General features: G+C 46.3%; 1 protein-coding gene across 1 annotated transcript; it reads left to right on the top strand.

Annotated features, from left to right (window-relative positions):
• The first annotated feature begins 25,430 nt into the window (after positions 1-25,430).
• On the top strand, positions 25,431-54,176 carry PXDC1 (PX domain containing 1). Its single transcript, XM_019419875.2, has 5 exons — positions 25,431-25,799; positions 39,972-40,063; positions 40,763-40,880; positions 48,752-48,863; positions 52,948-54,176. Exons 1-5 carry the CDS (start codon positions 25,544-25,546, stop codon positions 53,063-53,065), a joined length of 696 nt encoding a protein of 231 aa, XP_019275420.1. The 5' UTR covers positions 25,431-25,543; the 3' UTR covers positions 53,066-54,176.
• Positions 54,177-71,895: the final 17,719 nt, after the last annotated feature.

Consider the following 71,895-nt stretch of genomic DNA (forward strand, 5'->3'; position numbering starts at 1 on the left):
TAATTAAACCAGGGAATTAAAGCTTAAGTTTTATCCACATATTTGCCTTATGACCTTGGTCGCAATGCCAGATCTCACTAAGCCTCAGTTTCCTCATCTATAGAGTTAGAATCATAAGAGTAGTACATGCATGTCTCGGAGAGGAAACACGATAATGTGCAGGGTTCTATTAGCACGGTGCAGAGCACAGTGGAAGGGCTTGATACCTGCCAGCTGTTACTGCTGTATCATTTACTTCCTCTTGAGAAATCCTCCCTAATGCACAAGACCTGCCTCCTGTCATCCAGCTGTCTGTTCACTGACCGTCTAACTGCTGCCTGTCCAGAGGAGCAAGAATCCACAGGCATCCTATCCAATGCACCTCTGTGTCTGATCATGCAGGACTTAAGGCTTTATGTCCCTCAGTTACGGACTGGCATCCAGCTCCTTGCATCTAACCTTCTCCCAAATGTCCTCAGATACCTCGAAATCAACATATGCCAACCTGCAATCATCATTTTTCCTCCCCAACCTGCTTCTTCTCCCTTTGGCCTCTGTCAGAGAATTGTACCCTGGCTTCCCATCACCCTGGCAGGAAACCTGAGTGTTACTCCACCTCTCCCCTTTCCCACCTGACTTTGAGCAGCCCTCAGCAGCACCTCTGGTCTGGATCATCCCAATGGCCTCTTTGCTGCTCTCCCGATTGCAAATATCTCTCTGCTGCATAAATTTTTTCCCCACTGTCTGCAATAGTGAAGGACATTAGACAATTACCCCTCTACAAATGAAACAAGGTTCAAATTCTCTAGAACGATGCATGCTGAAGTGTTCAGGGGCGAGGTGTCACAGAGGCTGTAGCTTATACTCAATAGATCAATAATCACTGAATCTAGATATTCATGCTACTCTTCCAAATCTCCTGTGGATTTGTAATGAATAAAATGGGGAGGAGCTAAAAGGTGTCTACACTAATCACTAAGGAAATGTAAATCAAAACCGAAATGAGATACCACCTCATACCCTTTAGGCTGGCCACTACCAAAACACAGAAAACAAGTGTTGGCGAGGATGTGGAGAAATTGGAGCTCTTGTGCGCTGTTGATGGGAATGCAAAATGGCGCAGCCACTGTGGGAAATGGTTTGATGGTTCCTCAAAAAATTAAGCGTGGAATTATCATCCAATCTGGCAATTCCTCATCCAAGGGTATATCCAGAAGCACTGGAAGCAGGGTCTCGAGCAGATGTTTGTAGCCCCATGTTCACAGCAGCATTATTCACAAAGCTAAAATGTGGAAACAGCCCAAGTGTCTACTGACAGAAGGATAGGAAACAAAATGTGGTCTATAGATACCATGGAATATTCTTCAGCCTTAAAAAGGAAGGAAACTCTGATACATGCTACAACACAGATGAACCTTAAGGACATTATGCTGAATTAAATAAACCAGACACAAAAGGATCGATACTGTAGGAATCCACTTCCATGAGATTCTCCAGAGTCATCAGATTCATAGAGACAGACAATTGAAGGGTGGGTACCTGGGGTTAGTATCTAACGGGGTCAGAGTTTCAGTTTTACAAGATGAGAAGGGTTCTGGAGGTAGATATGGTGGTGGTTGCACAACAACATGAATGTATTTAATACTAGTGAAGTGTACACTTAAAAATGGTGAAGATAGTAAATTTTATGTTATGTGAATTTTACCACAATAAAAAAAATTGGAAAAGGTCTCTAAAAAGCTACACAAACCCTTCCTGGGTTGTCTCCAGCACAAGTCCTCAGCCTTGTTCTCACCCTACCCATCTACCTCACACTCCAAGTGTATGGGTTTCTAAGCTGTTCCACAATGTGACCTTTACTTCTTCCGCTCTGGGAAAATTCACCCTCTCTGCAACGTTCTGCCTTCCATTTCCCACCGGCTGGTCCACCCAGGGCCTCTTCAAATGATCTACTCCAGGAAGCTTCTGATCTCATCACGCAGCCCTGGGCTTTGTCTGTAGGGAGCCATGCCGTCTCTTTCTACCATCTGCCATCACTTCAGGGTGTGGCCACGACCTAAGGAGCTTGGTCTCTACTCGGCACTCAGTGCCTGCTGTGTGAGCGAGGAGTGTCTTCCACCCTGGCTTGGTGTGGGTGCAGGTAAGGGAATGTCCATTCATCTTCAAGCACTGTGCAGAACCCCTGGATCGTTTCAGTTGCTCAGGAAACACCTTTTCTAATGCAAGTGGGTCAGGAGTAAAGGGAACTGCTAGATTAGCAATTGGGGCTGAAATGTCCCACCATGTTCCAGTAAGGCCATAGAGATTTTTTTACAACACTGCATGCTTTTAGGGCACCTGGGTGGCTCAATTGGTTGGGTTTCTGGCTCTTGATTTCAACTCTCAGGTCATGATCTGGCAATTCATGGGCTCCAGTGCCTTATCCGGCTCTGCACTGATGGCATGCAGCCTGCTTGGGATTCTCTCTCTCGCTCTGTCCCTCCGCCACTCTCTCGCTCTTTCTCTCTCTCCCTCTCTTTGCCACCCCCCAACTCTCTCTCATCTCAAAATAAATAAATAAACAAACACTTAAAAAAAACCACTGCAGTGCTTTCAGACTGGTTGGTAATCAGCTCTAGTCCCCGTGCCTCCCTAAGTCTGCTTCAGAGCCCTGGCCTCACTGGTCTCTCCTCCAGCATCCCCAGCACCCCCAGATCTCCCCATGAGCCAACATGTATTGGGTAGCCCCCAGCACAGTACAGAGCCTCTGGAAACTGTCCTCAAGAAGTGCCCTTTCTGATCCTTTGGTGGCCATACCTTGCATGTTATATATTTTGTCACAAAAACTCCATTTGTGTTGGTAGCTTCAGGTAAGAATAAACAAAAAAGAGACTACAATGACTTCCAGGAGAACCACAGGTCCAGAATACGCTGGCCTGAGACTCTCAGGGGGACTTTTGCGGCGATTCCAGCCCGGGTGCTGGCGGATGAGTTTCAGGTGCTCACCCACTCCAGGACGAGGGTAAGACGGCCCTGGCAATAAGCAAACCTGGGCGGCGGCCTCCCCGGGGCATAAAAGTGCTCTTGGCTCTGTGACCATGAGGAATGGCTTGCACACAGCTTTGGAAAGATTTCTGCAGGGCACACACCTGGGAGGCTCTGACACGTGCTTTTTGGAATCACAGCAGCAAAGTATTGGAAGGAGCTGACCAGTCTGATCAAAGAGAAGACTGTTGTGCTCTCTGAGCCAACCCTCCAGAGAGGCCGCCTGTATCACATGCAGACTTTTTTTTCAGGTAATTTCAGAAGGGAAGGTTTTATTTTTTTTTTCCAGCAACACAGAAATGATGCGTACTTAGCATTTTTAGAAGGAGATCATCACTGTTTACCTTCATATGCAGACACCCTGAGTAAGTTCAGGCTGGTTTGGACATGCAGGATTTGAAGCAGAGAACAGTAAAGGTTTCAGGATTAATTAGGGCAGGAATCAGTGCAAGTTTTCAAGCGCTGTGATATTGCCTTTCATGCTAATTTTTACACAGCCAAGGAGACTGGGGGGCTGGGAGCCATTGCGGGTGTGAGCAGAATAACATTGTACCCAGTGATCAATGCTACAGCTTACAGAAATATGCATTTCCAGGCCTTATATCGATCATCCAAATCTCAGTTTGGTTAGCAGAGCAGGACTGTGGGTGTTCATAGCTATGGAAAATTTGAGAGATAAAGTATCCTTGGACGCATGAAAAATAGGCCACACACACACACACACACACACTCCCAAACTTTGAGAGGTTCATGCCTTGATTGTTGTATAAAAATAACAAGTTAATGTGAATGTGGTTTGAAAAGTAGACATGGATTTCAGTTATGAGAGAGGGAATGGAAGTTGAGATTCCCTTACTGGAGGCTGAACTGGGTTAACTTAAACACACACTGCTTTTCTGGTAAAGAAGGGGCTATATTTTCATCTCGAGCAGGCGGCGACAGATGAGATGAGCTTACTTACGCTTTGGCACGCGGACAGTCTATCAGCATTTAGCGATGCGTGTAGCTACACATCCTTGCTGATTTCATCGCATTTGTTTTCTTAGAAGGAACTTCAAGCTGCTGCATGAAAATGACATGTTAGCAGTGGGAAAAAGGAACCCAAAAAAGCCATGTTCTGGACTAGCTTTCAGTGGGGAGACAGGTCCTACGGGTGTCAGAAAAACGGTTTCTTCCAGGTTTGCTGGCAATTGTCACTTATTGATCTATTGATTTGGAGGAGAAAAGCAGTGACTTAAAAAGGCTCCCTCCTGAATCCTGCTGTTGAACAAAACAGCACATGGCAAGAAGGGAAGTCCCTTGAGAGGAGGGGCCCAGGGCATTCCCTGACATTCACACTGACCACCCCGCAGACCTTGAAAAGAAGCTTTACCACCAGATGCTTCAGGGCCTGGCCGTGTCACATGGAGAAGGAAAGAGCCGATGCACTGTTTCGTGGGCTTGACTCACCTTCCAGGAGGTTTGCATGGACTCCACAGAAAATTCCTCTGACAGGGACTATTGGGTGGGGGAGGCTGATTAACACGCAGCTCTGTATTGTCCTTGGCGGTTCCCAGGGACGCTTTGCAGCTTTCCATGTTCTCTTTAGAGTTTCTCCGCCATTTCCAAGTCCTAACTACTATCTCCGTCCACATTCAAAGGACAGTGTGCTTGCCTGGGACACAGACCTGGCCAGACAGCAGGTCCGAGAGCTCAGGGACATGCTGCTTATGCTGCTTGGAACAGCTGCCATTCCAGCCAGGTCTGTCACCTCACCTAATGCCCCTCCTGCCCCTACCCAAACATTTCCTTGCTCCATTCCTCTCTCTTCCACAATATTCTAACTAGTGTCTTGAGTTTCACGGCCCCTTGAGCAAAAAATTTCAGTGCTGAGTTAGAGCTCAGCCAAGCCACGCACGAGACCAAGGCTTCTCCCCAGTTCCCTCCTGTGCTTCCCACTTCCCTTAGAGGCATCATCACGGTGGTAAGCACAGCTCATAGTCACATTATCCATTCCTGGGTCCCCAAATCTAGTTAGTGTCAAATTCTGACACCAGCCCCTTTTCCATATTTCTTATCCCAGCCCTTTCCTCCTGTTTCCTCTGGTACTTTCTAACTAGCCAACAGCCCCCTTCCAGCTCTCCCTGCCCCCAACCGGAGACTGTCCTGGACAATGTATCCTACAAACCCCTAAAGACTATCCCCCCATCAATGCCTCCTATGTGCTACTACCAGGCATCAGATAGGTCTACTCCTATCACGTATGCCCCTAACATACATGTGCCTGTGCATGTACACACACCCAACACACACACACCTAAAACACACATCCAACATATTCACCCAATACACACACACTCAACACATCTGCCCAACATACACGTATCTAACACATTCACATCCAGCACACTCACCCAACACACACACACTCAGTACATATACCCAACACTCACCCAACACACACATAGACCCAACACCCAACTGAACACACACACATGTAACACACACACCTAACACACACACCTTCAACATGCACATCACACACACACATATACACATACACATACACACAAACTCCTGCCAGCTCTTCCTAATATTCAGAGTAAAGTTTGTAGACAATGTCCAGCCTGACATGCAAAGCCTCCCACAATTAGCTCCTACCTACTTATCTAGCTCTCCTCTCACTAGCTCTCTGCTCCAGAGATGACACATTTGTTTTTTTTAACACGTTTATTATTGAGAGACAGACAGAGACAGAGCGTGAGCATGGGAGGGCAGAGAGAGGAGGAGACACAGAATCCAAGCAGGCTCCAGGCTCTGAGCTGTTAGCACAGAGTCCGACATGGGGCTTGAACTCACAAACCGCGAGATCATGACCTGAGCTAAAGTCGGACGCTCAACCGAGCCACCCAGATGCCCTCAGAGATGACACATTTAAGGACAATTTGAAATAAGCTCATCATTTGCAGTGGAAAAAAATTTTCAGTGGAATATTTTGTGGTTGTTTAACTGTTCTGCAGACAACACAAGCTATATATGTATATACACATCTGCACATACATAGGTAGATATATGTGAGAAATGTATGTTATGTAATATATAGTATATCCATGTCTATGAGGAAGGAGAAATGACCCAAATGCCGGTCTTTGTCCTTATAACTTTTGGATCCAAGGCAGTGGTGAGGTTCTGTAGGATCCAGATATTGATCCCCCAGCTCACTACTGGTGCCCCATTACAGCTTTTATCACAACCAGCTGTAATCCTTGATTTGCTTGTCTGTCCTCAACGGGATGGGGTTTCCTCTGAGACAGGGGAGAGGGTGGTGCACCCTCTTCATCAGTGTGTTCTCAGTGCTCAGCACAGCACAGAGCCAGTGTGGACCCCTTGAGATCTCCTCTAGTGAAACAGAATCGGGAGAGTTCTTCCACACTGGGGTTGTGGGGAACATGGCAAGGGTGCTGCTCAGTGATGTGTGTGTGAGCCTCCATGAAGCCTTCATTTGCAAATCTGTGATCTCTAAAAGGTAAGTTTCCAAAATCCTTCAGGCAACATTTTTTTGGGGGAGATGTGTGGTTTCCTTAAGCCAATCCACACCACTGTGGACACTGAGGCAGTGGCAGGCCTAGGGGAGATGACCAGGATCCTATAATGGCACTTCACATCCAAGAAAGACCTACTTGCCCCCCAAATTTTCCCCCTACTAATATCGTCACAGTGTCCAATCCATCCCTTTGGGTTGTGACCGTGATTCTCAACCCTGGCTACGTGTTTAAATCACCTGAAGCACTCAGTCCTGACACTGGAAGCTTCTGCCGAAGGTTCTGGTTAATGGTCTAGGGAGGGTGATCAGGATTGAGGATGCTTGCTAACACATCAAGAGGCACAGTGCTTCATTTCTCAGTTCCCAACCAGTGTTAGCGACAGTGTTCCATGAAGCTTCATGTTGTTGAAGGTGCCAATGGCACCTGCTTCTACTTTCATTTCAAAACAATAAATGAATAAAGCAATTACTCAGAGATTCCTCCCTTTCCAGCCTAACAACTTGCACTTCTAAGTATTCAGGGAGTGAGCCCACATGGCTATGCACATAGACAGTGCTCAGATTTTGTTACTCAGTTTGCTGGGTACAGCTAGCCATGCTGGTGCTTGTGACAGATTTTATATCATTCTTCATCTTAGTTTTACCTTTTAAATTCGTGCCCATAATGGGCCGTTGGTTAAACAAACAAGGCGTTTGAAATACTGACATTTAAATACAAGTTTATGAAGAAAATAACACAATCACTCCCTAAATAAGCCTCAAAAATTCTACCAGTTATATTCATTGAATCAAAACTCTTAAAGGACATCAGCTTCCAATATCTCAAAACCATTGTCGACAAGAGAAAATACAGGAACTATTTTACCCAGTTGCTTTTCCATTTACTGAAAAGAAAATTTCACAAAAGAAACACCCTCTCCTTTATCTTCTTATTTTGAAACAAAGTATGAAAATTATTAAAAAAAATAAGTGTATGGGTTACTTTTCATGCCCCTAACATGACTAACTTTCAAGCTGCATTTTAATATTCGTTCTTTGCCCAAACCAAACACAATATAACAGGCCATTTTAAAAATTAGTTTGTCAACAAATTGTGCTTTTTCATATGAAATGAACACATATTAAACAGCACAAGCCACTTATTAAGTGAGAAAAGTAAAATGCATCTTATAAATAGTGATCATCATTACTCTAGCATTAGAAATACTTTATGACATCCTTTAATATCAGATTGATCTGAAATAAAACACTAAAATGAAAATAGCTTTTGGTCAAAGCCATGCAAAAATAATAAAATTGGGGCGCCTGGGTGGCTCAGTTGGTTGAGCGTCCGACTTCGGCTCAGGTCATGATCTCGCAGTTTGTGAGTTTGAGCCCTGCATTGGGCTCTGTGCTGACAGCTCAGAGCCTGGAGCTTGCTTCAGATTCTGTGTGTGTGTCTCTCTCTGCCCCTCCCCCACTCACACTCTGTCTCTCTTTCCTTCAAAAATAAACATTAAAATTTTTTTAAAAATAATAATAAAATTATTTTTCTTAATTTTGAAGGAGTTCTTCAGATTATACATTACAAAAAAGAGGTACGTGAGTTAAAAACTTTGGGGAAATGGCATCTTTCCCATAACTTGATTATCAGAATCACCCAGGGAGCTTGTAAATAAAGAGTCTTCTATTTCCTATCTCCTAGACCCACAAATTAATCTCCACGAGATGCTGAGGCACCTCTATTTTTATATGCACCCAGATGATTCTGATAGTGAGCCTGGTGTGGGAAACACCCGTCTTGCCAGAAAGCAGTTTCTCGAGGCAAAAAGAAGCCAGAAAAGCAACTGTCTCAGCTGGCAGAACACAATTGGCAGAAGGCAGCCAGAGCGGCACATAGTCCTGCCCCGGAAGATGTTAGCAAGCTGGAAGGAAGGCAGGAAGACACTGAAGGGCTAGATTCAGGATTCCATGAAGATTAAAGCTATAGGTTATTGCAAACCTGCAGATGAAATTACTTGTCTCAGAACTGTCTCTTACCGTGGGACCTAGGGGAAGTCACTTGCCTCAGGTTCTTCATGTGTATAATGAAGGTTTTTATTTCTGAAGATTTTTATTTCTTTTCTTTTTTTTTTTTGTTTTTATTTCTTTTATTTATTTATTTTTTAACATTTATTTATTTATTTTGAGAGACAGAGACAGTGTGAGTTGGGGAGGGGCAGAGAGAGGGAAACAGAGAATCCCAGGCAGGCTTTGCAGTCAGCTCAGAGCCCAATGCAGGGCTCGAACTCATGAAACCACGAGATCAAGATCTGAGCCAAAACCAAGAGTTGGATGCTTAAAAGACTGAGCCACCCAGGCGCCCCGGTAATTAAGATTTAAAAAACAAACAAACAAACAACCTGCTAGGGTTGTGGTAGGGGTTAAAATAAATTATCCAGGCAAGGCATTTGGCCCCAAAACAGCCCCAACATAAGTAGGGATCCCCAAAGAGAGGCTGGGAATGACTTTGAAGAATGCTTTTGATTCTGCTTTTGACCTGCCTCAGCAAAACTATTATTATATTTTTTGAAACTATAACTTGTGTTTTGTCCTATTCTTTTAGGAGTGAGCAGTCTATTCATAACCAATCTGGGATCCCATGCCATTTCACTCAGCTGGCATTTCAAGAGGTGAACACTGTCTCCAAGCCTGGAAATGATTCTTCTCTAGGGAGAAAGAGTTAAGAGCATCTTGGTAAAGGAGGTTGAACAATGCTGTCCTTTGAAAGTAGCTTCTGTAACGTTCTCTGGGTGACGATGAAGGTTCTGGAGAAGGGGAGTTTTACAACACCAACCTCCACTGAACAAGCAAAGTAGTCAGGCTACCAGTTGGGGGCTGCCTACGCTGAGGTCTTTGATTTAATTCTGACCACAAAGCATTCGTTTATTTAACATCTTTCAGAGATGAAAATGTGATTGGGAGCTAGGCTTACAAATTGGTGGTCCAATTCTAAAGCCTGTAGACTAACTCACTGGAAGCATACGGGCTGGTAATGAGATTAGAGACTCAGCTCTCAGATATCACACAGACTAAAATACATATTCAGGAAGCCGGAGATGGGGTCCCAGAGCAGACCAAAAATATGTTATGCAAATACAGTGTGTCTGTATTAGTCTGGGAAGTAATGAAAAATAAAAAGAAAGTAATCTTGAGACCTTTCTTGTCCTTAAAGATGTGGTAGGTTCAGAATCACCCCCCTGAGAGGATGCCCCCTCTCTGCGCTCTGGCTGGCTCTGCAGAACACGGATGGGTAGCTCTGGGAAGGCACATGCAGATGAAACCTGCCCCCCTCCCACCCCCCGCCTGCTTCTGCCAATGCACAGGACCTGCAGCAATAAAGTGAAAAGCAGAGGAAAGTATGAAGTGATTATTTTTCTCTTTATCCCTTGTGGTTGGGCATGGCTGCCCTCAATCTGTTGTTTGAATTGATTGTGTTTTCATATCTCTGCCTTCCTTCCAGACACAATGCTCTTCACTGCTACAAATTATTAGCATATTTCATCAGAAATTCTTACAGCAGAAGTATGCCACATGATGATAATTCTTTTCATCAGCAGAATGGGACATTGCTATTCATGAAGTTACGTATCCATAGCATCTCTCCTTGATGAGTTTCCTCCCTAGTCCACAGGCTAACTAAATCCAGGACAGGAAATGTGTATGTGAATGTGATAAAGAGAAATTGAGATAATTTGCTCTGACAAATCTAATGTGCTGTTTTAAATTTACTAGAGAGGTCCAGCACGGGGGCCTCTCAATATGTACTCAATCTGTAAGTGAGCTCGTTACCACAGAGAAAGTGTCCCTTTAAATGAGTGACAAAATTGGTTCAGAAGTTAATGGTCTGATGTCTGCGGGGGGGGGGGGGGGCGGGGGGGAGGAGTGGCGGAGAGGCAGTATAGAAAAAAAAAATTCCAAACTTTATTATCCAGGTAGCAGTCTACAGAAGGTACAGATAGCATGGCTGCCTACTAAATCCAAAACAGCATTCTAAAGATCTCCCATTGGGGTGCCTGGGTGGCTCAGTTGATTGAGTGTCCGACTCTTGATTTCTGCACAGGACATGATCCCAGGGTCATGGGATCCATCCTTGTGTCCAGCTTCACTCTAAGCATGGAGCCGGTTTAAGATTCTCTCTCTCTCTCTCTCTCTCTCTCTCTCTCTTTCTCTCTCCCTCCCCCACCCTCTATCCCTCTCCCCCACTCACACTCTCTCTCTAAACAAAGAAAATGAAATTTAAAAATAAAAATAAAAAAAAGAATAAAGAGTTCCCATTGATTATAGTCAAGGGTGAGGCAGATATTGCTTACGATATGCCACAGATTTCTTCCTCCTGAAAATTAAGCCATGGTGGAACGAAAAGCTGATATATGAATTTACCGGAGGCACCAGATGATCGGCTTCTAGAATATCATCTTTCCTTCTCCCAGACCCCAAGAGCCAGTAATTCATGATCTCTTAGGCTAACAAATGCAAATTTAAAAAAGATAAATGAAAGCCCTGACTTCTCAGGGCCCAGAGGACCTGGTTATATTTCACAAGGAAGCAGCTGAAAACAGAAGATTCCACACTTGTCTTGGTGCTCTTCTGACCTGGTTTATCCAGCCAGCAATACAAAATCTGTGCATTGAAGGAATGAATGAGTGGTAAAAGAATGGAAATGTGGACAAAGAGGGCCTTTCACAGGGAGAGGAAAGGGTTGGGTGGCTACATTTTGTGAAATTGAATTGGAGGTTGTACCTGGGTGGCTTGGTCGGTTAAGTGTCCGACTCTTTATTTCAGTTCAGGTCATGATCTCATGGTTTGTGAATTCAAGCCCCACATCAGGCTCTGTGCTTGACAGTGCGGAGCCTGCTTGGGACTCTCTCTCTCTCTCTCTCTCTCTCTCTCTCTCCTGCTCACTTTCTCTCTCTCAAAACAAATAAATAAGCTTAAAAAAAAAAGACATTAAATTGGAGGAGTGAAAAGAATTTACACATGTAAGAAAAATAACTGGTTAATTCAGTAAATAGTCATAGGTTTTAAACCTGGGTTTATAAGCAGCAAACTGAAAAGTAAGGAAACAAACAAACAAACAAAAAAACTTCTCGAGATCACCAATAAAGTTACAGAGGCATTTCGGAGTTTCATTTCCTTAGGAAGTGTGCTCATTCATACCACACTGACGTAAAAACTTTTTTTTTAAGTTTATTTATTTTGAGAGAGACAGAGACAGCGTGAAGGGGAGAAGGGCTGAGAGAGAATTGAAAACAGACTCCACACTGCCAGCACAAGTCCGACTCGGGGCTCAAACCCAGGAACCGTGAGATCATGACCTAAGCCGAAATTGAGTCAAATGCTTAACCAGCTGAGCCACCCAGGCACCACGCCATAGAAACTTTTCTTAAGTATTTTCCTGCCATTCTGTTGTTCCACTGAAGGATCCAGAAGACCGTCATATAGTGGATCAAGAGGACATTCCCACTTTTACCCCTATCCTGCTCACTCCCTCCACTAAAAGAATTTTGTATTAGTCCTTTCTTTGATATAAGAGTTCCTCGAAGTGCCTCCCAGCTAGGAGCCTGTTCAGAGAAGAAGTCTACCTATTCAGGATTAAGCCTTCCAGGCAGAAGGTATTCAGGCTGCAAGAAGACAGCGCAGACTTCCTATACAAAGGCATTATCCAATTTGGGATAATTTGGAATATGCATAAATATTTTTACCCACCTTATTAAGATGATTTTAATTCCATGTTTGTATGTGACAGCTAAATGGTATAAAAAATGGCCTGAATGATACACTTAGTCCCGTTTGCTTTTGAAGCCTCTAACTGGAACAGGGTATTCCCAGATTCAGAGTCATTTTTCCCAGGACAATCACCCTTATACCTCATGAACTGAAATGAACGGCCAGAGCAATAGGGAAGTGAAATAATTTGGATATGCTCAGTTTCTGCCTAATATTCTTTCTTAGCTATTAAAATAATTCTTTTGTTCATTGTGTTGGAAGTCACTTCAAACCCTTTTCAGAATGAAACAGTTATAATAAATAATTGAACAGTGTGTGTGTGGTTGCAATTCGAGGAATAACTACATTTCTCCTAACATGGGACTTAAAATCCTTGGAATTAATTTGAAAACACCCTCCTCGATTTCATTTTCTCTCAATTTAAAAAATACTGAGTACATGTCAAAATCTGTTTCCTGAAGGTGACCAGAAGCAGCAAAATTAATCACCAAGAGCTATTATCATTGAATATAAAACTGCATAAAGGCCCCTGAAGACTAGACTGTGCTTAAATTTCAAGAGGGTGTGGTTGTGGGTGTGAAATATGGGGCTATCATGTAAACCTTGGATGTTTGCCCAAAGCATGCCCACACAGCCACCCCTGGTTGGCCAGCTCTCTCAGAGAGACTGCCTTTAAGTAAGGCCCTCTTACAGCATGGTCTGAGAAGGAGCCATGTGGGCTCTGCCACAGCAGCTGCTTTGGTGATGAGTCTGTTTCTCAAATGCTGTGCATCAGCAAACCAGGGAAACGATCTCACTTACCATCACACTGTCATCTGCTGACACTGAACTTGGAGATTCAGGAGTATAGTCAGAATCAAAGGAGATCCCGGTCTGCTAAACTTTAAAATAGGTTAGTAACAAAAAGCAAAACCTACCAGAGTAGTCTGCAATGGCTTAGCTTCTGGACTATAGCTGCAGCCCAAAATTGGTCTTCAGAACTAGCCTTGGTTCCTTGGAACATACTTAATTTGGGGGTCTGATGGTGGATAGTCCCTCAATAGTAAACTTCCCACACATACATGATCTTCTCATTCAGAAGTTTAATGTAAATGTCATAACAATTTAACAAAAACTTCAGTAAGGAGGAAGCAAACTTTCCAGTTATTCTCAGCTCCTCTTCCATCACTGGCCCGAACAGGAGGTTTTTGGAAAGCAGTGTTTTGTCCATCCCTTTCAAAATATATTTACATGTTTTTTCAGGCTTATGACTTCTGCTCTGGGCTTACTGAAGCCAGGTCATTTTGAATGTTTGAGTTAAACAGCCCTTGGGAAAAGAAACTTCAATTATTTTCCTGTCTGGGTAAGTGTCAGAACAATTCATCATAACAACTAATACAAATGTACTTACTTCTATGAAAGTCAACTCCTTGAACCAAGACACTGGTATTTGTTCCATTGCCCTGAGCTTTTTTTCTGATTTCAGTTCACTGAGCCCTTTATGCCTGGGCAGAATTTAAGCCCCATTGGTGAGGTCTGCATAGTCACGAGATAACATATAGCAGAAATTTGACAATTAGCTGAAATACTTGGGCTGTGCAGACAAGTAATTTGGGCTGCTACTTAAAAAAAAAAAAACATATTCAGGCCAACTAGAGAGAAGGAGAGAGGGGTAAAAGTAGAAGCTTTCATTAACATGGACATATCTGCATTGAACATATCTGGGGATGAAAATACAAATAGGCACAAAAGCCAAAAAGAAAATCAGCATGTGATGATTTACCTTAGAAAGGAAGGTCACCCAAGACTCTCTAAAATTCTCTTGATTTGCAGTAAGCTATCTTCAAACATTATCTTGATGTAAATTTTCCCTTATTTTCTTAGACTGACCCTCAAGAAGAGCTAGAATGTTTGTGTCAAAAAGGCAAAGAGAAAAAAACAAGAGTGTTCCACCCTAGAATGGTTATCTTGAGATTCCAAAAGGAAAGCCACAGTGGTGCAGGAAACAAGAGATTATGTCCTGGAAGGAGAGGAAAGGAAGAACCCAAGTCACATGGGGTGTATGGCAGGGAACATGGCAGCAAAGGTGCTGTTGGCAGTGGGTGGGAAGAAAATTGAGAGAGAAGAGGACCATCTGGCAGGCAGCACAGGCTGCTGCCTGGAAGACAAATCACACAGGCAGATCCTGACATTGTGAGTGGTGAAGAGCTGTTCTACCTGTCCTCATTGGGCCAGGACCCTCATGGACACCTGCCTGCCCACTGCCAATGGACAGGGTGCTCATTTCTCCAAACATCTGCTGAGCCCTAGAACTGCCTCTTGTTTCCTCCCTTGAATGGCCTAAACAGAATTCCCCCCAAAGTAGAGTGGGTCTTTGCTACTCAGTCACACTGTTGGAGAAAAATCCAAGGCCCTCAACCGTGTGGGTGAGATTGAGTGGAAAAATATAGCTCCCATTACAAATTCCTGCTCATTCTAATCAAATTTATGGAAATTGAGTCAATCTATATCTTTTCAGAAGCATATCTTCTCTATAAAGAGAGGGGTCCTGGAAGTAACCTTGGTCTTCTTGACTAGGAGCCCTTGTTCACCTCACCTATATGGCTGATGGGTGATGTGTTAGTTTGAGAAGGCACTAAATGGACAATATTTGGGGTATATAGATATGAGCAGATATCAAATGGAGTAAACATGACCCAAATGTTTCCCCATAATTTCCTAAAGAAGCCTGAAGTGCCTCACTCTCCTTTTCATTCACTCATAGAAGAAAACGTTTGCCTGGTACTAATCTAGAGTCCCTCTGTTATATCATGCAACTAATGCAGGTACATTCAGGGAAATAGCTGTACCTTCAGGAGCATTAATAATTGTACAACCAACATTGACTACAGTGAAATGATCATTAAAGTCCCATCTAGCTAGCAGGCGAAATGATTCTATTAAACTTTAGTTGAATATCTAACTTGGGGAAATTGGGTATAAAATGCAATGTCCTGGACTTAATTTGGGGGAGGGGGGTTCTTGTGTCCTACAGTGATGGTGGTGTGCAATAAACCTGGGTATCTCAGGACCAAGGACCCTTGAAATATAGCTGTCCCCACACTCTTTATTGCCTTGTGCACAGCTACAAGTTACACACAAGAAGCAGTATTGTTTGATTTAGCTTTTTCCTTGACTTTTAACTCAGTGAATAGGAATTCCTCTGGGACGAATTTTAACATGCTCGATAGAAATCCTTGCCCACTGATGCTTATACAGAATCTGAGCCTTAATACCACTTTAAGACTATCAGCAGAAATAAATGGCTTCTCAAGGCAGAAAACAGGACTTTTCCCCTCTCTTCTTGCTGATTTATGACTTACTGATTTGAAATCACATTTAGATTATCTGCATACTATAAAGGAGTAGAAATAAAAATATATTCTCCCTCTCCAATATTTTCTTTTAAAAATTTTCAAATATTCAAAAGTTGAAAGAGTAAAATAGTAATAAGGGACTGCAACCCTTTCCTTGGATTCCACAATTATTAACATTTTGCTATAATCACCTCACCTATCTATCTATTTATTTATTGTGAGGCCAATTGAAAGCTAATGTTTAACATTATGGCATGTCATTACTAAGGACTTTGGCATGCAAAGCCTAAAAACAAGGACATTTTCAGTACAAAATATCATTATTACACTTATGAAAATAAAAAAAATTCTGAAATGCCATTTAATATCTTGTTCATCGTCTTTTCCAATGGTCTAAAAATTATTCTTTATGCTGATTAATAGATTTACTTTGATGTACTAGGTGTGACTTCTCAACACTTGGTTTCCTCTATTGGCAGAAAGCATGACTTATGAGATTTGAGACTGTTGTAATATGCAGATTCTCATTTCTAGTAAATGTATTCCAAACTCAGTTACTTGAAGGCATATTTTATTTGACAATGAAGTTAGCCTGGTGGGATCACCAGTAATCTAAGTTGGTTATCTGTCTATGTGCATAGGCATGTGGCAACCAATTACTAAATGTTACTCTGACCTTTTCCTAGACGCAGATCACCGTGGACCATCTTGAGGGTGGACAATACCAGGGCCTCGACTGTTGTTTTGTTCAGGCAGGAAAGCAGCTCCTGGGCTATGGGCAGTTTTAGGTGTAGATCTTCCTCGCCCTACAACCATATGTGCTGGATGTTCCTCAGACATCGCAGTTATGAGGATTAATCAGATCCAGACAAGAATCCTGTCCTAGTGATTGAGAGCATATCCATGCTCTTTAAAAAACAAAAACAAACAAACAAAAAAAAACAAAAAACAAAAAACAAAAAAAACAGAAAAACAAAATAACAAAAAAACAAAAAAACACCAGCTGAGCATTCAGACAGCAGGATGGAGTTCTTTAATGCAAAAATGCCTGCACTCTCCCCTGGCCAGAGTCAAAGCCTTAGCCATTTGCTATCTCACAGAGTTTCCCTGCCAGTGAGGGGACAGATCATGCCTAGTCCTCTGAAGGAAAAGAAAACACGGGAAGGAGCTAGTGATGGGTGGAAGCATCATGCTCTTTTGGTAGGGGGTTGGGAGTGACTCTCTTGTGAAGTGGTGGATTTGAGTAGAGACCAGGGAGGGCGGGAGCCATCCTGCCATCCGGTAGGACACCGGGCAGCTTTCAGCCCAGGCAAAGTAGCTGTGAAGGCCTGGGGTGGGTCTGCCTGACGTATCTGCAGGGGAGTAGACTGAGGGAATGGAAGAATGGTAGGGGATAAGCTGCAGGCCTGGGAGGGCTGGGGGGAGAGGGTGACACAGCAGGTCATGTAAAAGTCTTGGAGGACAGGCTGGATTTGGGAGTTTAACTCTGAGATGGGAAGCCATTTACAATCTGCATTTAGTACCTGAATGCGGGTCTGTGGCCTGCATATCTATGTAGTAAATTTCCTTTGCTCCTCTTTCTCATCCCCTGTATTGTTTTAGACTTTCAGTTGTAAATTATGCATTTTTTATTGCATGTATAATTTGGAAAGTCACCTGAAATCTTTTGTGGAATCAAACAAGACATATCTGTATCTCTAAATCTATCTATCTAAGCAGTAAAAAAATTTTAAATTATATTACCTGTTTTGGCCTAACATTTCTGGTTAATATGAGCCGCTATGTTAGCTCAAAACACTAACAACCAAGTTCAGGCATGGAAATTTTATTTTGATTCAGAATAAGGAAATTCAGAATCCTAGTAGTAACCACGATCCTTTATTTAATCTAACTATTCAAAGAGGACTGATATCTGTCCTAATATAATAGATAGCCCTCATATGAATATTATGGGCAGTCACTGTGTCTCAAGCTACAATGCCAATTCCTTAATATTTCAACTTTGGTCTTGGGGTGCCTGGGTGGCTCAGTTGGTTGAGTGTCCAACTCTTGGTTTCAGTTCAGGTCATGATATGGTTCTTGAGTTAGAGCCCTATGCTGGGCTCTGTGCTGAGCATAGGGCCTGCTTGGGATTCTCTGTCTCTCTCCCTCCGCCCTTCTCCCCTGCATGTGTGCTCTCTCTCTCTCTAAAATAAATAAAATGAAAAAAAAATTAAAAGTATTTCAACTTTGATCTTTAAAGTTTCCTTATTTTTCCTGTATAGTTTCCACAAACAAGCTTACTAATTCTGCTCATGGTGGCCAATAGAAAACAGCTTGACTGGATGTTTTGATGAGCTAATAAATGTGAAAACAATGTTTATCTTGAAACCAGAAAATTATGTTAAATCACCTCATATATTCATGCATTTGTACCATTAGAGGAAATGGAATGGGTGCGGGGAAGAACTACAAATGTTGTGTCTGTCCACAGGCTGTTTGCTGACTCACCTCACACAGGTTATACGTTGAAGAATATATATAGAATTCCAGTAACTAAACAGTGTGAACACCATCAGCCTTTCCCAGTGGGATTTTTAGGGCTGTGACTAATGCTGATAGTCTCAAACAGTCCTGGGTTTTCATTGAATTTTCAGAGTGTCATGCTAAAAAATGGCAACTTAAATTTAGGCAAACACCTTGGCTACAGCGGAGGGTGAAGTCTATCTATTATCTAGGCCTTAAGTAACGAAATTCCATCCTCAGAAAAGGGAGAGTGTGAAACAATACTCAGTTTGGCAGAAGCAAAGACGAGATTGGCGGTGCAGGGGCTGAGGGCAGGTCACCTCAACATGTGCCACTTTGGCATACTGATGATTTCAAATAAAAGTTACCTAAGATACAGCAGTGCAAGAAGGACTTTCAGACTGTCCTCCCTTCCCCTAGAAGCAGGATATAAATCTCACATGGAAAAGGGACCCTCCTTGTACCAGGAGGTAAAGAGATATCCTTACCACCAGATAGAGGGAATTCAGAGCTTAGAAGGCCGTATAAACAACCTTTGCTACTTTTTAATAATTTACCACCCAGCCCAAATTCTGTTTAGAATTTTTTTTTTAAGTTTTATTTATTTATTTTGAGAGAGAGAGAGAGAGAGAGGCGGGGAGGGACAGAACGAGAGGGGGAGACAGAGAGAATCCCAAGCAGGCTCCACACTGTCAGCACAGAGCAGGACGCAAGGCTTGAACTCAGGAACCATGATGAGATCGTGACCTGAGCTGAAGTTGGATGTTTAACAGACTGAGCCATCCAGGTGCCCCTAGAATTTCTTACTGAATGAAGCTCTCAAAGTTAAGTTTTATTCGTTCTGTCAACTCCCTGTAGATTTACGGTCTCTTTGTCTAAAAAGTATGAAAACTGCCTGTTTGGTCATTTCCTTAGTTCTTAATTTCACTGTTGGGCCTTCATGCACATTTAATAAAACTTTGGGTTTTTTCTCCTGTCAATTTGTCTTATGTAAATTTAATTCTTTATCCAGCTAGAAGAATTCGAAAGATAGAGGAAGAATTTTTTCTTTCCCACAATAGGAATAGGGTTAGGATCCCTTGGGGATAAGAAGGACGAGAGGGATTATATGGATAAAAAGACAGATTCAGGGAGAATTGATGCGTGAGTGAGTCTCAGTGGTCATCTACAGCCTGATCTTACTTAGTAGTCAGGAAACAGAGACATTAGGAGCACAAGTGATTGACTACACAGCTAGCTGAATATCCTTAGTGACAAAGGAGAAGTGACCATGTAGACAGTATGAGAAAGAATCTGCTTAGATGAACTTGAACTTTTAAATTACCTTCGATTTACTGCAGTCATGCCTGATTATTGCATGAAATCTGGAAAATACAAAAGTGCACAAAAGAAAATAAAAACCCATCACTGAGAAATAGTCATCATGAAAATTTTAGTCTGTCCCTTTTTAAAATGGTTCAATGCCTGGGGTTGGATGATAAATTATGAAACTTCCCCAATGTCTAATTGTTGGAAATCAAGGGATGTCATTTTGGCAGGAGAACAGTGTTGGCTCTCTGGCTCATTCAGCCATTCCGCAGTTATTCAGTGAGCATTCATCAGGTGCCAGGCCCTGTGTTGGGCATGAGGCATACAAATATGAACAAGACAGGTATAGTTAGTCCCTGACCTCATGGAGATTACATTTCTCTCCAGGAAAACACGATTAACACTTAGGTACAATTATGAATGAATGCAGGCATTATGAGATTGTACAATGGTGTCTCTTGACATATTCCAGAGTCACTTTCTCTGGTTGTTGCTACCCAGAGTGGACTGCAGGCCATGAGCATCAACATCTCCTAGGAACCTGTCAGAGATACAGACTCTCAGGCCCACCCAGACCTAATGAAACACAATCTGCTATTCACCAAGCTTCCTGGGGACCCACAAGCACATGAGGGTTTGAGGGGCACCGGTCTAAAGTATGAGTGGGAATCAGCAGTCCATGGCAAGTGGTGGAGAGAATGGGGAAGGCCTGTCAGGCCCATAAGTGGGCTCTGGGTGGAGATGCCTGCCACCTGGAGACAGTGGAGACAGGCCAGTGTGGCTGGAGCAAGACCAGATGGGGCTGGTGGGATGAGCAGGGAGGCCCTCAGTCTGGGGCTTGCCATGGGTTGGAACCACTTTAGATCCTCTTGGAGCCTTCAGTGTCCTCACCTGCCAAGGGACAATTATCCTCCGCCCCATCCCCCATCCCCAGGGGCTGTTGGGAGGCTCAGATTCGTTAATGTGCTACAGGTGTTCACAGCTGTGGGCCTCTCACTGCTCTTCTTTGGAAGAAAAACGAAGAGCTGTGGTTTCCAGGATGCTCACTGAATTACCTTACCATGTCTGGAACTGGTGAGGTGGGACTCAAAAGTAATTCCTGGTGCTCATACAAATAGTTTATCAAATGCATACTAAGCACAGGTAGTCATTCTGCATATTGGTGGAGGTAGAGTGTTAGGAGAGGGGTTACAAATGGTGGAAGCTGTGAGGTTAGGGCTGCCCCTGGGGCCAGGACTACCTCCCCCATCCCCGGCTCACTGCCTGGCATCAGCCCCCTGCTTCCTATAGTGTTGTGTTGTCAGACACAGGAGGGGGGACACAGGGTGACCTGGAGAAGTGACTACCAACCTTTGCACTGTCTTCCTCTTAACAGTGAGGCCTGGAGAGAAAGGGTAGAACTTAAAACAAAGCAAAACAAAACACCACCAACAACGACAAAGCCAAAACAAAACAACAAGAGAAGAAAAACAAACAGAGAAACCAACCTCCCTTCAAAAGTAAAGGCCTTGAAGCTCATTTGCTATTATGAATCCGATTGAAGTATCTGGTTTCCATGGCTCTTACCCAGAGCAGGGCTCTTCCTGCGTTGCACCTGTGTAACTCTGCACCGGGCTTGAAAGATGGACAAGGTGAGCCAGAGAGCTCCTCTTTGTTCTCCACTTTCACACGCTATTATGCAGGCTCAGGCACTGAGCTGGATAATCAGCTTGATTTACAGCCTGAAACCACCCTACCTCCTGTGTATCTGGTCCTAACATTTATATACTACGGGCCTCAAAGGTGTTCACGGCTCACTTTCTGCCACCTGCCATGTTATCTGTCCTAGTAACAGGCATGGGCTTTTCCAAATTCTTGTTTACAATTCCTAATTCACAGAAAGGCATATCCAGTCCAAGAAAGTTTAGGTGGGTTTGAGGTAAAACAGCTGGAATCAGTCAGTGGCTCGACAGGACCAGAACTCAGAAGTGCTAGTACTTATTTCAGAGATCCATTCATCACCATCAGATGGTGATATTTAAGTAACAAAAAAATACTAAGACGGAAATCTCATTAGCAATTATTCCCACCACCGAGACGCTAGCACTGGGGAACGCTCTGGCTATGTACTACCAGCCCCCCACAGCACCCTAGCCTTTTTAAAAATTACACAGTATATGGGGCGCCTGTGTGGCTCAATCAGTTGAGCATCTGACTTCGGCTCAGGTCATGATTTCACAGTTCATGAGCTCGAGCCCTGCGTCAGGCTCTGTGCTGACAGCCCGGAGTCTGGAGCCTACTTGGGATTCTGTGTCTCCTATCTCTCTGCCCCTCCTCCCCTTCAAAAAAAAAATAAACATTTAAAAAAATTACATGGTATGTGAATTCCTCTAATTCAGAAATATACGTAAGAACAGTATAAAGCCAATATCCCTCTGACACCCTCCTATCTGGACTCATTCATTCACCACCCCAAAGGTAGCTTTATGAATTTGGCAGTATCTTTCTAAATTTAGAATTGCTTTGTCATACATATCTTTATTACTACACTATACCCATCAGCTGTTTCCACTGACATTTTGTTTCTGGGATCTATCATACTTTTATAGCTGATCCATTTTTTTGTAGCTGTATTGTATTCTATCACGTGTCACTAATTTATTCATTCCACTTTTGATGAATGTTGAAGCCCTTTCCAATTTCTTACTGTGACAAACACTGCAACAATGAGTGTCTTTGTACCTTTCTTTTGCTGTCCACGTGTAAATACTTCTTTAGGATAGAATCCTAGGTGTTGTTGGATGAAAAGTTACACACATTTGCAATTTTAACAACTACTAAAGTGCCTTCCAAAGAGTCTGTCCCATCTGATGCAACCAAATCAGTGTATGAGGGTACGTGACTGTCCATAATCTTGCAAAAATCCTTATTGTCAGACGTGTCCAAGTATACTTTTCAAAAGTTAAATACAACTCTCAAATGTTTCTACAAATATGGCATGCACATACGTCAAATTTTTTTTTACTTCATCAATTAATGAGAAAATTTGTAAGATAAAAAAGTTGATTCGAAGACCATTTGAAGAAACAGGTTTATACAATCCTTAAAATATATTAAAACAATATTGCTAGACTAGACATAAAGATGGTTAATGTCCAGGGTGCCTGGTTGGCTCAGTAGGTTAAGCATCGGACTCTTGATTTCTGTTCAGCCGACTCTTAATTTCTGCTCAGTTCATGATCTCATGGTTGCTGGGATCAAGCCTGATTAAGCCCCACATGAGCTCTGTCAGCACAGAGCCTGCTTGCAATTCTTTCCCTCTCTCTCTCTGCCCCTACCCTGCATTCGCATGCACACGTGCATGCTCTCTCTCTGCGTCTGTCTCAAATAAATAAAATTTTAAAAAATGGTTAATGTCCTACAGGGCAATAAATTATAACCTGTGAAGTTATCTTTTCTCTGGGGCGAAAATTATCTGCATCTCTACCAAGCACAAATCTACAAGTTAATATATAACTTTATAGAGTCTTAGCCTTTCATTAATAGTAAATAGCAACATCAAACAATGGTGCATTCTGCTAGAAAATTAAGTAATCCTTGGGCTTTGAAACAATGCCCAATAACTATGAAAGGACATAGATTGAGAGGGTGACTATTCTCTTGGCCTTCTTTCTAGATATTGGGTAAGTTTCTTAACAGATTTTTAGAAATCTGTATCAATGCAATGTATTAAAAAATGGTAGTTCATTGTGTTTCAATCTTAAGTTCTGTAATTACTAGTGGCTTTGGGACAGTCATTACTTTTTAGTTAGCCCTGGTTTTCTCTCCTTCCAGGTCTCTTGAAACAAATATCACTGATAGGAAAACACTTTCTTCTCTTTAGTGACCAGGAATGCTCGCCACAGACTGAGGGGCAACTTTACAAAGTTAGGTCTCCCTAGCAACAGGGGCCCAAAGACCTGATTGTTCCTAGGCAAGATTTTACAGAATGCTTAAAAGCACCTTAATTCTGGCCTTTAAAGTACTAGGGATGGCTGTTCAGCCCAGTGGCAGTAAGAGAAAAAGGGTGTGTGTCCTGGGAGGGTGACCGTAAGGGGCAGGCGGGGGGGGGAGAATTGGGGGGCTCAGTGGGGCTTTGTTGAGGGAGGTCAAACTCAGCCCTGCTCCACTCCTTCAGCCTCTGCCCTCAGGCCCCTGGGTGCACAGAGCAGACTCCCTGGGGTCAGCCTATCAATCACACCACACTTACTGATTGCCACCACAGTGCCAGGAGGCCATGCCAAATTGTGGAAAACCCCTTCTCCTCCCAGTTTGCACAGCAAATGGGGACTATGACCAGCACGGGGGACCGGGCGGGGGTGGGGGGTGGTTTAAGATAAACCTAGATGGTGAACCATGAAGATAGGATACCTACAAGTCACTGGAGCAGTCTGAATAAAACCTGGTGGTGGTAACAGGGTGATGGGGGTGGGAAGGAGGACACGTCTGGGTCTGGAGTCAGTCAAGTGACCAGCAACCCGCCCTCAACCTCTAAAGTTTTTGTGCACTAGCTGGCCTTTCGATACTTTCTAGAACTCTGCAAAGTGTGAAGAGCCAACCCGGTCTCTCCCACCCCTGCCTAGAGCGATGTGAAGTCACTTGAGACACTTCAGGACCCAATTTCCAATTCTTAAACTATCGCTTGAAATTATCTACCAATGAGGAACAGCCTAAGAAATCAAGGCTGCTATAGATCCCAGTTTTCAATGTGGGCAGTTAACCCACTTAGACTTCCGAAATCCCAGTCTCACAAAGGGCTACCAGGCTCCGGGGGAGGCTCTTTCAGAGGAGACGCCTTTCCCACCACCGGTTTGTCCCACTTCTTAAAAAGATTTGGGGTCTTCTTTTCCTTTTGGGGGCGACCGCTTGGCTGGCTGGCCGGACGAGATCTTAAGAGACGCCCCTTCTCAGTCTGTCCATCCCGGCGCGTCCTGGTCTACAGCAGGCGTCCGGGCTGCTGCAGCACGACTGGAATGCGCGGGGGGACGCGGGGCGGGGAGCGGACGCGGGGGGGGGGGGGGGGGGGAGACGCTGGGCACGGGGAGGGGACGCCGGGCGCGGAGAGAACGCGGGGCAGGCGGGTCTCTGCCCTAGACCTCGGCTCCCAGCCCTGCCTGGGGTGGGTGGGCGACGGCTCAGGGACTAGGGCGAAGCCAACAGTCCCGACGCCCGGCGCGACCGGACCTCTGGCACCGCAGCCTCGCCCGCGCTCCGCCCAGCCCTCGTCCCGGCCCCGGCACACGTGCAGTTTCCTTCCCGGTCGCCGGCCGGGTGGGGCGCGCAGCCCCCCACCCACGAGTTCCCCAGGACCGAGAAACGGAAGAGAAGAAAGTCTGCACCGCGAGCCCCAGGAGTGCAGGCCCGCCCCCGCCCTCCCTTCCCAGCTTCTCGTCCAGTCACCGGCCGGCGGCTCAGGGGCCGGGAGGGGAAGGAAGCGGCGGGGGCGGTCCGGGTCCGGGCCCGGGCGGGGGGCGCGGGGGAGGGGCCCGGCGCTCGGGTTTCGGCCGGGCTCCCGGCCGCCAGGGTGTCGGCGGCCCCAGCAGCACGGGCTTCGCGTGGGCGGCGCGGTGCGCGGCGGGCCAGGCTACCCCCTCCGCCCGCGGCCCGCGGCCCGCGGCGCGTCCGCTCACCCGGAGGCGGGAGGAAGGCGGCGGCGGCCTCGACGTCGACGACCGCGCCGCCCGCGATGGGAAGTGCCTTATAAAGCCGCAACTCGGCCGGGCCCGACCGACTCGCCGCCGCGCTTCCCCTGGAGTGCGCGCAGAGGCCGGGGGCTGACCCCAGACAGACCGGGGTTACGACGGACTCCGGCCCTTGACAGCCGCCAGACGGACCGCGGCTCCGGACAGACCTCGGACGGCCGGCGGACTCCGGCCCCATCCCGGGTCCGAGCGGACCACAGGCAGACCCCGGCCCGATCCCAGCTCCGGACAGACATCGGACGGACCCTGGCCCCGGATAGACCTCAATCCCGGGCAGACCGCAGGCACACGGCGGCCCGATCCCGGCTCCGGAGACCTCGGACCGACCCCGGCCCGGCAGGCGGGCGGGCGGGCGGGGGCCGAAGGCGCCCCCGGAGGCGGGGGCATGAGCGGCCCGCGGCATGGCCTCGGCGGTGTTTGAGGGCACCTCGCTCGTGAACATGTTCGTGCGCGGCTGCTGGGTGAACGGCATCCGCAGACTCATCGTCAGCCGGCGCGGCGACGAGGAGGAGTTCTTCGAGATCCGCACCGAGTGGTCGGACCGCAGCGTGCTCTACCTGCACCGCAGCTTCGCAGACCTGGGCCGCCTCTGGCAGCGCCTCCGCGACGCCTTCCCCGAGGACCGGCCCGAGCTAGCGCGCGCGCCGCTGCGACAAGGTTCGGGGCCCGCGGGCACCGGGGTGGGGCCGGGGGGGCGCCTCGGATGGGATCTTAGCCGGAGATGTGGTTGCATGGTCGTCTTACAGCGCAATGAAGGGAGGAGGGGAAGTTACTTAAACCGAGATTGCGGCTTTCCCCTCCATCCCTGGCACGGGACGGGACGCTCAGATCCTCCGCTCCCAAATGAAGGGCGCCCGAGGCGGCAGTGGTCGGAGGACAAGGAGTCAGCCCGTGGAGCCCTGGGGCCTCCGGGCCGAGATTGGCAAGACAGGCGCCCTGACTGTCCCCAGGGACGAGTCCCTGACCAGTACCAGTGCAGCGGCCAGTGTTGGGGTGAACCCAGCCCCTGCTCCGGACTGGCGGCCTCCCCACCTCCCAACCCCCGGGAGGGCGGGCTGCGACCCCCGCCTCGCCCGGAAGGGGACAGGAGAGAGTCGGTGAAACATTTGGGAAGAGTTAACCACAGTGTCCGGCTGGGGTCGCGTCGGCTCTGGCAGCCGCCCCTCCGAGGGCTCCGCTGGAAGGGGCTGTGTCTCCGGTCTCCTCCGGTGACGGAGGAGCCTGGGTGCGAGGTGCCACGCAGCCTTCTGTCACTCCTCCGGAGGGGCCTCCCTTCTGGCGACTACTAGGGAGAGCCCGGTCCCCACCCCAGGGGTGGGTCCAACATTTGGGTTTGATTAACCGCGGCAGCCTCCTCCCTGGCCTTGTGACTGCCCTGGCCCTTGGAGATTTGAGTTCTCAGAGAACTGCCGCGGCTTCCTTCTGCCAGGCTGACGCCCTTCCAGGGGCTGCACTTGGGAGGCAGTAGGAGAGGCGGCCGGCCGCCAGAGGGAAGGAAGCGCCTGAGCGAGGCGAGCCTAGAAGTAGGAGGGGCTGGGAGAGAGGGGGCCAGGGAAGGCTGTAGGGCTCTGAGCAACCTTCCTCCACCACGGCTTGTGACCACCTGCAGCGCTGAGAATGGTCACGTCACCCAGAGGCCGTCCTGTCCACAGTCTTCTAAACATACCTGGGGGCTCCTTTGGGGGCACTTTACTGAAGCAGAGGGTGGCCGGGACGAATCTCCTTAGCTGCTGGTCTGCCTGAGGTCTTATGATAACCTCTACTTCCCCAGGTCGATCCCCCCTGCCCCCCGCCCCAGTGTGTGAATTATATGGATAATTAGCTCAGTTCTCATGACACATCCTTTGGAAAGGCTCCCAAAGCCAGCAAGTTTGAAGGCCCTGAGCCAGATGGCCTGCCTTTCAGGCTTCTCTTTGCCCCCCAGATTCTCACATTGATTTCGGATATGGAGATAGCTTTGTATTGTTTCAGCATGGCAGAGTTTTCCTTGGATTTGCTATTTGGGTGTGGATGTTGTTGTATTTTTTGATTTACCAAATGAATGCCTGAATCAGGAAAGCTTAGATGCAGGAACAGCAGTTTATTGTTGACTTACGTCCTTGCGGGAACAAGGCTGACCATGAGAGCCCCAGAGAGCTGGCCCTCCCCTCTGTGCTCCCCCACACACACACCCCCTCCACCCCTGCTCTAGGTCTCACTCCGGTCAGGTGACACAGCTCAGGTGTGTGACCCCAAGCAGGTAGATTGGCTGGAATTGTCCCCCCACCCCCACCCCGCCCCGTAGCATAGTACTTTTCCTATTCTTGTCTTTTTCTTTTCCTTTTTTTTTTTTTTTTTTTTTTTGGTGAGAATTACAATGCATAGTATAGTGTCCAGCAATAGTTAGTCCTTCCTATACTCTAGTTGTTACTGTTACCCTCAGCGTCAGCACTTCTGGCAAGGGTTGTAGCCAGCTGGGAGGCCCCAGGATATGGTAGTGAAAACACCTTGCCTGGAGCAGAAGCGGGGGTGAGTGTGAGGCACCAGACTTACTTTGCACACGCAGCCAGGCTCTGTCCTCTCTGTGCTCACGCTCTGGATCCGTTCTGGGTTCGTGATGCGGAGACACGTAGCATGCGTCTGAAGATGGAGCATCTACAAGTGAGAAAGGTTTAGGAAGAAAGTGATTATCAGGGAGAAAAGAAGATCCAGAGGGACAGGATGGCTGCTCAGGTATCTGAGGGGGACTAGAACTGGGTGTTAGCCAGGCTGCTGGTAGAGGTAGGGGCGGTGGAGGTGATCAGGACGGGGACCAGTGGTTGGCTTTGTACTGGAACTGTTGGCACTACCTCCTGGGCTAGAGTCCTGTCCAGTGGAGACCTCCTGCCAGGGCTGGGCTGGCACCCCCTGGAGGGGAGGAGATGGGGCACTGGGACCAGAGGAAGGCGTGACCTTAATTCTTTGTTCCGGTCCTAGATTCTCTGCCTGGGGGCAAGCTGGTACTGACCCCTCCTGCACTACCTGAGTTTTGGGGCGTAATCCCAGGGGAACCCCTTTTCCTTTCTTAGATCCTTTTAAGTCCAGGGAAATTGTTCACAGAGTAAAACACATAACAGTAATGTAAGAGAAGATTCTACCTTATTTCTATGCAGGTTTATTATTTGCATAAAAACATTGTCTGGATATACAAACTGTAAATACAAAAGGTAACCAGGTGCATGTATTCTATTGGAAATGCCAGGTTTTCTCAGTATAATTCCCCATCAGATTCCCTCGCTTGAAATTTATTGAAATAGTTCTGGGCTGGGCTAGATCTGGGCTCTCTACTTTTATTAAAAAGCTTTGTGAGGAAATCTGGGTTTCAGAGCTCACGCTGGCAGCCGGCTGGTAGCTCTTATAAATGTCTGACTGAACACCCTCATGGGGTGTGAAAGCCTTGGCCCCTACTTGCATTTTTGAATCTGCATGCAATTAAAGGGATGTTGAGCCCTTTTTCTTAGTCCCCCAAGTACTGCAGTGGAGGAAAATGTTTATGTGGAGAGAATGTGCTTTTTTCTCCCTTGTGCACATGCACTGTGGTGTTAATCTCGGCAACCGTCCGTGGGCCTTGAATATTTCACAGAGACACATGCGCAGAGATACTTAAAGCCCTGCATGGGTAGAGGCACAGTGCTCACTAATTTACCTTCCTGGCCTCCTCTCTGGGCAGGGCTGACCACCCCGTCCTTTCTTGGGCCCCAGCCTGAGAAGATGGAGACAGCTGCTTCCTGTGGATATTATCTCTGGGTAACCAAGGGGTTCCTTTTGCCTTTTCTACACCTTCTACCCAGTGGGGCTGGGTCTTTAAGTTGAATTCCCTCTGCATAATACTTGTGTGGTTCAGAGTTTCCTGACCGTGGCCAAGGTTTCCTGCCTATTACATCCCTTACATCTGGGAAGGTTTAACATGTTAAAACATCAGCTTGTAGAATCTCTGATTGACCATTTGGGCTCTTGGACTATTCTGATTTTTGTTTTTTTAATAGCACCAATATCAGGCTTTGTGAAGTCATCTGGTCACCACTGCAGCAAGAAATTCTATTTCCAAAATAGTCAGGTGATCTTTGATTCCTGACTACTGTGAAGTCAACATTTTGATTTCACATTCATCCATTCAGTGAGTATCCGCTGAGTACCTACCATGTGCCAGGAATTAGTCTAGGTGGTGGGGACACAGCAGTGATCAAAAGAGACAAAAAAAAAAAAAATCCCTGCCTTCATGACTCTCATTCTCTTGTTGGGATAAATCTAATAATAAACAAGAAAGACAAATAAATAATATGTTAGATAGTAATAAGTATTCAGAAGAAAAAAGCAAGGAAAGGGCCTATGACCTCTAAGGGGAAGAGTTAACTTTCAGATAAGGTTCTCCAGAAAATCTCAAAGGAAATGAACTTTGAGTCGAGACCTGAAGGAAGGGAGGGAACAAGCCATTTTGTCAATACCTGGGGAAGAAAGCATTCCAGACAGAGGTGAGAACAAGTGCAAAGGCCCTGAGGCCAGCATATGCCTGATGGCTTCAAGAAATGAGGAGGCAGCCCTCATGGCTGGAGTGGAGAGTAGGATATGGAGAGTAGGTGACCAGAGAGGAGGGAATGGGCAGATCTGGGAATACTCTGGCCGCTGAGAAAGACTGGAGGTGGGCAAGGGAGAGTCAAGGAGATGGGAGACAGGTGCTAGGGCATCCTGCCAGGTGCAGCAGAGCAGGTGTAAGAAGTGGTCAAACACCGATGTGTGTGGAAGGGAGAGATATGAGATTTACTGAGAGACCAGAGGTGGGGAGTACAGGAGGGTCAGGGCCACACCACAGCGTTCAGTGTGAGAAGTAGAATAGCCATTTCCTGGAATGGGGGAGCCTGCAGGAGGGCTGGTGTTGGGGCCCAGCTTGAGTGTGGTATTTGAGCATTTTCTCTAAATAAAGCCCATCATTGAGGGCCTGGCTGTGCTGCTAGCATACAGGCCCGTATTCACTTGTATCACCAAGGATGTTAATCTACCTGCATATCGCAGACGGTCTATTCTTCAGTTTGAGATCTGAGGAATGGAGTTAAGGCATCCAGGACAGCAGCAGAAAGGGCTGGCCATGGATCCACTTGCCCAGCTCGCACAAGCCTGACTGTGCCCCCAGGCCCTAAGCCTGCATGCTTATTCTCATGTGGACTGTGGGGGCAAAGGTCTGTGCTACCCTGAAACTAAAGGGGAGATTACCACCTGATGCAGGGGCAAAGCCACTGACTTTACTTTCTTAGTGAAAGTGGCTGAAAAAAGGTTAGAGGCCACACAGGTCCCAGGCAGCAGACCAGAGACAGAAAGCCCACCTCTGCCTAGCCCAGTGGACCCTTGCAGTGTGGTTCTCAGTGGTGTGGGTCTGACACAGCTCCCCAGGCCCCATGCATGGCTTCACTTTAGGGCATCCTGCCCCTTCTGACTGGGGCAACTTCACTTCTCACAGGGATTTGGGGTGTTTTTGATTCACAGATGTATTTTTGAATCTCTTCTATGTATAGGGCGCCAGGGCTGGTGTGCTTTTCCCAGGCCCCCGGGGTATGCTGTGCCGCCCTAGCCCAGCACCAGGACCTCCGCCTCCTTGTAGCTTGTTCTCTCCTCTCTGCCTTCTGTTTTCTCTTTCTTCCCCAAATGTGCACCCTGCTGCCACCCAGCCTCTGCTGTGATTTCCTTTTCCAGTGCTCCAGGGCCCTCTCCTTTCTCTTTAAGTGGCCACGTGGCTGAATTTGGTTCTTGGTCCTGTGATCTTATCCCATCAGCTCTCAGACTGTGCTGTGGGCCCCCGGTGACCTGACCTAACCTCTCAGCTGGAGAAGGAGCCAGCCAGAAACTTACACAGGTGGTTAGGTAGCTTGCTTCTAGGTCACGGTGACTTTCCACCCAATTTCCAGGGAGAAATTTGGCCTGCTTCTTGAGCAGACAGCATTGTGAACCTACTGGTGGCATCTTGGCTGCCCTTGAACCAGCCCCCTGGAGACACAGGTCCCCTTCCCTTTTAAAACAAGTCTGGGCCTCCTGTGTCTCTGCTGTCTGTTTTTACAGACACTTTTCCAAACGGTGAAAGATGTTTCTGTATTGTGAAGAGTCAAGTAAAAGGAAGATTCAAAGTGCTAGTGGATGGTGACAGTGCCACGCAAAGTTACTGAAATAATGGCATTTGATTGGGGTGCCTGGGTGGCTCAGTTGGTTAAGCGTCTGACTTCAGCTTGGGTCATGATCTCACAGCTCATGAGTTCGAGCCCCATGTTGGGCTCTATATTGACAGCTCAGAGCCTGGAGCCTGCTTTGGATTCTGTGGTCTCCCTCTCTCTCTGCCCCTCCCCCACTCACACTCTGTCTCTGTCTCTCGCTCTCTCAAAATAAGTATTTAAAAAATAAAAAAATAATAATAATTTGATCAGTTTGCCACTTCTCAGTGAAGCTCCGTGTGGAGGGGGGTGGGATTCGGGAGAGTGAGGACAGGCTAGGAGTATGAACCCAATGTGCATTTTACCCTCATGGCCTCCCCGACAGACGTTGGCCATGGCCCACTCTTTGTGTGTCTTTGGGAGGGAGTGGAAGAGACAGTAAACTGAAGTGAGTCCTCATCGGTAGTTGGTTGCTGGTCCGCTGAATCCATGGAAATAGCTTTTTATTGGTGTTTGTGTTCACGTTTACTTTTTTGGGTGACAGTAGGCATCCACTGGACACTTTTGGTCGTCATCACTGAAACATGGACCCCGTGTCCTAGAACAGGTCTGGGAAGCTCCCCGGGGCCGCTTCATCTGCATCCTCTCTTTGATTGATGGGTGGGGCAGGGACAACGTGGGGGCGAAGGTGTCCATGCCCCATCCTTTCCTGGCCAGGCTGCAGCCTCCCTTAAATGGTGAGAGCACAGATGTGTCACGCCCGGCACAGACCCATGTGCGGGGATGATCGTATTCTCCAGACAGACTCCTCCAGTCCACCCTCCTCACCCCACCCCCTAAATTGAGTCATGACTGTGGACAGAGCCACTTAGCTCTTTGGCTGATTTACACTGGCAAGTTTTCATATTTGTCTTAAGAACAAAACATCTTAATCACCCTTTGCAGGTACGTAACTTAGAATCAGCAGGAAAAATATGATGCACGGCAATTCGACAGAGGGTAGAGAGGGAGGAGGGAAGGAATAACATGTGATTAAAGCTTTTACCTAGAGAATCTGAATCCCACCAGAAGCCCCTCCTGTGTCCTTCAGGAGAAAATCCCCAAGGCCCTGCAAGATTGAGGACCCACCTGGGGACAGAGGGTCCAGGTGGGAGAGGTCAGGGTCATAGTGACTCACCTATGGATACAGCAGTGTCACTGTGGAAGAGGATCAGGCTGAGTGGTTGAAGGCATTGGCTTTGGAACCAGATGGGTGAAGATTCAGACTCTGGCTCTGTCACCTGCTACTTGCTGGGTGACTTCAGGCAAGCTGCTTGGTTCCTCAAGCCCCACTGCCTGACTGATGAAAGAGCAGTAATGATATCCACAGGCAGGCTGCTGGAGTACCGAAGCAGTGACAGCCACAAAGTACCCAGCACCTTGGTGGACACTGGAGAGCTGCTTTGGACTCAGGACCATGTGTCCCTGAAGCTTCTGCCCTTTGCTCTCGAACACACAGCCTTCCCTCACTGAGAGTCAACCAGATGGGCAAGTGCGAGTATCATTGCCCGGTCTGCTGCCCCTGACAGCGTCCTCTCCAGGTGTGGCTCTTCGTCCTCATGTCCCTAGGAGGCAGGGATGGTGATAGCCCCTGCCTAGGCTAAAGAGAGCCCACAAAGGGGGTCACCGAAATTACCTCAGTGGGATGCTTACAGACCAGGTCTGTGGCTTTGCTTATCCAGAAACTAGAATTTGGTGTTTGACATGGGTCATGCTTGGGGACTGTGCTCCAGGGGGCGGTTTTACAGGGGGCAGATTAGCGTGGACTCCTAGGGCAGGTATATGTATTAACCGTAAGAAATAGAACTGCCAAGTGGGTAGAGTTGGGACCAGAGCCTGCATAGGAGGCCACGGCTCCCCATTGCCTGCCACAGGGCAAACCCTTAATGCAGTTTGTAAGGGCCTACTTGTCTCAGTCCTCACCTTCCAGCCTCCTTAGGGCCTCTACACTTCCTGACCCTGTTCCGTGTTCCTGTCCTCCCTCCCTGCCTCCTGTATCTGCTCACCCTCCAGGCTTCCTTGCCTAGAGAGGGTGGTCTCCCTGCTGGGAGTCTTCCCAGCCCCCCATGTGACACCCTACTCTTTGTGTCCAGTGTTTGCCACAGCTCCGTTCTCCTGGCTCTCAGGAAAACTCTGGGGATCTAGGGGTGCCACAGCACCCCCACCTGACAGGGTGCCTGGCCAGTCAGTACTTCAGCATGTGTGGGTAAATACATGCTTCCTGTTTTGTGAGTGTGGCATGGGATGGGGTGCCCTGAATACCTTTGTTGGTTGAAGACAGACTGGCCGAGTGAGTGGATCTTAAACTCATGAAGTGTGAAGTTCAGGAAGGGAACTGTGCTTTTATTGGGGGAGAATAATGAAGAGGCCCAGGGAAGGAGGGATTGGGAAAGGGCACAGTAGAGACCAGTATGTTTAAGTCAAGCACTCACTCTCTTGTGCTGGTAAAAAGATGTGTCACTCAAGGGAGCACCTCCCAGGTGCAAGAAGAAGCAAAGGAAGGAGGGTCTTCTTCTCTCAGCCCCTTCTTCGATCCTCAGGGAAGTGCTATTTCTTCTCTGCCTCTCTGTGTCCTCCTCCTCCTTTCTGTACCCTGCTTTTCATTCTTGGAAAGATGCAGGGAAGAAATTAATGCCCATCAGGATTCCCACTCTTACAGCAGGTGTGAGCATCACTGAACTAGAGCAGCCTATAAGAGGGAGGGTAGGTACCACTGTCAGCTGGGAGCGAGGGACAGACAGGGTTTCTGTCCTTCCAGAAATGCTGTGCAATACCCCACACATGGGAACAAGGAGGCCTGCATAGAGTAACCACGGGCTCCCAGGGAATTAGAACTTCCACTGAGATGCTTAAGTACGCACAGAATAACCAGCTGGGTCACGCTGTCAAGCAAATCATTATTTACTTGCCACTTCTTGAATGTTGAGTACCTACCTAGAAAACAGGCACTTAGGAAATGAGCACTGAAAATTTCCCTTAGAAGATTTATAATATTTTGCTTCTAAAACTCATACGCAACCTTTAAAGAATACCTACTCCTATGCTCCCAGGATGACTCTGCATTCCTCACCTCACCCGAGCAATCTGCCTTGCTGTACAGTGTGTTCATGGACACATTTTTTTAAATGGAAAAGGACCTCTTTAAATGTAATTTATTATTTGAGTCAGTTTGAAAGGTCACTTTACAGAAAATTTCCGTAGGGCTGTATTTTGAGAATCTCCTCTAAGAGACTTGTGTTCTTAGGGTAATGAGCACTTCTTAATGTGCTTTGAAAAGGACGTTCTTCCTTCCCAATTGACCCAAGAGGCACCTTGTCTTTATTTCTGGAATGATGGAAGACGGCACTCAGGTTAGATTCCGACCTCTGAAGCCCAGCCCCCCGGGAAAGCCTGGCTCAGTTATCAGAGGAGTTCATCCCAAAGCCTCCACTTACTGAAACAGTGGGACTTTGGACCCACGTTTCTGAGGTTAGGAAACTGGTTTGTTTACATTAGCTCTTACTGATAAGTCTTTGTGCTGACCCTGAAATGTTCAGTTTGGGTTCCAAGAATTGTCAGGTGTTTATGATTGCATGAAGAGGTTAATCCTGAAAGGTGACAGAATCACATTTTCTGTTCTCAATTTTCAGTGCCAAACTAGTTTAGAAATAAAGGGCACCCTGGCTGCTCTAGGCTGATTTTTGGCCACCAAATGTATGTTAAATTGGCGCACTGTAATTTACATATAATCATATTATCAGTCTTTCGGATTCAAATCTCTATTTTAGGATAATCTGGTTAAAATCTCCACGTCACAAACTGTGTAGATTGTAATTTTACAAATTGAGGTTATATTAAGTGATTATGCTTTATCAGAAATTAGAAAAATTGCCAGGGGCCGTGAAGTTTTCTGAGTCAACTTCCTAACAACTAAAACATGCAGGTGGACGATTATCTTTCTATCCTCACTGGATTAAATCCCGTGGGTGTGGGTTCCACAGAGTGCTGGCCCCCTCTGCTGGCCAGTTCTGGAATGACATTCTCAGTACCAATAGATAATAAAGTTTTTCCATCCGGCTGTGCAAAATCACAGCCGTTGGCCCGCCTGCAGTTTTTGTTATCACCATCTCAGTACAACGGAGCCAAACAATATCTCCACAGAATTATCATTTCATCCACAATATTTGGAATAAACACCTAAAAGTATTTACATTGTTGTATTTAAACATATTTTTGAAATAAGTTTTAAAATTGTTATTCACTGTAAACAGTTGCTATCTGGAGAAGCTTTAGCAGCCATTAAAAACCAAAGCTGTTGCGTCACAAAGGAAAAACACAACCGTTAGGGTAGAAAACAACCCCAATGCATAGAATTAGTCTGTTTGGGATGGGCTCAGTTCTTGGCCACCTGCCACAGAAAAGTAACGCAATGACCCACATGTGGGTTCTCTTCACTACTTCACTCATCAGCGCTTGTAGCATTTTGAGAGTTTATAATAATTTTGAGTGTCGCCAGCAGGTGTCTAAGGTTTCCACCAGTTATGAAACAAACCTGAAAGGAAACCAGTGAGTATGAAACAATTAGAAATTTTAAATTTTTTAAAATTTATTTATTTATTTTGAGAGAGAGAGGGAGAGAGAGAATCCCAAGCAGGCTCTGCACTGTCAGTGTGGAACCTGTTGTGGGGCTCAAACTCACGAAACCGTGAGATCATGACCCAAGCTGAAACCAGGAGTCATATGCTTAACCGAATGGGCCACCCAGGTACCCCAACAATTAGAAATTTTAAAATAAATACTTATTTCATTTTTGCACTGTGGCCGTTTGGGGTGTGTCTTCTTAAAAATATTTTCCTAAAGCATTTCAGGTACCCATTGTTCAATGGGAGGCACTTTTAAAGCAGTCCAGAAGGGTGATGTCCAGGGCCCAGGACAGAAGGAAAATGCAGATGTCTGGCCAGGCAGCCAGGGGCTGCTTGGAGAGTGGTGACTCCTTCATGCCCGCATTTGGGGTGTTGGGAGACTTGCTGTGCTCTTAGCTCTGGTGGTGGCTGTTAGACGGCTTTCACCACATTCTGCTAGATCCATCATTTTATAAATTTCTGCCTTTTATTAGCTGAGGCCCCTGCTGGGGAAGAGGCCAGTGCTAGTTGTCACCCCGTGGATACATTTCTTCAGAGAGAGGGGGACGGCACCTTGAGGAAGCTGATCCAGATTGCCAGCATGATTGTCTCTGGGAAGCCCTGAGAGAGAAGCAAATGATAAAATGTGCCCCCAGCAAAAGGCCCAGAGTTTAAAAAGTAATCATCTGTCCTTTCTGTTCTTGCAGTGAGGGATTCCAGCATCTTCCTTTCCCTGGTTAAATTTCCTCAACCTCCTTTTGTTTGGAAACATGTTTACATTTCCAAGGAGGACCATCTGGCCGCCATTCGGAAACATAAAGACGGGTCAAAGGAAGCAGTGTGGTTCCACACACTTTCACAAATAAAATCGAGCCAGACTGGCCGGTGACTCACACGGTATGCCCCTTTGCTCTCAGGCAGCTCTCCTGTGAGGCCTGTGACCTAGAGCCAGCTGGCAGGAGGTTCTAGCTAGGGTCTGGCTGAGTGTGGTGCTGAGAAGCAGGAATTAGGGTCACTGCCCCATGGGCAAGACAGAGCACACGCTTGGAAGATAACACATGCTTGACTTGTGTTCGCTAATACTAGACTTCTGTGCTCTCTTATGCAACTTTACTCAGTCAGCAAACGGCTAACAAACATGGATCCCCTGCTTGTGTCAGGCCCTGTGCTCAGTGATGATAAAGGTGAGATGAGCCACAGGCACGTCCTACCCTCAGTTTTGCACAGTGGGCTTGGGGAGACCCAGAGGTCGAGGAGCAGTCACAGTGCCAAGTAGCAAATACTGTGGTGGGGGAAGGTCAAGGGGTTTGGGTAGCATGGACCTTCTCGATGGTCATGAGAGTATGGGGATGGCAGGGCACAGAGCTGGGCAGGTGGGGTGGGGTTGGTCATGGAGGGTCTGTGCATTGAGCTCAGATACCCATACTTTTTCCAGTATCTTCATCAGGTTCTTCATCAGATACTTCCAGAGGCCTCTTCTGGTATTTCCTGCCTTTCTCCCCTTCATTCTGGAAAATGGAATACTCTACCAGGAAGAGAGCATTGCCAGATAAAATACAGAACCCCCAGTTAACTTTGAATTTCAGATAAACAGCCAATAATTTTTCAGTAGAAGTCTATCCATACTATTGTATTATTCACTGCTTATCTGAAATTCCTATTTAACTAGTGTCCCATGTTTTATTTGCTAAACCCGACCATGCTTAAAAAAATCAGTATAGAAAAGAATGTATTTATCTGACTAAATCTTACCCTTTGAGGTCATAGACCCAACCAGGAGCTGAACATTAATGAAATCAAAGATGTAACCAAAACTATGTCATTAAGGCAAAAATGCAAGAATTATAAACCTCTGTGCTAATTTAAGATTGTTAAATTATGATTTATATTCTATAAAATGGGTTTGAGTATGTTGCATGCATTGATTATATGAGAGGCTAATCTTCCTACAAATGTACGTACAGAATATTAAAATACAGCTACTGTGTCATAAACTTGATTGATTTAAAACTTATGTTCCAGAGGTAATCAAAGTCGTAATTTAGTAATAGTTTTGATTATCTTAGGATACAGACGCATTCAGTGGAGATGATTTATTTAATTGTCCTCTCTTTAAAAACAGTTTTGCAGTGGGTTTTGCATTGGCCCTCTTTTCCTGTGTAAACTCCCATGTGGTAAGCAGAAGATGAAAGCATTTTGGTACCAAGGGTGGCGGCACAGTGTGTGTGTGTGTGTGTGTGTGTGTGTGTGTGTGTGTGTGTGTTTCTAAGCAGGGAATTTAGGGCCTAGGGGAGAAGCATCCTGAGAATCTGGCACTATTTTCTTTCTTTTCCCTGCTTCCCACAATATGAAGGGTGGTGTGGTAGGGCCTGGTAACCCAAGGAGAAGGGGAGAAGGCCCGGTCCCTTTCTCTAGTGACTGCTGGGATGTCATACTGGGGTGTGTGTTCGAGTGGACAGAGGCTGTAGGTTTCTCAGCAGGTGAGTCACAGCCCACCCACCTCTGGGACTCCTCCCTGAACAGCTACAGGCTGGCCACCTGGACCTGCATGGCTGAGGAGGTAGGCAGGGCCAGACGGCCCCTCTGATACCCAAGGTGGCCTGTACTTTAGGAAGTTGAGAGAACAATTCTCAGCCTTGACTACAAGTTGTCCCTGACTCAGGCTGATGTAAGGGATCCCCCTGCTACCACCCAGGCTTTTAGAAATGTCCTCACTCATGTTGGGGGTGTCCCTGGCTCCAAGAAATGTATGTTCTGGTTGTCTTATTTTAATCATATAGTTCAGGCAATTAATTTTATCATGATGTAGTCTTAGTCAATGACTTGCCTGAAAAACAAACAACCCTTTTGGGGCACCTGGGTGGCTCAGTTGGCTCAGTTGGTTAAGCGCTTGACTCTTGGGTTTTGGCTCAGGTCATGATCTCGTGGTTCGTGAGTTCGAGCCCCACAAGGCAAAGAGCCTGATTGGGATTCTCTCTCCCTCTCTCTCTGCCCCTCCCCCACTCACTCTTTCAAAATGAATAAACTTAAAAAATTAAAAAACAAAGCAAAACAAACAAAAAAAAAAGAACCTGTCTCCTGCAAAGCAAAACCAAACCAGAAATGAAAAACTTAGATTCAGCAAGTGACAACAGTTCTGGGGTTCTGGCGTCTGGTTTGGTCATGACTCAGGGACAGTCATGCTGGGTCACACGAAGTATGGAGAAGAGGCCAGTGCCCATGGGAATCTCCTATTCCCCTGTCTCTAGGACCCCGATGTGGAGAAACTGAAAGGGGAAGGTTTGTGTCCTTTACTGTTCCTGGGGAGAGGGAAACGTACCCCGGACCTCCAGGCTGCCAGCTGTAGTATTTTACAAACAAAGGACTATACTTTCTAACAGCCCCTTGGGACTTCTGGTAAGTGTAACAAGGATAGATGTTCAGATTCCTGAAAAGTGCTGTGAGTCATACCCACTTTGGGTTTTTCTGGTTAAAGATCTGATTTTTCCCCTTCCAAACCCAGCATTTAAATGACTTGCCTAAATATGGGCTCCATTTACATATGCCCTGCAGTGAGGTCAGCTGAGGCTGGCAGGGCAAGCCCTTCCACTGTGTGGTTGGGGGTAGGCAGGTCCTGGGGAGCCTCCCCTGGCTGTGGCCACCACGCTGGCAGGGGCTGAGTGGTCCCCAGCCAAGCTGTGGCCTTCTCCAGGGTGTTTACAGGGCTGGCCCAGACTGTCCCATTCAGAGGAGACTTTGATATGTGGCTTACACCTTCCTTTCCCACTCATTCCACTGTCCCCAGCCTGCCTGACTTCTTTTGGATTGACATTGTCCACTTCGGCACATGTGTAAATCATTCAATGGGTCACTGAAACTCAAAATGAGGTTTAGAGGAGGGCTTTCAGGGTAGGACTAAGGAAATAATCCCAGACATCTTTTATGGAGGATGGCACAGGGCATCCTTGTCACGGGATGCCTGTTGTTCTGTATTTAACTTAGGGGCACAGTTCTTGGTCTGACTTTTTGGCTTTAAGGCATTTCTGTCTCAATTCTAGGACTGGTCGCCATAAAGGATGCACATGATATAGAGACCAGGCTCAATGAAGTGGAGAAGTTGCTGAAAACCATCATAAGCATGCCGTGCAAAGTAAGTAGCACCTGGGCTGGGCTGGAGGTGGGAGGTCAGGACACATCCAGCCAGCTGCCCCCTCCCTGGGGGGGTAGGAATAGCCAGGGGAAAGGAAGACTTTTGTGGGGTGTTATGATTCCATTGTTTTCTCCTTGGGGAAGAAGCGGGAATGAAGGGCCGAGGAGGCATCGAGTAGGAAGAGGCAAGGTCCTTCCATTGCCGTGGTCTTTGCTCTCTTGCCTCCACTCAGAAGCCCACTCGTCTTGCAGCGGGTGTTTTGGAAGAGGGTGTATGGGAGCCAAGAAGAGTGTTAGTAGATGAAGTTTGCAAGCTTCATGTGGGGTCGTGAGGAAGAACCTGGACTCTAGTCAGGCAGTCACCACTTGACTACCATAGCATCCGTTTCCTCACCTGTGAACAGGGAAAGTCGACACACCGCAGTTTATTGTACAGTGAAGGGACCTGTGTGCGGAACACTGGCACATACCAAGCGCTCAGAAAAACTCACCAGCGTTTCCATTAACCCCATCCTATCTGTCCCTGGGGCCTTGCATTTTTGCCACGTGGGGCCCAAAGTAAATGAAGAGTGTGCCATTATTGAAGCCTCATCAGTGTGGTCAGTCCCGCAGAGCGTCTGAACAGTACGGGGACGTTAACATCAGGTGAGGCTGCCATGACGGAGGATGAAGTTTTAGTAATTAATGTACTTACTCCCAGTATTCTAGGTCAGAAGTTGTGCTCACCTTCTTTGAAAGATCTCCTTTGGATCAGGTGTTAAAAAATGACAATGTCCATAAAATTCAACCCAGCTTTCAAAGCCCAGTGAAAATATCAGGTAAGAGCTACAGGGAAGGCATGGCGGGGGGCAAGTGCTGCTGTTGATGGGTGCGGTTTCCCAGAAGCCCTTCCAGTTCAGTGTCTGTGTGGTGGGCATCCCCTTCTAGGGGATCCAGAATAGTGGGTATACGCTGTGGCCTGATTTTCATGACACACTGCGTTTTCTACCTACTGACCTGCATTTACACTTTTCCTGTTTCCAAAGTGAGTAACATGGCATGTAAATTGGAACTTACCTAAGAAATAGCATAACGAGAGGCCCGAGAGGGTGGCTCAGCTGGTTAAGTGTCTGACTCCTGGTTTTGGATCAGGTTATGATCTCACGGTTCATGGGTTTGAGCCCCGAGTCAGCCTCCACACTGAGAGTGCAGAGCCTGCTTGGGATTCTCTCTCTCCCTGTCCCTGCCCCTCCCCCACTTACTCACTCTCTCTTTCTCTCAAAATAAAGAAACTTAAAAAAAAAGATATGATGAAAACATTAATAAGGCTTTTTGAAGCGAACTACTGTAATCGGGAGCCTAGCGTGCTAAAATAAGATGGTTTCTGTAAGGTGGCAATGAATTTGGTTTTAGGGCACCCAGGACAAACAGGGAAGCCAGTTTGGGTATCACCAGTCTTGATGCCGGGCCATGCCTTCTAGCGCCGAACAGGCAGATGTCCCAGCAGCAGGAAGAGCGAATGGTCAGCTGGGAGGAGCTGCTGGCTGGCTCAGCTGTGGGGTGGATGGAAAGGGAGGGCGGGCCTGGACTTCACCCTGTTGGGTAGCTTTCTGAATCTAGGTCACACCTGTTGCTAGGACAGTAGACTTTTATTTTTGCAGTACGATTGTGGTGAAGGCTGCTGAGGGGCATTTTGTGGGGAAAAGAGCTCTGTCCTGGGAGCCTCAGCTACGGGGCTCCCCCAGGCAGTGGATCTATTTCTGAATGGAGGAGGGAGGAGAGAAGAAGGAGCAGTGGAGGAGGAAGACTCAGGAAGTTGATGAAGAAGAGTCCACAGATGAGAGCACATCTGAGCCCAGAGCTGGCTCATAAGAAGGCATGGGGGGTTCATGGTGATGGGACATAGGACAAATCAGGATGGTGGCAGCCGATATCTTTGGTAGAAAAGTGTCCTTACTCAGCTATGTGTCACACAGCAGGGTTGAGATTCCTAGTTGTGTTCGGTGGTGGTGTGGACAGGATGGACAAGTCCTGGGGCCCTGGAGTGGAAAATACGTTTGGATATGGCTACATGTAAGCAGGATGGCTGTTAGGCCTGGGTTTGTTGGGGTCTGGTGCTTTTGATGTCTTCCTGTGTGTTCTTAAAAGAGCAGGGTTGTTTGGGCATCTCTCCTTAGCTGGCACCTGGCACCCAGAAACTCCTTTATAAGAGAAATGGCAGTCACTTATCTTGGTTGGGTGTCTACGGACCCCAGTCCTGCAGGGCACAACCAGGACTCCGGGAACCTAACTGTCAGTCGTGTTGGGCTTTACTTGCTGTCACCGGGACTGTGGGCAAGTGTCTGTTCTTTAGCCCTGAGCAGAAAAGTCCCAGAACTGGTGTCTCTGTTTTGCCTTATTTCTTTCTGTTTTGAGCAAATAGGACAACAGAGAGCCACAGAACCCTTTCAGACCTTGTGTTGGTGGCTGAGCTGCATGGAGTTGCTTCTGATTCATTCCTGGAGTGCAGCAAGCTGGAACACTCCCTTTGTCTCCATGTCCTGTTTGTACCTGTGGCTTGGATAAACACAGAACCCATGTTTACCCTAAAGGGCTGAGAGTAATGAGGTGAAAATTAACAGGGGTAACTGTAGTGTCCCAGGTGAGATTTGAACTACATTCTCTGGGTCTATTTGCGAGGACTCAGGACAGGTTTCAGCCTGCAGGGACACAGCAGTAGGTGGAAGAAACTGGAACAATTTTGGCTCCGCACAGAACGCTTTGTAACAACTGTGCCTGCCTAACAATGAAGTCTGTAAACATCTATTGTAAATCTGTGCTGAAAGACTTACACTCCGTGCAAAGGCCAGGGGGCCTATCAGAGGCATCCCTCTCAGGGTTAGCAGACTGTGAGAAGCCTCTCCACCCCTCCAGGGCTAAGATTCTCTGACTCCTGGGGATTTTATCCTGTTCATCAGCTCTGATCTATTGGGCACCAAGTCTGGGGCTTCTCCCTTGGAAGCTTCCCAGGCTTCCCATCTTTGCTCCAGGAGTAGCCAGCCCTCACTCTGTCTGAGTGAGTGCTTCTCACCATAAATTAGTGTGTACATGTGCAGGCAGTGAGGGGGCATTCCCCAGGAAGTAAGATGTACTTTCATTATTCACAGAGGGAGGAAACCAATCCAGTAAGACAATGAACTATAGTAAATTCAAAAATACTTTTCAGTGAAACTTCTACTTACAGTAACACAAACAGCCCTTTTGGGAACTAGTCTGCACAGGGGCAAGCCATATTATGCTGGCTGGTTCCCCTGTGTGGGTGTTTATGAATTCGGGGAGCCTCAGGCTCTGGAGAGCATGGCCAGCCTGGGAACATGCCCCAGGACACACCCTGAATACTGAGGTCGGTCATAACTCTGACTTCCTGGGCTCACCCATTTTCTCACGACCTTACACTCATGGTAAAGGCCAAGTGCCCTAGTCATTCCAGGCATGCCGGAGTCTGATCCTGTCACCATAGAACCCTTTGCTCCAGACCCTCAGCCTCCCCTCAGTGGGGCTTTGCAGGGCTGTGGGCCCCTGTCTTCCCTCTGTTCACACAAACTCTGCCTGTCTGTCACATCCTGCTAAATTCCATTCAGTGGTAAAAACCCACTAAATTGCACTCAGTCGTGAAAACGTCCTTGCCTCCTGCGACTCATTGCACCCTTCCTCCTCCTCTCCTGTCTCATTTCTTAATGTCTTTTTATGCTGTGGATGTGGCATTTATGGAGGTGGCACCATGGGGGACAGGCACTTGACCTAGGCTGTCAGAGGCTTGCTTCCCTTTATGGGTAGGCGGGCACACAGCCTCTTCTTTCTCCTATTGAGACCGCCTTGTGGTCGGGGCTCCACTAGATGGCGCCAGGCGCTAGCAGTGTGGGAACCACGCCACGTCCTGGGGCCCAGGAAAGGCAGTCAGGAAACTCTGTGGCCCCTTCAGCAATGCTTTGGGCCAGTACAGACTTAAACATTCTTCATCCTGTGTTAATCTAAATGTTTATGGAATAAAAAAAACCCTAAATGTTCTTTTCTACACTGTGGCTGTGTCTGTGCTTTTAAGCATAAACCCCAGCTGAGATCTGGCTACTTGGACTCATCAACATAAGCCATAAAAATCTAATTATTCAGGTTTGGGGGGCCTGGAAATGACCTATAATTTCATATTTCATTAACCAAACATCTGTACAATCTCAACTCTAACTTTTACCTTAAAAGGTTAGTCCGATTAGCCAATTAATAAAAAGGTGGTGCTTTGGATTTTGTTCTATTGCTGGACTACACTGAAAATATAATGGGAGAGAGGATTTAGATGGAGGGTGGCTACGCTATGAATGCTTTCAGGACTGAGCTAATGTCTGCTGAAAAAAGGAATGTATGAATTACTGAACTGAAGGAATGATGGCCTAGGGGGCATATGAAAACATGGCTACAGATAAAAAGATAGAGAAGTTGCCACTGGGCAAACACCACAGTAGTACAGTTGACCCTTGACCAACATGGGGGTTGGGGCACCCACTCCCCACAGTTGAAAATCCATGTATAACTTTGACTCCCCCAAAACTTAACTACTGGTAGCGCATTGTTGACCAGAAGCCTTATCAATAACATAAACAGTTGATAGCATATATTTTGTATGTTATATGTATTACACACTATATTCTTATAAAAGTAAACTAGAGGAAAGAAAACATTAATAAGTAAATCATAAGGAAAATACATGTACAGTACTGTACTATATTTATCCAAAACCAAATCCACATGTTAGTGGACCCATGTAGTTCAAATTTGTATCATTCAAGGGTCAAGTATAATTGTTGCAGTAAAGACCCTATCCTTCCTGTTAAGATAGTAGGGCAAAGTTTAAGGTTTTACACACTCTCAATGCATCTCCCCTGAGATATTTATTAACTACAAAGAGAAAGAGTAAATGTGGCAGAAACTTCTTATGCAAGTGATCCTGATGAACATCCTGGAAAAAAGGCCTGTTGACATCAGACACCCCCTGGCAGGATGCATGGAGGGGACACAGGGTCACCCTGCAGGATTCCTGCCTGGAATGCACCACCTGGGTCACATCGCAAAAGCATCAGGCAAATCCAGGGACCGTCGATAAAATACCTCACCAGTCCTGCCCAACGTGTTACTTTCATGAGAGATGAGAGGAGAGATCGAGGGACCATCAGAGGTCATACAAAACTGGGACACAGCAACTCAAGGCAATAAGGGATCCTGGATTGGGTCTGGAACAGAAAAAAAAAAGAGGGACATTAGTGAAAAAGCCTGTGACACTCAAGTAGGGGAAGTATTTAGTTATATCCAGCTTTCTTCACAGCACCATAGTTATGTAGAATATTAACATCAGGAGAAGCTGGGGGGAGCTCCGTGAGAACTCTGTACTATTCTTGTAACTTTTCTGTAATTCTAAAATTAGCTCAAAATAAAAAGTTAAATGGCAAAGCAGAACTCTTCATGTGAAAAAAAAATATGAATGCAGAAAAGTAGCTTGAAAGTGAACGGCTTCGTGGAATCAGTCATGTATGTGATTAAGGCAATTACATTGGCCAGTGATTTTTGCTATAGGTACTAAGCTGACTTCTAAGAAATTCACATTTTAAGTATGTTTGAAGATAGCCTTCAGAGGTTAGCACTTTTCTGTAATAATAACATTTTCTTTGGTTCTTTTTATTTGCTTGACATTAGCAATAATGATACCATCATTACCGTTTTTCAAGCCCTCCACATTTGTTAGATTCTTTACAAATACCATCTCATGTCATCTCCACCTAGGTCTTTTAGGATGGGCACCATTATTCCCATTTTGTAGATGAAGAAACCGAGCAAGCAGTAACCTGCTCCTCATGCACAAGTAGCAGAACTAGTTTCCAGCTTGCCTTGTAAAAAATTAAACCACATGACTATGTACAGAGGTTTCTTTGCATAAGCAGTTAAGGGATGATTTGTTACAAATCTGTTTTGGGGGGCTGGCAAACATTCCATGTTTTAGAGTTCCAAATTTCATATTTAAGAAAAATTAGGAAGTTCAAAAGTTCCCATGCAAGGTAACTCTTCAGAAACATGTTTAGAAATGTTTTGCTGCATATACATTCGTTTTCACTTGTAGGGTTTTCCCCTCCAAATTCCCTTAGCAAAGGGGCGGGAGAGGGGCTGGAAACTATTAGCTGGCTGAGGTTTTATGTGCTTCTGAGACAGATTTGAGTCAGGAAAACACAGTAAAGAAAGTGGTTCTGTGCTGCCATAGATTTTTATTTGAGCGGCGAGGGAATCTTAATCTTTCCTGTTAAGAGTTAGTCATCTTCAGAGTCTGTTCACTGAGACTTTGGTAAACATCTTCTCTCACATAGAAATGCTGTTGTTCCCAGAGGCTCCAAGCACTGACTTCTCCTAGGGTTTTGGTGCTCCTTCTCATGACTTAGGCTCTCCATGCTTGTTCTTGCACAGGGAAGGCAGGTGGGCTTCAATCCAGAGGGGTGGGGTGGGCAGGAAGAGCAATGTGCTGATGTCACCCAGAGTGTGATTAACTGGGCTGGTGTTTCAAAAGACCAAGGCACTGGACCTGTCACTTCTGCAGAAAGTCAGGAGGAAATTTTAGCAATGACTTGGCAAATCTGGTTGAGGAAGAGTCATTTTAGTCCTGTGGGGTAAGGAGGAAATCTTCTGTTTTTCTTTGTTCATTTTTGTGTGGTTTCCCTAATTCTCTTTGTATGGAGAAAACTTTGAAGAACTGTGAACCAAATACCTAGAAAGATTAAAAATAAACAGGAAGTTGTAATTATACTTATGAAAAAACCAAATCCACACATGGGAATAAAATAACCTAAATTACAACAAGATATAAGAAAAAAATATAAGGAAACAATCCCCCAAACAATTGCATCAGATGCCCACTGAGACTGTGGATAGTGAGGAATGTTCTTGTTGGCTGGGCTGGGCCAGTAGGAGAGGAAAGCTATTTAGAGATGTGTGTGTTTCTATGTGTTAGACCTTGAATGGGGAGAGGATAATCCTTTGAATTTGAGAATGCCCCAGAAATTTGGAGTCTATTTTAAGCCTTTTTTTTTAAGTTTATTTTTATTTATTTTGAGAGAGAGAGAGAGAGCACAAGCAGGGATGGGGCAGAGAGAGAGGGAGACAGAATCCCAAGCAGGCTCCACACTGTCAGCACAGAGCCTGCCATGGGCTCGAACTCATGAACTGTGAAATCATGACCTGAGCTTTGCTGTTAAGAGTTGGATGCTTAACCAAGTGAGCCACCCAGGCACCTCTTAAGCATGTTTTTAAGATGAGGTAAATGGAGGGCCTGATTTGAGAAGACAGACAAGGGCCATAAACATGGAGCTTAGCTAAGAGCTGAGGTTAGGGGCTAAGCCAGCCTCACAGAGAGATGGAGAACTACAACAACAAGGAGAACTGGTAATGGCTACCAGATATATTCTTGGAGTATGTTTAATCTACTGAAGTGGCAAGAAACACATTCCTGGGGAAAGGTAAATAAAAGCTATGCCAGATATTACAAGTGAATCAAGCCACATTGGCTCCTCATACTTAAATGGACCAGATGACATGATGGAATCTGGAAGTTCATGGGAAGTCAGAGCAGAAAGGATCCTTGGAGATCACCCAGCAGTATTCTGAAACTTTCCAGTTGAGGATACTGAGTCCCAAGACCATGGAACTCATTGTTGGGCTGAGGTGCAGTGTCCAGGCCCCAAGCCAGTGCTGTTTCAGCTACCACACATTCACGCATCCCTTTTCTTTCCTCTCCCAGTGCTGGGTAAGCACCAGCCTTCCATCCTTGGAAGCTGTCCCCATACAGCCAACATAGGCATATGAAGACGCATTCTTTGTTGGCCTTTTTAAATTACCAAGATTTGTGCTTACAGGTAAAAAAAAAAAATCAGTTTGTTTATAGAATTATATAAAGTAAAAAACAATTTGCCCATTGGTTTAAAGTGCATACTGATCTCAGGGCACCTGGGTGGCTCAGTCAGTTAAGCATCCAACTCTTGATTTTGGTTCAGGTCATGACCTCATGGTTAGTGAGTTTGGGCCCCACGTTGGGCTCTGTGCTGACAGTGTGGAGCCTACTTGGGATTCTCTCTCTCCGCCCTCTCTCTGCCCTTACCCTGTGCACGCGCTCTCTCTCTCTCTCTCAAAATAAATAAATAAACTTAAAAAAATATATGTAGATAAATAAAATGCATACTGATCTCATTTGACCCTCCCAGCAACCCAGGGTGGTAGACAGTGTTATCCCCATCTCAGGCACGGGGGAGACTGGATACCCTGTGCAGAGCCTCATGGCAGTGTGTGCCAGACCAATAGATATGAGCTCAGTAGTCTTTCTACCCCAGCTGTAAACCAATGGGGAAGGCATTTGGGGAGGGTGCTGTGCAACCAGAGCATCTTTCTTGGGGGAGTGATGTGGCTTTTGGCTTGCATGGGGTCCACAGGTGTGGTTTCTGTGGAGCTGATGCCAACCTCTGGCATCGGCTCCTGAATCTGTGTGGTAGAGCTCCAGAATGGGCCTCTGGGGTACAGAACGTTCTCTCAGAGCATAGGGGAGAATCTGGGGCGGTAGATGGAGGGGGAAATAGGGAGATTGGTATAAGCCCAAAACTTCAAACTCTGGCCTCTCCTGAATATTTACTTTGTTGCTTTCATTTTTCAGAAATCATGAGGTCCAATGGATTTTGCTTAGCAAATACAGAAACAATTGTTATTGACCACAGTATACCGAACGGAAAAGACCAACACCTGGGTGTGGATCCCACAGAGCATTTGTAAGTACATTGATTTGAATATAGTTTTATAGAAGGGCTGCCTGAATGGTCAGCTGGTGCTAGGGACTGGATTTCTCTCCCCAGACAGAGCTCTAGAGGAAGTAGATGTGGCCAGAAACATTGAGCCATCCTATCTGTATTTGGATACTTATCCTAAGTGTTTGCCTCTTCTAGAGGATGGTGAGAGCTTGATTCATAAACTTTGTGGGACCAAGTGGCTGGTTGTGAGGGGGCATTGAGGATAAGTTGCCAGGCTCAGATCTATAGCTGGGGCTATAGGGTCCATAAGCCTCTTCATTCAAAGGGTGTGGTCTCCTGGGATGGGAAGAAGTGTCACCTGCATGGTCTTACATCGCAGGGCTGGAGGTTCTCCTGACTCTGAGGTGGCCTCTGTGTGGCTCACAGGCTAAGGCCTGGCCCTGCTGGGCCTGCTGATTAATGGAGTCTGATTAGTGAAGGTGGGACCACCAAAGACACCACTGCCTTCCCTGTTCTTCTTTCCCCTAATAATGGGGAACTTTGACCATGATAAGTGCTCTAGGAAAGCCCAACCCTGGGGTCTCTGAGGGGCACCTTCATCGTTGGTTCACTTCCAGGTCATGTCCTTGGGAGTCCTTGGGAGGCAGCTTGAGGGGACATCACAACTTGGCTTCTGTTGACCTGTCAAGGCCAATCCCAGGGCTCTTCCTGGTTGTGTGAACTTCAGAAAGCTATTTAACCTCTTCTGGCTTCTTTTCTTCAAAGTGGGGCCCACTATGCTCTCACAGGGTCACTGAAAGATCTCAGATGGTAACTGTGAGACATTTGGCCCAGGAGCCCCTGAAGGCAGCTCTGGGTGCTCAGGGTCTCCCTGTGGGTACATGGGCAGCTCATCCCAGGATCAAGGGGCCTTGGGGTCCTACATCCTGCCCCACCCAACTGAGCTGCAAATAAAAATGAACTAGGAAAACTCATGTGCTGAGACACACCCAGACCAGCTGAATGCAGAACAGAGCATGACCCCAGGATGTACAGGCGACTGGAGCCTCCTCTACTGGACTCTTCCTGTGTGGTGGAGCACAGCAGGAGCCCTGTCCAGCCCATGGAACTGGCTCTGGCCAGCAGCACCCACTTTCCCAGGTGTCTCTTAGGTGGATGGCACAGGGATCCCTCACAATGGTGATGTCATGAAATACTTGTTTAAAAGGATATGCTGGTGAGGCTGCAAGGGGTGGCCCTTCTCTGAAGTGCCATTGTCTCTTCTGCATGCCTTGCCATGACACCACATGGCATCGCACCCACTGTATGTGTATATAGGTAGCTCATTAGTTCTTGACTCAACGGTCCTCTGTGCTGGCATGGGGCTGGCATCATGGGGGAACAAGATGGCTGTGCATTAAGTGGGTGACAGGAAGGAGAGGCCCTTTACCTTCACAGGAGGAGCTTCTGGAGAGAGCTTGTCTTGGTGGAGGAGAAACAGGTGGAGACCCTCCCTCATCACCCTGCAGGGCCCTGGCTCTGGCCCCACAGTATTCCCAGGGGGGACCATTTCCATCGTCAGGAGGCCTCAGGATGCCATCTCTGCACCTGGCCAGATTTGACAAGCAAGTTGAACCTGTGGATAGTTTTGCCGAGGAGAGGCACGCAGAGAGAAAGCAAGGGTGGTCACGTGACACCCTCCCCCCCCCCCCCCCCCCCCCGTGGCTTTGCATGGACAAGCATGGCACACCCCCAGTATGTGGCCCCCTGGCTCCAGGATGCCCAGCTGGCAGGAAGCCAGCAAGAAAAACCTCTGTGATCCCAGAAAAGCTTAACAAAGAAACGTCTGCCTCCAAATGGCTCAGGGGAGCATTTAGAGGAAATTCCTGACTCGGGCTTGCCAGGATTTTCTCTAGGTGCCTAATGTAGAGCAGCACAGCTGAGCTAACGGTCTGCTGCTGGAGTCTCTCAAGAGCAGCCTGTTTTAACACTGCACAGAGCTGCAGCAGGGGAGGGGGGTGATGATGGGACAGGAGGTTGCAGAGATGACGTTTCAGTAACAAGGCTGTGCTTCCCTGCCACAGCTGTCCTCAGTGGTACCTGGGAGTTACCATTTGGCCCTGACACTGGGAATTTGGTGCTGTTGAGCCTGCCAGTAGAACCAGTGCTGTAAAGCCAAGCAGATAGGACAGAGACCCCACTGCACTCAGGGAACGGGGGATGGGGTATGCCTAGCAGAGATGTGAGTCAGCGTGACAGTGGGGCCTCTGCCTGGTGACCATCCTAGCTGGCTGGAGTGGTGCCCGGGCTCCCAGGAAACTCACTCAGGGCTGAGGCAGCCCCCACCCTGTCCTCACAGGATAGGAGCAGAGGTATCTGCTCCTGGTCACTCACCTTCCCCAGCCTCCCAGCCTCCCCTCCCTGCCTGGGTTTTCAGGGTCACCTGATCTGAGGGCAGGCGTGTAGGAAGGGTGAGAAGTTGTCCCCACAGGGCTGTATCTTGGTCCTGTCCCTCCCCTGGCTTGAGCCTTCCCCTACACCCAAGTCCTCTTTTAATTCATTCCAATGCTGGTTTTCCGGAAGAGACTTCACATCCTGTAATAAAGTTGGAGAGTTGGTCTTCCCTCCACCAGACATGTTGCCTGGCTGGCTGCGCACACTTGTGTCCACGCTACATCTCTTTCTCCGCAGCCTGGAGCTACCACCTGGGCGGGCAGTGTGGGGAGGAGTAGCTGAGCCCCCAGCCCTTCCCCTGCAGGTGTGGGGAGGCCCCACGCATCCACACACACACCCCTCACTCTGGAATTAAAGGAAGACATGCTTCTGTGGCCTTTTCTGTCCAATTTCGAACCTCCTCCAACACTTTTAAATTTCAGCTTCCACTGAGAGGAAGCCTGCTTCCCTGGGAGCCCCACCTCTGAATCTGCGGGATTCTGCCCAGTGTGCTCTGCAGGCATGGGCTGGGCTTCTTCTCTGCACCCCATGCAGCCCCCTGGCCCCCTGGCCGGTGCAGCCAAGCAGACTCCCCTTGCCGTCTCGTTTGCTCGGTTCGTACCCTTCCTGGTTAGGCCAAACCTTTCCAGGTACAGCGGAGCTCTTACAGCTGTACTGCTTAGTGCCGGGAATCAGCATAGGGACACAGTGTGCACTGTGGCCTCCGCTTTCCTGGGAGAGCCGAGGGGGAGCCTGCATCAGCCCACCTCTGCCCTGCCCCGCTTTTTGGGACTGATCCTTAGCCTAGGAAAGTGGAAACAGCCCAAGCAATTTCTTTGTTTCCCTTCCTGGGGAGAGTGTCCTTCAGGTGCTTCTTTCTCTTTTAGGCATTTTTTTTTTTTTTAATTTGGAGTCTTTTTTTTCTAGCTTAGGAGGCCTTGTCTGGATTAGACAGGGATTAGAAATGGTTTCAATTCATGGGGGAATGTCAGGAAGGTGTTAGTCACCTTACATTTGGGGTACATATTCACCTGCCTCCCCTCCCCCCAGGTACACCCGCCAGTCAGATGAAGGCCCCCTCTAAGAGGAGCCCTCCCTCCATGAACCTCCCCTGCCCCCTGCCCTGCCCACACCTCTCTGGACCGCTGCTCTCAGTCCCCGTAGTCCCCTGTGCACGTGTCCCAGGGATGTGGTTAGGTTGTGAGCTTGTGACCACAGTGGCTTCTCTTACTCATCTTTGCTGTTGTCTGCGTTCCCACAGACCCACAGACCCACTCCCTGCCTGGCTAAGTGCTGTGTCCCCAGACACAGAATGGATCCCTAGATAGAGAAAAATAATCACTCTGTGAATGAATGAATGCCTCAGTAAATATTGGCTAATGAATACAGATAGCAGTCTCTAAGGCAGTAAAAAGCAGAGCTATCACAGTCTTTAGAGAAGGGTCCATTTCACCTAATTAATTTGTAATCATGGTTCTTCCCCATACTTCATGCATTGAAAGGACTGTGCCTGTTGGTCTGATGCACCTGTGTATCCTGAAGAGCATTGTGGACAGGCCCTCTCACAGTGTTTGGCATTGACCCTGAAGCGCCCTCTTGCCAATGACCTTCTGCCCTTTATTTCTCCTCTTCAGTGGTGGTGGGGAGTCATTGAGCCAGCCCCAGCCCTCACCTCTGGACTTTTCCATTTCAGGTTTGAGAATGGCAGTGAGTTTACCTCAGAGCTGGAGGATGGCGATGACCCAGCGGCTTATGTCACCAACCTATCCTATTACCACCTGGTCCCCTTTGAGACGGACATTTTGGACTGAGTCTCTATTGGGCCCCCACTGCTCCCCAACCCTTGACTGCTGGTTCGGCACTGGCTGCAGTGGGCAGAGCCGCTGCCCCAGGCCTGGGCCAGGTGGTGCCTCTGTGGGGATGGTGCCCGGGAGGCCCAGGTGTCCTGCCAGTGTAGCAGCAGGGTTTTCTGGAGTGAGGGCTGACTCGCAGGTCAGCCAGGTCACCAGAGTCCCACACAGCCTGCTGCTTCTGAGGGCTCTTCTCTCTGCACCCGACACCACCAGCCTGTCTCTGCACCCCTGGGACTCGCTCCTCACCCTCGTGTGGGAGACCCACAAGTGCCTGCAGGACATGTGGGTGCCAGGGTAGACACCCAGGGCCCGGCCAGGTTCCTCCTTTCTCCATGACTGCTTCCTGGAGAGGAGCCTTCCTCTGGGTGCTGGGGGCCCAAGGCCACCTGGCCACCCTCACTCCCCACCATTCCTTCATACAACAAGCGCACAAAACATTGCCTGTGAGATTGTGTTGGGTTGCCAAGTTCTGGACGACATACACGGGGAATGTTAGGTAATCCAGGATTTCCCTGGGAACCAGGATGTGTGGCTTTCGTTTCTGTTTTTCATCTTCTATCTGGAAACTGTGGGTTTTGTGTCAGCCAAAGGGGCTCTTCACAGAAGAGTCATTGTGAATGGCGCATATTGGCTGTGGAGACAGGGGAAGCCGTTGCTGAGCAGGTGCCCGTGAGCGGATACTGAGAAGTGCTGATTCTCCTCAAGAGGAAGAGAGTTCCTGCCTGGCCTGCCAGCCCCTCTTCAGCCCTGCAGTGTGGGGTAACAGTGCTGTAACCCCTGGACCGCGGACCGTGGGAGGTTCACCTCTCCTGCTGTATACCAAGCTCTCAGTGATGTCATGCTGTATTGACCTGCAGGGGGGGATCAACAGGAAAGCGCTAAGTCTCCCCTTTGCCCCTGGGCGGGCGGGTCTGGGTTCTGTGTGCTCCTCTCCTCATGGTGTCTACTAACGACCAACATTTGCTAATGTAAATACTAGTAAATTATTGAGAATCCTAATTCTTTTACACAGTCTGTTTTTTAATCTATTTTAATTAAATAAAGTGTATTACTCTACTCGTGGATTTAAGATGTTTGGTGTGTCAAGGTATGGCTCTTTTTATTCCGTGCACCCTCAGAGCTGGCCACGGGGCACTCTGGTCTCATTGTTCTGCAGAAAATGTGTTCAGTTCTCACCCTAGGAATAATCTGTCCAAACTGAAATGTGAGCAAACAGCTTGTATTGTGTGTGTGTGTGTGTGTGTGTGTGTGTGTGTTTTGTTTTTTTTTATTTCTTTGTTTACTTCAGGTTGTCCACCTTCTCCATGTTCCTTTTGGCAGTCCCAGGAAACCTCCTCCGTGACCCAAGTGCATAGCATATGGGATTTCCATGGCACCTATATTTCCCTTCTGCCTTCCAGCTGCATTTGGTTTAATACACTCTGCTTTCAAATAGGCTGTTGGGTGGCTGATGGCGGTTGACCAGTTGCCTTTCTTATCTTGCAGGGTGAAGTGCATTCTTTCCAAGGATAGGGCTGCTTGCCTGGCAGTTAAGACTGGAAATCAATCACCACATTTAGTTAATCACCACCTAGATTTCGGTTGTTGATCCTCATTATCCCTGTTACCCAGAAGTGCTTCTCCTTTCTGTCCAGCCACTGTCAGGCAGCTGCCTGTGGTTCTCAGCTGACTTGGACTGTATTTCCCCATCAGGTCCCAAGGTTGGTTCCAGAAGCTCCCTATCTGCCTTCACTGAAGAAGCTTCACTATTTCCAGTCAACACACCGTAAGATTTCTCAACTAAGAGTCAGCTGTTGGCATATTTGTTTTTCTATGAAGCACATCAGAATATTCTCTGGTTTCCTTCCCCCTCCCCGAAAAAACACAATGTAGGCTCATTCTTCATGTTCCCACATTTGAAACAGTCAGAAGTACAGATAAATAGTTCTTTAAGTGGCATGGTAACTGGTTGCTGGCACTCAACCTCACTGTGGGAAGGTCAGTGTGGAGCAGTGGGGACTGGAGCAAATGCACAGCTTGTGCACTGTAGAAAGGGACCCATTCCCACCGCTCAGTTTAGCGGACTGTTCCAGCCAGTAGTGTGAGCCCAGTGTGGCCAGTTCTCCCAGTTTTTCAGTAGGAGCTGGAAATTGGGACTTTTCATATGAAATATTCCAGTTTTGAAGGGCTACAAAAAACAACAGTGATGAGAAACTTTTCCAAGTAAAAGAATAAGGAACTTTGAGCTTCTAAACCATCAGTTCAGAGAATCAACACCAGAGGAGTTCAAGTTCATGTGGGAAGTTTGCACTCTTGCCCTCACATGTTTCTCCAGAGAATGCTTTTAGAACAACCTGCCTCTCATCTTATTTCTTCTGTGACATGTCCCTTGTGCTGCCCTGGTAGCCAGGAGGCCCTTGGCAGGGGTGGCCTGGATACTTCCCTTTATTACTGAATCCTGAGGACTACTGTCAAGAAGTTCATTTACTCTGCTAGAGAGGCCCCTGCGAAGGGGTATGCAGTTAAAACAATTTCTTAGCAAATCAAATGAAAGTTGCCTAAGTTTCCTATTCAATAGGAACCTTCAGCAAAGGCTATTTATAGGCAGGGGGTGGGGGGGGTGGGGGGGGTGGTCATCTGCTCTTTGTGTCGTAAATAGATGCTGTATTTCACGGAGGAGGTTTGCTTGAAGGGAAGATGCACAATGAGGACATGATCTAGGTCTGCCCTCTGACGAGCCTGCAGAGTTGACATGCTGAGCAGGACGCGTCCTTGCTGTGGGACAGCAGACAAGCACAAGCTACCTGGTAATTGAGCAGGCTGGGGGGTGATTAATAACCACACAGTTCTCACAGATAGAACATTCATTAATAGCAATATATGCAGGGGTGTTGGCAGCCAAACTGCCCTGAGCAATGTGTCCTAACCTTGGCTGCATTCTCCTGCTGGGGATAGAATGCACTCTTGGTCTTCATTTAAGAGGGCATTCTGTCAAATTACAAGCATTTTTATTGCAGGTGAAGTTTCTGACCCATGTCGGGTGCACTAATGTGTCCGCTGCAGATCAGTATTCTACTCTAGGGTCCTACTGTTTTAAAATGTAGATTTTACAGCAGGGGGAGAGGGGAAGGGAAGGTGCATGGGTGGCTCAGTTGGTTAAGAGTCGAACTCTTGGTTTTGGCTCAGGTCATGATCTCAAGGTTCATGGGTTTGAGCTCCGCATCAGGCTCAGTGCTGCTGGTGTAGGATACTCTTTCTGTCCCTTCCCTGCTCTCTCTCTCTCTCTCTCAAAAAAAAAAAAAGAAAAAAATTAAAATGTAGATTTTATGGTTATACAGGTATGGCAAGACCACCAGATCAGATGATTCCCATTGAAAAGATAGTTTGTTACTCACAGATCCCAAAAGGAGGGAGGCACAACACTATGTAGGACCACATGGAGAGACACTAGAGCTGGTCAGGAGACAGAGAAGGGAGGGCCTGGGGGCAAGAGCCTTTTTGTTATTTCTACAGACAGAAACAGAGGCAGGGTAAGCAGCTTTAGGATTGGCTAGGTTGAATAATTTCAGTGGGCTCTGGGGCACAGGGCTGTCCCTACTTGTAGGATACCTGGCCTTGAGGAGATTATGGCAGGTGGACAGTGACCCAAAGTATGAAAGCCCATAAAGGAGGTGGTGAGGGTGTGGACTCTGCATTGGTTGGTTTTCATATACTCAAAGGCAAGTTGTTCACTATCTCTAGGATTTGGCTAATCCATGGAGGGAAAGCCCCTCCAATATGAGCAAGACCTCAAGATGTCTAAGCATCAAATACAGAAACTAGAAGATGCTGTTTTACACATATTAATCCCTATGAGTCCTTGGTCTACAGAGGGATCTGATTTTATCCCCTGATGAGGACACAGAGAAAATCAAACTTGCGGCATGACATTGTGCCTCAGGCAAAAATCTTCCAACAGGTACAGGTCTCCATATAGATATAGACATTACTTTTTCTTAAATCTTTTTTTAAACTTATTTATTCTGAGAGATAGAGAGGGAGAGAGAGAGAGAATGAGCAGGGAAAGGGCAGAGAGAGAGGGAGACAGAGAATCCCAAGCAGGCTCCGTGTCATCAGCACAGAGCCCAATACAGAGCTTGATCTCATGACCGTGAGATCATGACCTGAGCTGAAATCAAAAGTCATATGCTCAACCAACTGAGCCACCCAGGCACCCCATAGATGTTACTTTTTCTTCATTTGAATAAGTAATATATTCCTTTGGTGCAAAATTCAAAATGATTTAAAGGGTTTTGCACAGAAAGTATCATTCCTATTCCTGCCTCTATCCCATCTTCCCCAATACCGATTAGTTTCTAGGTCAGGCTTCTAATATTTCCTTATGAAAATACCAAACAAATATGAATATACCTATTTTTTTAGACAATAACTAAAGAAGTCTTCTTAAGTCTATATAACTTAGCATTCATGGTCAATAACAATGTGTCTTGAAGCACCTCAGAATTCAATAGTCTGCTCAAACTTGATAAATTTTGCTCCTAATCAGAGAGTGTGAACAGCTAACTGACTTGGCAGGTGTGCAGTGTATCAAATCTTAGACATGCTTAATTTTATTAGATTGTTGGGCACAGTGTTAGCATTTCTCTTATTTGCTCCTGTCTGTTTTGGGGGTGGGGGTGAGGATAGGAGTGGTAGGAATTGACAGATGAATGTGAATTTGCCATAAGCTAGGGGCTGCCCTTGGTTAAGACAGTAAATCCCAAGAGCAATTTTTTTTCTGTGGGCATATTCATGTTAAACAATCTTGAGACAGATGTCTAAACACCAAAGGGCCTGGTCATTTATTTATTTACATCAGAGACAACTGATCCAGGAACCAGAATCCTTAGAAGTTATGGCTGGCCAGTGCCTTCACTTCTGGCAAGTGAGAAAAGTTGAATAATGATCTAAAGCTTGTTCATGAATATGGAAATTAGAAGAGAGATTAATTATATTAAATGCCACTAGAAATAGCAGTGATACCAAGACTCTAGAGTTTTATGGAAGGCATTTTGACACCACACAGAGTCAACAGATTCACAGTTTTTAAAAGTGACTATGTTTTTTTTCTCATCTCTCTGCAGGCAAGTGAAAATTTGTCATGGACAAGCAATGAATTATTGGAAACCCAAGAGTTGAATGAAAAGACAATAGAGATGACCTCACCAATGTTACAAGCAGTAACATCTCCAAAGTCAGGATGGCCTTGCCTATCTGACTCAAATATTCAGATGAGGATTATGGGAGGGTAGACCCTCTTCTTGGCCCTGCAGCATCCTTGCTCAGCAGGGAAACACTTCTCCAGGAAGAGTTTGTTGGTGGGAGGTGGGGGCATATAAATTTTCATCCTTTATGTTCTTTTGGATCGAACAATTATGGCTTCCTACTGGACCAAAAACTCAGAGTTGGTTGGGTGGATCAAGATTTTTCGAATGGATGGTGCTTGGTAGGCACTGAACAGATTTGCTTCTGCAATGCACTTCTTCTCTGAGACACATTCTTTCTTGAGACACTTGAATATATTCAGACATGTCTTGCAGTCAAGTCTTGGGATCCATTCTTCCTATTAAAGGAGAATTCGCATATCTTAATTCTAATCAATTAAGTGTTAATTTTGGAATGTAACTCTCAATGGCAATCTTATTTGACTTTATGTTCTGAGTAGATATTGTTTGCACATGATACAAAATTCAAAATAATACAAAGTGGTGCTCTTTGAAAAGCAAGTTCCTGCTCGTCCTTATGCCCTAGCTACCCTAGGGACAATGATTATGACCAGTTTCTTGGGTATACTCCAGAAGTATATATGAATGTATATACATTTTAATGTATTCACCTGGCTCTTTAACATATGCACATATTGGGGGTGATCTTATAGGCCACAGTAAGGCATTGGCTTTACTGTGTGATTGAACCCCAGGGAGAATTTGAAAGGAGGAGTAATAAGATATGATGTATATAAGGGTCATTCTGCCTGCTGGGTAGAGAATAGGACTGAGGGGGCAGAGTAGAAGTAGGGAGATTAGTCAGGAGGTGTTTCAGTAATCCAGGAGGAGATGATTGTAGACCATGGTGGTAACACTGGAAGTAAGGAACCGTGGTTGGGTTGGTCACTGGGTATGAGAGGGTAATTACAAGATTTTGAGCCCAAGCACCAGATCATTTGGTTTCCCTCAACTGAAATGCCAAAGGCAGAGCAGGTTTTGGAAAGGAAGAGCAGGAAATAATTTGGACATGTTAAATTTGAAATGACTATCACTATTACTTGGCTTTGAAGTTCAGGAAAGAGAGCAGGTCTGAGGGTGGATATTTGGGAATTACCAAAATAAAAGACAAACTATTTAAAGCCATGGGACTGGATTTGATCACCATAAGAGTGGGTGTAGACAGAAAAGAGTTCTGAAGATTATTCCCTGGGGCCCTTCAACACTGAGAGAAAAGAAGAAAAGAGAAAACAAGAATCAGAAGGGCCAGTGAGGTAAGAGAGAAACTGAGAGAATGTGGAGTCCAGAAGCTAAGCAGAGATGGTATTTCAGGAAAAGAAACAGATCAAGTGTGTTCAATGCTCCTGATAACTAAGCATGGTGACAATGGAGAAAAGAATATTGGATTTTAGCATAGTGGAAGTCATTGTTGACCTTAACAAGAGCAGTTTTGGTGGAATAATGAGGGAAAAAACCTGATTGGAATAAAAAGATAACCAATGAAAATTTTCCTTCCTGTCTTCCCCATATACCATTTCCCCCAACCCTCTACCCCCAGCTGGGTAACCACTTTCATTGTTCCTCATCTGTCGACCAAGAGTTTTTATATGAATATAAGCATACATTTACCCATTTTTTTTGTACTCTCCACTTTTTTCACACAAAAGGTAGCATACTATGCACACTTCTCTATATCTTGCTTTTTTACTTAAAAAGATACCCTGAGCGTCTTTATCTATCAATTCTGAAAGAGCTTCTTCATCCTTGGCTGGCATCTGCACAACATTTCATTGTGGAAGTACTCTATCTAACCAGTTGTCCCCAGACAGATGTGTGCATTGTTTCCAATATTCTTCAGTTATTACAAACAATATTGCAGAGAAGAACCTTTTTACAATACACATCTAGATATATCTGTAGAGTAATCCCTCCAAAGCAAAAGATCTGGGTTACAGGGTACATTAATTTATAATTTGGTAGACATTGTCAAATCGTCTTCCTCAGGAGCTAGACCAGTTTGTCCACCCACCAACAATTCATGTGAATATAACTAGGCCTCTATTGATGGAAAGTGAGATTGCTTCAAAAATTTTGCCATTGCCACAGTAAGAAGCAAAAGTATACCTGAGCATATAAAATTTCTCACGAATAAGAATGAATGTATTTGTTGAATAAAGCCTTATTGGATGTAGAAGTATTTTTACATGTGAAAGATGTGTAGGAGTTTTTTGTTTGTTTCATTTTTCAATGAAGGAAATTAGCCTTTGTATCACTTAGCTTTTGCTGCATAACACAAGCTCCACACTTAGTGATTGAACTGCTATTTATTTAGCTTCCAGTTCTGTGGATCAGCACCATGTCCTGGGATTCACCGGGTAGTTCTGCTGGTTGGGACCCCTCTTGGCCAATCTTGGCTGGGCTCTCTGCAGGAGAGCTGGTGTAGGAGAGCTCCTGGGATGGCTCATCATTCCTGCTCCATGTGTTCTCTCCTCCTCCAGCTGGTCAAGTCAAGCTTTTTCACATGGGAACTCAGGATTCCATAGGCAGAAAGAAGGGAAGCCCCAATGTGCAAATGTTTTTCAAGGCTGTTTCCATAACATTTGTTATGGTCCATTGGTTTAAGCCTCAGGTCCATGGACTCAGGTCCATGTGGAAAGACACTACCAACAATATGGGTACAAGGAGGTTTGAACAAGTTGGAGCCATTACTGCAATGAATCCACTATATCCCTTAAAGGCCCAATCTTAATTCTCTGTTTTAAGTATTTGGGGTCAGTCTTGTCCCTATTATCAATAAAGCCAGGTACTGTGCTAGGGTGGAAGACACATGAGTTATGGTCTCCAAGCCCTGGACTCTAAAGCAGTTTCAGGTCTAGAATATGAGCTTTTTCGCTCTGGAGTTTATTTCTTCTGAAAAGACATAGATTTAGTGGGAGTGAGACCCAGGGAGGAAGGCTGCTACCCAATGTGGGATGCACCTCATTTTTGTGGTTTTGAAAATAAAGTTTTATTTTATGAACAGTTTGTTTTCCTTCACTCAAAAGGAGCTTAATGATCAGGTATCCCTCAGGCATCCCATGCAACCCAGCAAGATTTTGCTGATTTCAGCTGATAATGTGTTTAAATGGAAACAACATTCATGCTAGGGCTTTCAGAAATGGACTGGAATGGCTGGATGTTTAGATTAAAAGTTCCCCAGTGACTTGAAATTTTGACTCATTGAGAATAGTCTGATTGACACTTCTCCACCCAATTTATTTCTTTTCATATTGTGAGTGGTGTTGACTTGATTAAGTCAGCCCAAGAGCCTCCTGTTTGGGAGAGAGAAGCATGCAATAAAATCCATGAAATTAGTCCTCTGAGAATTTAGGCAAACAGCTGACAATGACTTCCCAACCCTGAGGCATGAGGGTTGGTGTGACATGGCTGTTATCATCCACATCCAGGCCTGGGAAACCACGGAAGGCCCTTGACAGGGAGTGGGAAGAGGAGGAAGAGAAGGAACATTTGTTGAGCATCTATTATGTCTCAGGCACTGCTCAACACATTAAGTGGCCAGAGGTGTCCAAGATGCTAAGTCTTGAGTTGACAGCAGCTAGCCTGTGAAAACATGAAACAAAACATAGTAGGAAGGAGGAAAGGGAGAAGAAGGAGGAGATAAGAAGAAAAAGAAAAACAAGAAAGAAAAAGAATTCCAGAAAAGCAAGGATAGTGAGAAGGTGTGTACTGACTAACTGCCTGGTAGGGCATTTGAAGGTGCTCTTTAACCATTGTAGATGGGCCCCGACTCCTTCAACCTCTGCTTAGTTTCAAGATACTAGGCAACTCACAGAACAGTTTGAGCTTTCAATCTACCTCTGAGTGTGGGGCCGGGTGCACAGTGTCCACAGCCTGTGTGGTCTTTATGCTTGAGTCTGGTCTGCACTCTGAGCTAGGATTTGCGAGTTAGAGTCACAAGCCCAGGAACTTCTTTCTTTAGAACTAGACTCCGCTGGTATGAGATCGGCATGCAGACAAGAGCCGAGCACTTTGAAAATCTCGGGAATTCCTTCAGGGCGCCTGGGATCTGATTGAGTGAGACCGGCGACCCAGTGTGTCTTGCTCACCTCATCATCCCAGCCCTAGAAAGATGCTTTGCACACAGGGAGGCGCTAAGTGGTGGCATGTCGTGAGAGCATGTCATTATGGCCGGAATGGGTTAATACTTTTTCCCCAAACACCCACAGTGCCCTGGGGAGTTATTTATTCTCTCTGGGAATCTGGTTCAACTTGATCTTCAGTAGTCCTGGTGGGGGTGGGAGCATGGGCCCTGGCTTGTACGTGTCCCTCACCAGAAGGGATTTCTCCTCTTGCTCACCACAAAGAAAATAAGAAGAAAGAATGAGGAAGCATAAACCATACTTTCTCTGTGTCTGGCTTATCTGCTATGGGAAAATCCTTGTGACTGGCACCTGAGGATGACAAAGACCCTGGGTGTGCTCTCCTGGCCTGTGGATGATAGGTTACTTAGCTGCTTGGATCACTAGAAGCAACATACAAGTTTGGATTCCAAAGGTCCCAGCTCTTACAGCAGGTAGCAGCTGGGTAGTCCAAACTACTCCCCACCAGCAGGTGGGCTGTGGTCTGGGTGCTCAGGAGCTGCTGCCTTTGATCCAGCCCCTGACGCATCTGCTCGCTGGAAAGGCAGGACTTTAGTCTGGGTTTGCTGAAGTATCCAGGTGCCTGAGGGGTGGGGCCTTTCCTGAATCCAATTTGTTCTGTGTGGAGCTCTGACAGCCTGCCCATCTCCTGCCAAGGCACCCTGCTTCTGCAGTTCAGCTGTGGCCACAACCCTGTGGCCCACGGTCCACCATCCCATCATCCGCCAACAGCAGAGCATTGCACCACCATGAGTGGGGCTTCTGACTTCCAGTAGATTTATCACTTGGCATGTTTTGTTTAAAACCTCCCCCCCCGCCATTGGGGCGCCTGGGTGGCTCAGTCGGTTAAGCGGCCGACTTCAGTTCAGGTCACGATCTCGAGGTCGGTGAGTTCCAGCCCCGCGTCGGGCTCTGGGCTGATGGCTCGGAGCCTGGAGCCTGCTTCCGATTCTGTGTCTCCCTCTCTCTCTGCCCCTCCCCTGTTCATGCTCTGTCTCTCTCTGTCTCAAAAGTAAATAAAACGATAAAAAAAAATTTTTTAAACCTTCCCCCCCAAAACCCCCAAATACACTGCCTAGAACCCACACAATCCATTCTGTGTTGCTGGCTCTGTCACAGTGAGATAAAAATGAATTTCGATGATGAATTAAATGGAGAACTCCTAAGACGTTTTATTTTCTCCAATATTTTCTAAAAATCTAAGAGCTTGATTAGATTTCACGGATTCTTATCAGCTTGAAAATTAATTTTGGGGCATCAGGGTGGCTCAGTCGGATTTTGGCTCAGGTCATGGTCTCACAGTTCATGGGCTTGACAGTGGGAAGCCTGCTTGGGATTCTTTCTCTCTCACTCTCTCTCTGTCCCTCCATCACTTGCACATGTGCTCTCTCTCTCTCTCTTTCAAAATAAATAAATAAACTTAAAAAAATTAATTTTGAAAATCAATACCAAGCAGGGCCAAGATTAGGTTGGTGTCGGTGGGTTTGGGGTGGCCTGATTGTTGGTGGTAGGTATCACCTCTTCTTCCTATGACCTGGCTTTTTCCACCAAACCTTTTCTGTAAACCATAATTTATTACTTTCCCTCTCTGATTATCCTAAGTAGACTGGGTTCAAGTGCCAGTCTCTTGTTAGGTCATCGTAGTTCATAATTGTTACCCTTTAGTGGGGAAATAGTAACTATAATTCTTCTTTTATAGTTATGTATTAAGGACAAGGTTCAAAGTTGCTGTGATAACTTACAAAGCCAGCAGTATAACATCATAGTTGTAGTACAGTCCTTGGAACCAGATAGACCTGGTTCAAATCTCACCACACCACTGAATGGCCATAAATTCAGCTGGCTGCATGACCTCTCTGAGTCTGAGTTTACTCAGCTGGAAACATGGACAATGGTAATTTCTTCATAGATTTGTTAAATAATTTTAATGAAATAAGGAATGTGAAACTCTAGGGTCTAGGAAATAATATGTGGGCAATAGATGATAGATTCTGCTCTATGCATCTATTTTGGAAGCAATGTATATTGGAACTTGGTCTAGAACAACTTCTGTTTGCTTTCTTAAAGATGAAGCACACTGTTCATATTTATATATACAAATTTCTATTTCTAAGTGAGTACCAGAAGGATTAAGTGACTTGCAGTTTGCATATCTACAGCTGTGGCAGGGGGAAACTGAGGAAGTGGGCACAGGGACCTGTTGGCTTTGAGGTTGGTACAAATGCTGCCTTCTCGTGGGCATCTCATGCTCCATGCTGGTGACTGTGAACTGGACAGATCATCCAACGGACTCATGTCTGATGTTTTCATGGATAATTCGGCTGAAAACACTCAGCATGCATCTGAGGAATATGCTCAAGGAACAAGAGGAAAATAGGGTGAAGACAAAGGGTGAAGGACTCTGTATTTTGCTTTGACCATCTTTTGTTATCACTATGCAAACTCAGAGAGGAAAGGTGTTAGGCGCCATGTAGATCTGCAATCTCTCTCCCCATGTCAATCATGTATCTGTTGTCTGGCCCTGAGTCCCCCCCACATGTCCTCACATACAGCCTCTCACAGCTCCCAGACTGCTTATTTCTCCTGGAGCACCAAAGCTTGACTAAAGTATAGGGAGTCATCCCTCCTCTGCGTATTAAAAGTTTTACCAGGGGATCAAAATCTCAAACCAAAGGGCAGATAGAGGGTGGGACTTCAGGGCTTGGTCTCTGTGCACAAGGGACGAATAGGGGATTCAGTATCACAATAACACCCAGAGGCAGACACTGAAATAGTGTTGGGCATGGACCCTGAATTGTCTTAGCACACTGTGATGAAGTGCCAGGTGTTGCCTCAGGACTGTGAGGAGCCATATTCCCCAATGATTGGACTTGACCCTGGGGCAAGCGCGTTAGGCAAGCCCTTGCTCTACCACTGCCACCTCCAGCTGGCAGCTTCTACAAGTGTTCAGGAGGACACTACGATTTTAGTTTATATTAAGCCACTTACATATTATAGCTGTGATCATGAGCACTAAAGTCCTTCCTCCCCTCCCCCGCTTCTGCTGCCATTTGGTGTGGTCAAAAGCACCTGAGCTTTGGAATCCGAGCCATGCGTGTTTAAATCTTCATTCCTACCTGGGCTGAGTCATCCTGTAAGTATGTGAAGGGCATTACAGCTGGACCAGGCCCTGGGGCTGCAAGCATAAAAGGACAGAAGAAGACCCTCATCCTGAGATAGCTTGCATTCTAGCAGGAGGAACAGCGACACGGGGACACATCAGGCAGTGTTTAATCACAACAGGGAAGCAGAGTTGAGCAGGAGCTTATGTAAATCGAGGAAGCTGGTGTGGCACAAGGGTCTGAGTGGGCTTTCCTGAGGGAGTGACAGGTAAACTGAAATGAGGAGGGAAGATTAGTGAGGGGGTGGTGGTAGGAAAGAACAGCTCCAGAGAGGGAATGGTAAGACCATAGCCCCTGAGTAGGAAGGATCTTGACCCTGAGTGTTTGGGCACACTTTTGTTTACCAGCTTTTCCCCAAAATTGTTCAAGAGGACAAGTGAAAGGCTACGGTGAATATGAGAAGTGTCTTGCACAGTGTTGGCCCGCTACCCTGTGGGACTGGCTGCCTTTCCCCCAGTACTCTCTTTTTTCTAAGAACTGTGAATGCCTATCTTCTCCTTATTTTTAAAAAATGTTTATTTAGTCATTTTGAGAGAGATAGAGAATTAGGGAGGGGCAGGGAGAAAGAGAAAGAGAGAATCCCAAGGAGGCTCCACCCTGTCAGTGCAGAGCCCAACACAGGACTTGATCTAATGAACTGTGAGATCAGCACCTGACCCAAGATCAACAGTTGGATGCTTAACCGACTGAGCCACCGGCAGGTGGGGAGGGGGGGGGTGCCATCTTCTTATTATTAAAATGCTAGTAAAATTTTTTCCCCTCACGAAAAGTGAATGTTCTGGAGTTTAGAAAATTTTGCCACCACAGGGATCGAGGAAGCCCGAAGTCTCACACAGCACAAGGAAACACCATCTCCAGAAGGACTGGGCTGTAAAATGATAAGGGGGTGAGATTGTGTAACTTTGCCTCGGGGCTGGGCAGCAGGTGGTTGATGCCTCATCTGGCTCCCTGTGGGACTGGCCACCTGCATGAGTATTTCCTACTCTGTCACTGTACCTCTGTCAAAGAATTCTTGGTTCCTTCCATTACACTGCGTGAGAAAGCCTAATGACCGTAGGATTTCTCAGCTATAGGTCTCAACTGAGCCTTAATTATTCATATGTGCTGGATTAATTATTGAAGACGACGAATTGGCGTGTGCAGTGCGGGTTTACTAGTAAACAAGAGGCTATGTGAACAGCGTTTGGCAGGGGAGGCAAGGCCTCTTGATGATTTCATTCGTGTATGGAAAGAAGGGTTTGTTCAGTGATGACTTATGCTGACTTCAGGATGCAGCTGTCTGCTGGTGTGAAAAGCGACTTTGCCTATACTTTCTGGACAGGGAGGAGAAATGTGCTTAGACCCTGTCTCTGGGCCATGGCTCCTGGGGCCAGATTATATTTGATCTTCAACTGGTGATAGCTCTGCCAAGATTTCTTATGTGTTTGCATTCTTGATCGTTTGTTGTAAAATGTGTTCATGAAACAGATCTTTGGCACAAATTCTCCTCCCAGCCTGGAGTGCATGAAATTGGAAACCAACAGAGCCAAGGACATGGAGCTCAATCCTAAGACAGATATGGACTCTTACTCCTGATGAGGTGGCTGAGATTTTCTGAGATACCCCATCCAGATGGCCAGAGCAGCCTCTCAGGGCCCCTGCGCCCCTTCCCTGCCCGACTTCACCTCATCCAGCAGAGCCCTGGTTCTGCCCCAGGACCCCTTTCCCTGCACCCACTGCAGTGGAGAATGCTCATTTTCCTATAGCCCGGGCGTTCCAAACTTTGCATCTTATCCCAGGCTGATCAAAAGCTCCCTCCCCTTATGAAGGAGGCTGGTGCCTCTCTACCCCCAGTCATGCCTGACCTCCAGGGGGCAGCACTGTTCAAAGTCCCTCTCCTCACTCACAGGGATGGTGACTTTGCAGCCTTAGCTCCTTGATCTCTTTCCTCCCAGTAACATCTCATCCTGCTCCCCCTAAGCCACCCACTGTCATGGCCACACTCTAGACTTTAATGATATAATTACCAGCTCCAAAATAATAAAACCAAACACGTCAGTCTCTGGCCACAACTTCCTGTTCTTTCTAGCTCGCTGGCTCACTGATTCTCATTTTTAAAAAAATTTGTGGTAAAACATACACAACGTAAAATTTACCATTTAAACCATTTCAGGTGCACAGTGCTATGGCGCTAAGTACAGTCACATTGTAGTGCATCCAATCACCACATCCATCTCCAGAACTTTTTCATCTTCTGAAACTCTGTCCCCATTGAATAATATCTCCCCATTCCCACCCCCTCCTCCTAGCCCCTGGCACACACCATTTTATTTCCTCTCTCTGTGAGTTTGACTATTCTATAGGTGCAATCATACAGTATTTGTCCTTTTTTGACTGGCTTAGTTCACTCAGCACAATGTCGTTAAGATTCCTCTGTGTCGTAGCACTTGTCAGACTGTCTTTCCTTTTTAGGACTCAATCATATTCTACTACGTGTTTGGACCACATTTTGTTTATCCATTCACATGTTGATGGATATGATCATCCATCATATGTTGATGGGTTGTTTCTACCTTTTTGGCTACTGTGAATGATGCTGCTATGAACATGACTATACAAATACCTTTTTGAGTCCCTGCTTTCAGTTATTTTGGGCATATATCCAAAGATGGCACTGCTGGGTCATATAGTTTGGCTTTTTGAAGAGTTACCAAAATGTTTCCCATAACTGCTGTACCATTTTACATTCCTACCACTAATGCACGAGAATTTCAGTTTCTCCACATCCTCACAAGCACTTGTTATTTTTGTTTATTTCTTTACTTACTTATTTACTTACTTACATGTCTGTTTGTTTATAATAGCCACCCTCATGGGTGTGAAGCAGTCTCTCATTATGGTTTTGATTTGCATTTCCCTACTGGCCAATGACGCTGAACATCTATGTCTTTATGTGTTTACGGGCCATTTGTTTGTATACATTCTTTGGAGAAATATCTATTCAAGTCCTTTGCCAATTTTTCAAGCAGGTTGTTTTGTTGTTGGGTTGTAGGGTTTTTAAACATACATATTCTGGATATGAATCCCTCATCAGGTATATGATCTGCAAATATTTTTGCCCCTTTTGTGGGTTGCCTCTTCATTCTGTTGACTGTGTTCCTTGATGCACAAAGTTTTAAAATTTTGATCAAGTCCAAGTTATCTGTTTACTTTAGTTGCCTGTGCTTTTAGTGTCATATCCAAGAAATGATTGCCAGATCCAATGTCCTGAAGCTTTTGCTCTATGAGTTTTAGAGTTTTAGAGTTTAGCTCTTATGTTTAGATCACTGAAATATTTTGAGTTGATTTTTATATATGGTATAAGGTAAGGGCTCAACCTCATTCTTTTGCATGTGAATATCTAGTTGTCTCAGACCTATTTGTTGGAAAAATTGTCCTTTCCCCATTGAATGGTCTTGGTACACTTGCCAAAAGTCATTTGGCCATATATGTGAGGTTTATTCCTGGACTCTCCTTTCCATTAATCTATGTGTCTGTCTGTATGCCAGCACCATATTATTTTGGTTATTGTAGCTGTGCAAATTTTGAAATTAGGAAGTATGAACCTTCTACCTTTTTTCTTTTTTCTTTTTTCTTTTGTTCTTCAATATTATCTTTACTATTCAGGGTCCCTTAAGATTCCATATAAATTTTAAGATGAATTTTTCTATTTGTGATTTTTTTTTTTTACTTTGGAGCTCTTCCAGTCTATCAACGCTTTCATTCAGTCCCTCTTCCATGGCCCATCATTATCACTGGTTTCTTGCAAACATTCTCAACTCCCTGGCTTCTCCCTCTCCTCTTCACGTAAGCTTGGGTGCCCAACCATCTGCCTTCTCCCTGCCTGAACTGATGCACTACTACTACTCTGATTGCCATCACTGCTGCTGTGAATATTACAATAATAACAGCCTAACACACACTGAGTGCTCACTGTGAGCCACACACAGTTCTAAGCACTTTATGTGAATTAACTCATTCAGTCCTTTTACTTCAGTAAGATGTTTCTGGAGACAGCAGAGCAGACTCACATCACTATAAATTCATAATCATTCTCCCAAATGAATACCTAGCACTGCCCTGTAGTCTTACTATTTTTTCCGCTAAGCTGAACTTTCCACTCTCCAAAACGATTATTTCTTACCTTCATGTTTTCCAAAACCTCACCTCTCCACATTCTTTCTCAGCTGATGACCTTGCTTCACACTCCAATGGAAAAAAAAAAGCCATCAGATGGGAGCTCCTGCTGCCAAATCCACAGACCTATTTGCTTCTACTCTCCTCTTCTTTATTCTTTGTAGGCCAGAGTCTCTCAACATGGAATTCCTGATCCCATCCATTCTCAATCTTTCAAGAATCTTACTCCCTTGCTGTTTCCTCTTATATCCTCTTCAACCTCTCTATCTACTGGATGCAGATATGGTGTAGTGTTTACTACCACAAAAAAAAATCCTCCTTTCATATTCTTCTGGTTAACATGTCCAAAGCAACTTATCTCTCCATTCTTCCTTCCTTCCTTTCTTTCTTTTCTTTCTTTCTTTCTTTCTTTCTTTCTTTCTTTCTTTCTTCTTTCTTTCTTTCTTTCTCCCTCTCCTTCTGTCTTTATTTCTCCTTTCTCTCTTTCTTTCTTCTTTCTCCAAACCTACTTTCCCCCAAGCAATCTCCATCTTGGTGAATGGCGCTTTCATCTACCCATCCAGAAACTTGGGAACCATTCTTGACACAGCCCCAACATTTTCCTACCCCATACTCATGCCATCAAGAAATCCTGTAGATTCTACTTCCAAATTAGATCTCACATCCATTCACCTCTCTTCTTTTCCACTGCCACCTGCCACTGGCTAGTCCCATTCACCACCATCTCTTTTCCAGACAACTATAGCAATCTGCTCACTGCATCTCATAAAGGGCAAACATCGACAACATCTCCTCAAATCATGGCAGAAGTCTGTCATGATTCCGGAGAGGGAAGTGAAGTTCTAGGATCCATTCTGGTCTCATAAACTGTAATAGAGCGGGGGCACCTGGGTGGCTCAGTCGGTTAAGCATCTGACTCTTGATTTTGGTTCAGGTCATGATTTCATGGTTCATGAGATCAAGCCCAGTGTCAGGCTCTGTGCTGTCAGCACAGAGCCTGCTTGGGATTCTCTCTCCCTCTCTCTCTGCCCCTCCCTTGCTGTACATGTGCTCTCTCTCTCTCAACATAAATAAATAAACTAAAAAAAAAGAAGCTGTAATAGAGCAGATTTTTCTTCTCTGGGAACCTATGGATTGTTGTATCTGAATAAAATCAAGTTTTCAACCCAGGGTTCTATATATACTTCCAAACTCACATTCTCTTGATCTGAGAGGCTAGGTTTCCTGGGGCTTTAGCCCTCCAGGTGGCATAGAGAAATCCTTAAGGAGCAGTTACTTATAGATTCTGTTTCCATAACCATGTGCAGGAAAGGAGAAATGGGAGAATCTGAAGGGCTAATTCAGCTATGGGCTGCAGTCACCCTGCATGCTGGGTTGTGAGTGCACTATTTCTCCAGAGGTGGTAACTCCTGAAACAGCTGGGGGAGAATGTGACTAAATAAATGGCTCCCACCTCACCTCTGACCTTGCCATTTCTTTTAACATGCACACACACATACACACACACACACAAACTCACATACACACACACACACACATACACACACACACACACACACACACACTCAGCAGATGTGTTATTGAAGTCTCTCTTTGTCTTTGTTTTAATTCAGGAGCCTGGACAGAGTTCTGACTATGGCCAGAGGAACCGGCCAAGTGGTTGGGAACAGGCTTTCCTTGTTACTACTTAGTCCCTGCCATTTTGGCCACTAGCAGACAGTTGAGCTCAACCAGCTTAATCCATTAATCCATGGCACTTAATCCATCCACTGCAGACCTCAGAATTCACTGGCTGTCCTCGCGTTGGGGTGGAGAGGGAGAGGGATGAATTTCCCAGAAGTCGCTGGAAGACAGGACAACAGTGCTGTAGCTCCATCCTTTCCTGGAAGAGCTGGTGTCTGGACGGGGCAAGCAGCTCCCAGAAGTGCCAGCAGACCATGTACCAGATCCAGGGACAGCTTATAGCAAACATGTGGGTGAGAGCAGTCCACACTCAGCTCCTTAGAGTCCCTTTTGCACTGTCCCATTCTTCTCCTAGGGATCCTTCAGGTGTCATTGATCCTTCAGGTCTTGGCTTATTGAAAATAAGAAGAACTCACGTTTATTAAGAG

Source organism: Panthera pardus, unplaced genomic scaffold (genome assembly GCF_024362965.1).
Source record: "Panthera pardus isolate Hobbes unplaced genomic scaffold, ASM2436296v1 HiC_scaffold_17, whole genome shotgun sequence".
Lineage (NCBI taxonomy): Eukaryota > Metazoa > Chordata > Mammalia > Carnivora > Felidae > Panthera > Panthera pardus.

Bases quoted from the DNA above. Each gene is read 5' to 3' on its own strand.
- PXDC1 (XM_019419875.2), top strand. From the start codon at position 25,544: ATGGCCTCGGCGGTGTTTGAGGGCACCTCGCTCGTGAACATGTTCGTG. The intron at 40,064-40,762 runs GTAAGTAGCACC...ACTTACTCCCAG, and splicing joins TCATAAGCATGCCGTGCAAA to TATTCTAGGTCAGAAGTTGT. The intron at 48,864-52,947 runs GTAAGTACATTG...TTTCCATTTCAG, and splicing joins GTGGATCCCACAGAGCATTT to GTTTGAGAATGGCAGTGAGT.